Source organism: Aquarana catesbeiana, linkage group LG08 (assembly GCF_042186555.1).
Source record: "Aquarana catesbeiana isolate 2022-GZ linkage group LG08, ASM4218655v1, whole genome shotgun sequence".
Classification (NCBI taxonomy): Eukaryota; Metazoa; Chordata; class Amphibia; order Anura; family Ranidae; genus Aquarana; species Aquarana catesbeiana.
In genome coordinates, this window is record NC_133331.1 from 301,878,266 (window position 1) to 301,950,354 (window position 72,089).

The 72,089-nt window shown below is 45.2% G+C and overlaps 1 protein-coding gene and 1 non-coding gene across 2 annotated transcripts; both read left to right on the forward strand.

Annotated features, from left to right (window-relative positions):
• The first annotated feature begins 5,937 nt into the window (after positions 1-5,937).
• LOC141106871 (uncharacterized) lies at positions 5,938-60,515 on the forward strand. Its single transcript, XM_073597799.1, is given in 20 exon segments — positions 5,938-6,158; positions 9,152-9,453; positions 9,563-9,660; positions 9,763-9,912; positions 10,270-10,411; positions 12,039-13,477; positions 27,868-27,948; positions 28,405-28,479; positions 30,057-30,198; positions 35,801-35,856; positions 37,734-39,410; positions 51,680-51,783; positions 51,785-51,812; positions 51,899-52,022; positions 52,139-52,236; positions 52,362-52,505; positions 52,649-52,723; positions 53,443-53,584; positions 58,283-59,452; positions 59,455-60,515. Coding segments are annotated over 19 exon segments (6,348 nt in total). The 5' UTR covers positions 5,938-6,158; positions 9,152-9,368; the 3' UTR covers positions 59,973-60,515.
• Positions 60,516-64,533: 4,018 nt separating this feature from the next.
• LOC141107015 (5S ribosomal RNA) lies at positions 64,534-64,652 on the forward strand. The gene has a single exon (XR_012235778.1). It is a non-coding gene; the product is annotated as a 5S ribosomal RNA (ribosomal RNA).
• Positions 64,653-72,089: the final 7,437 nt, after the last annotated feature.

Consider the following 72,089-nt stretch of genomic DNA (forward strand, 5'->3'; position numbering starts at 1 on the left):
GGAGGAGGTGGCTGCGGACCATGTCGTCCTTAGTGACCCAGAGGACTCCGGACCGAATGCCTCAGCAAACCTATGCTGCATGGCCTCCCTGATCCTGCATAGCCTGCGTAAGAATCCTCATATTCGTGGTATCAAGGAGAAGGACAAATACTGGCTGGCAACCCTCCTTGATCCACGTTACAAGGGTAAGGTTGCGGACCTTATCTTGCCATTGCAGAGGGAGCAGAGGATGAAACATCTTCGGGAGGCCTTGCAGAAAGGCCTGTGCAACGCGTTCCCAGAGACTGGGAGGTTACAAACTCCTGTTTCTGGACAACGTGTTGCTGAGTGTTCGGTCAGTCAAAGAAGGAGCGGTGGAGAAGGTGGCCGTCTGACCGATGCGTTCAGACAATTTTTTGGTCCGCAGCCCCAAGGTATGATCGGTTCCAGCAACCATCGCCAGCGTCTGTTTTACATGGTGCAGGAATACCTAGGGGCAAGATCTGACTTGGACACCTTTCCCACCGAAAATCCTCTGGGTTACTGGGTCTTGAGGATGGATCACTGGCCAGAGCTTGCACAGTATGCAATTGAGCTACTGGCCTGTCCTGCATCCAGCGTTCTTTCGGAACGCACATTCAGTGCTGCTGGAGGCTTTGTAACCGATCACAGGGTGCGTCTGTCCACCGACTCGGTCGATCGACTGACCTTCATAAAAATGAATCAGTCTTGGATCACCACCAGCTACCAAGCACCTGATGCTGATGTAACCGAATAATTTTTTTTTAAATCTCAGATCCCTTCAAAGACTGCCTATACTGATGCTGAGTGACTATCCCTGAGAAATTATCCTCTTCCTCAATCATCACGCTGATAGCTTGTAAGAACATTTTTGGTTCTGGGCGCCACCACCAGTGCCTAAGGCACAATTTTTCAGCCCCTGTTTAACAGGGGCGTGTAATTACAATTTTTGATGCAATACTTTGCAGCAGGGCTCGTTTCTGCGTTACAACTAGAGTATCTGTGAGGGGTTGCAGTGTTGTGGCACCAGCACCAGTGCCTAAGGCCCAATTTTTCAGCCCCTGTTTAACAGGGGCGTGTAATTACAATTTTTGATGCAATACTTTGCAGCAGGGCTCATTTCAGCATTCCAACTAGAGTATCTGTGAGGGGTTGCAGTGTTGTGGCACCAGTGCCTAAGGCCTAATTTTTCAGCCCCTGTTCAACAGGGGCATGTAATTACAATTCTTGATCTAATATTTCACAGCAGGGCCCTGTGAGGGCTTACAGTATTGTGGCCACAACAACACCTAAGGCCCAAATTTCTGCTGAGTATATAGGGCAGGCCCCTACTTTCAAACATCTAACTTACAAACGACTCCTACTTGCAAACGGAAGGAGACAACAGGAAGTGAGATGAAATCTACCCCTAGGAAGGGAAATTCTCTCCTGTAAGAGTTAATATGGGAAAAACATTTCTCCTTTCCACTGATGCTTTCCAATCCTTGTTCCACAAAAAAACCCAAATTTTCAAAAAACATTTGTCATTGGGACAAAAAGTGAGGTGAAATCTTCTGAAGAGGAGGACAGACAGCAAAACAAATGTCACAGGGGTGATAACCCTTCCCTATGTTTTCCAAAAAGCTTAAAAAAGATTTTTTTGGCTGGAGCTAAACACGTTAAAAATGTACCCGTTCAAAATTACAAAGAGATTCTACTTAACAACAAACCTACAGTCCCTGTCTTGTTTGCATCGCCTGTATACTGCTGTTCAGAGTATATAGGGCCTGGTGGCCCCACACCTTTCCTTTTTATAATTTGGGTGCGGTGTTCCCCTTAATATCCATACAAGACCCAAAGGGCCTGGTAATGGACTGGGGGGTTCCTATGCCGTTTGTCTCACTGATTTTCATCCATATTGCCAGGACCCGACATTACATTAAACCCGCAAGCAGTTTTAAATGAGATTTTTTCCTTTAAAAATTACATTTTGTGCAGGGACTGTTCTAAACACGGGAAACACACGCCACTTTACAGGCATACTATAGACACACACCAGGTACGATATTTAAAGGAATATTTCACTTTTTTTTTTTTTTACTTTAAGCATCATTAAAATCACTGCTCCCGAAAAAACGGCCGTTTTTAAAAGTTTTTTTTGCATTGATACATGTCCCCTGGGGCAGGACCCGGGTCCCCAAACCCTTTTTAGGACAATACCATGCAAATTAGCCTTTAAAATGAGCACTTTTGATTTCGAACGTTCGAGTCCCATAGACGTCATTGGGGTTCTATTGTTCGTGCAAATTTTCGGTCCGTTCGCAGGTTCTGGTGCGAACCGAACCGGGGGTGTTCGGCTCATCCCTACTGGTGAGTGAGGACCCAGGAGGGGAGCACCGAGTGGCACTGGAATCTTCACTTCAAGCAGCAGTCTACACGTTTATCTGTTATGAAGGACTTTATGCTGTTTTGCACTTTCTTGCATTTTATGCATTTGCACTGCACTTTACTTATTTAATTCAATATATATCATATTGTTTATTAAGTACATTTTATATTTTGAAACAGCGCTGAGTATAATAATTTCTCTATCATTTATCCAACTGTCCATCCAGAGCCCCTGGTTTATAGACCAGATACATCTTAAATATAGAGCCATTTATCCAACTGTCCATCCAGAGCCTCTGGTTTATAGAATGGATACATCCTAAATATAGAGCCATTCATCCAACTGTCCATCCAGAGCCTCTGGTTTATAATCTAGATCAGGGGTCTTCAAACTATGGCCCTCCAGTTGTTCAAGAACTACAATCCCCATCATGTCTAGTCATGTCTGTGAATGTCAGAGTTTTACAATGCCTCATGGGATGTGTAGTTCCGCAACACCTGGAGGAGGGCCATAGTTTCAGGATCACTGGTCTAGATATACTGGACTGATGCTGGGTACAGCAATGTTGGATGTCATATTAGCCGACTCAGCACTGTCATTCAAGTAAAATTCTATAGCAGTCACTCCTGACGTTAGTCCTTAGGTACCCCCAACAGGCCATACTTTTAATATTTTCCCTTTAGATATTACAGCTGTCATAAATACATAGCCATTGTCATGGATTAAAAGCACTTGTGCAAGGTGAAGGAAATCCTGAAAAACATGACTTGTTGGAGGTAATTGAGTACTGAGTTTGGGCAGCACTGCTCTACAGTATTCCCCATGTGCTCCTCTCCACTGGGGATTTACCTCCTGACTTAAGAATAGAGATGGGCTCGGGCATGTTCGAAATCAGATGTGCCGATCCTGCCAGGAAGCCGACACAGCACACGGCTAATTACAGGCAGTGAGACATTTCCTGCACAGGTTGAGAAATGTCTCGCTGCTTGTGATTGGCCATGTGCAATGTCGGCTTCCTGGCTGGATTGGGCATGTGGGGTTTCGAACACGCCCAAGCCCACCTCTACTTAAGAATTCTAGTAAGAGGAGAACCCAAGGGAGAAGAGGACCTTCCAACCATCCCGGGATTTGATTTAAGTCCTGGAGTTCCGGTGAATCAAGGCTCGGTCCCGGAGGGAAGCAAAGTGCTGGAATAAGCTCCGGCGCTTGGCTCCAGGGACTTGCCCAGTGGGAGTGCACTATCATGGACACAAGTTATATCTGCCCGCGGCTTGTGGGGTCCCATCGGCACATCACAGTGGTGGAATGCCCCTGCACTGGAGTCCTGATGATTGGTGTGTGCAGTGAGTCCCCTCGTTTCAATGGAGACACACATTCTGTATATTACACGCTCCTGTTCCCTGTATTCTGTATATTACACACTTCTGTTCCCTGCATTCTATATATTACACACTTCTGTTCCCTGCACTCTGTATATTACACGCTCCTGTTCTCTGCATTCTTTATATTACACACTTCTGTTCCCTGCACTCTGTATATTACACGCTCCTGTTCTCTGCATTCTTTATATTACACACTTCTGTTCCCTGCATTCTGTATATTACACACTCCTGTTCCCTGCATTCTGTATATTACACACTCCTGTTCCCTGCATTCTGTATATTACACACTTCTGTTCCCTGCATTGTGTATATTACACACTTCTGTTCCCTGCATTCTGTATATTACACGCTCCTGTTCCCTACATTCTGTGCATTACATACTCCTTGTCAGGAGCATGGTAGGAGGCAGAGATGCTGGGAGGGCTCCCCTTGCGGTCGAGTGCAGCACACCACTGAAGATGTCACAGCAGGTGTGGTGCCCACAGAAGCACAGGTGCCTGGTTGCTGGAGACAGACGTGCTTGAGATGGTCCAGGAGACAGGGACCAGTGGAGTAGCTGGATAGCAGAGCCGGGAGCCAGGCCAGGGGTCATACACAGGCAGACAGTCCGGAATCAGAATGACCAGGGGAGAGCCGAGTCTTGATATAGGGAGCAGGATAAACAGAGTCCAATAGCCAGGCTGGGATCAGATGCAGGGAGCAGGCAGAGGAAAGTCAAGTGCAAGCCAAGGATCAAACCATGGATCAGGAAGAGCAGGTCAGAACAAGCCAGGTCGGTACACAGGAGATCAGATCAGCAGGTAATACAGAGTACAGGAACACAGGGGGAGCTGAAGATAAACCAGCAATGCATTGTTGTAAGCAGTGGGTTTAAATAGGCAGTGCCGCCCAGATTACCGCGAGCGTGCGCTAATCACGGCGCCACGCGTCCACCTAGTCACGGTGCCTGCGCTTCCTTGTGCACCGATGCGCGCCAATGTGCCCTTGCCTGTGTTGGTTTGTCAAACCTGCACCATTGCGCACAGGGGTGTGCCTATTTCCCTGACACTCCTGTTCCCTGCATTCTGTATATTAAACGTTCCTGTTCCCTGCATTCTGTATATTAAACGTTCCTGTTCCCTGCATTCTGTATATTACACGCTCCTGTTCCCTGTATTCTGTGCATTACACACTCCTGCTCCCTGCATTCTGTGCATTACATAGTCCTGTTCCCTGCATTCTGTGCATTACATACTCCTGATCCCTGCATTCTGTGCATTACATACTCCTGATCCCTGCATTCTGTGCATTACATACTCCTGATCCCTGCATTCTGTGCATTACATACTCCTGATCCCTGCATTCTGTGCATTACATACTCCTGTTCCCTGCATTCTGTGCATTACATACTCCTGTTCCCTGCATTCTGTGCATTACATACTCCTGATCCCTGCATTCTGTGCATTACATACTCCTGTTCCCTGCATTCTGTGCATTACATACTCCTGTTTCCTGCATTCTGTGCATTACACACGCCTGTCCCCTGCATTCTGTGCATTACACACTCCTGTTCCCTGAATTCTACGCATTAAATACTCCTGACCCCTATATTCTGTGCATTATGTACTCCTGGACCGTGTGTCATGTATTCCTAAACCCAGCACTGACTACAGCCCTCTGTGCATTACATACTCTTGATCCTTGAATACACCCTGGTCCCCTGCAGTTTGCGTTTATGTATCCTAAACCTGACACTGACTGCAGCACTCTCCAACCCCCTGCACTCTGCCTTACGCACTCCAGTACTATATACACAACACTGTACGTTATATACTTCTCACCAAAGTGTTCATTGTCTCAACTGTTGCTGGTTGCTATGCAGTCCCTGACTATTTTAATGAAGTTCTTTTTTAAGGCTCAGACAAATCAATCAAAGCATATTTTCTAAGTACAAGGAAGTCCAGGTTTTGTTAAACCACACCCCTTAAGCCAACAGCCCCCCCCCCCCCCCCGGCAAGTTTGGCCACACCCACATTTTGCAGCAGCACGCTCCGCGGTGGGTCACTTCCTCCCGCATGTGTCCCTCATTCTGAAGTTCAAAAGTTGGGAGGCATTGGGGTGTGTAAGTTACACTGAATACTAAAAATAGACGGGACTCCCCCTTTAATGACATTACTCTGAAGGTGGAGATCTTTTCCTATTATATCGAGTGGGACACAGAGACAGGTAGTGTGTGATTGTACAGACACAGGAAGTGATGCCACAGCTGGGTAGGAAGTGATGTCAGGTGATAACAGGAAGTGATATACAGACAGGAAGTGAGGTATCTTATGTACAGGAAGTGATGTAGGGGGTTAAACAGGAAGTTCTGGATGAGAGTTGAGTCATGAGGAAGTAGAGAGAAGACGTTGGTAGTGGCAATAGAGGAGGTAATAAGATATTATTTTGTATGTACACCCAGTAACCCCCTCGTCATGTCAGTCCTCTTCCTCCATAGTCACTGTGATGTCTTTTATCTCCAACAGATGATGATAAACACACATAAATAGTGTATATTATAATCAATACAGTAACTGTACTGTTTGCAAACTGTTGATGCTTTAGAAAGCATGTATAATAAGAATAATAATACAAAAATTTTACCTATATACTGTATAGAGCCATATATTCCAGTGTATGGAAATATATTGTCCTCATAAACAGAACTTACTAATAACATTAGCCACCAGAAGATTTACCCCTCTTCAAAACCAGGCCATTTTTTTTTTTGTGATACGGCACTGCGTTACTTTAAATGATAATTGTGCTGTCGCGTGACCCTGTGCCCAAATAAAATGTATGTCCTTTTTTTTTCCCCTACAAATAGAGCTTTCTTTTGGTGGTATTTGATCATCTCTGCAGTTTTTTTTTTTTTTTTTTGCGCTATAAACAAAAAAGACAAAATGTTTTACTTTCTGCTGAAAACATCCAATAAAATAAATAAATAAAAAATTAATTTCTTCATCAATTTAGGCCAATATGTATTTTACAACATATTTTTGGTAAAAAAATCCCAATAAGCATATATTGATTGGTTTGTGCAAAAGTTATAGCGTTTACAAACTATCCACTTAAGCCACGGACCATTTCGCTGGCCACAGACCAGAGCACTTTTTGCGATTCGGCACTGCGTCGCTTTAACTGACAATTGCGCGGTCATGTGACGTGGCTCCCAAGCAAAATTTACGTCCTTTTTTTCCCCACAAATAGAGCTTTCTTTTGGTGGTATTTGATCACCTCTGCGCTTTTTATTTTTTGCGCTATAAACAAAAATAGAGCGGCCATTTTGAAAAAAAAAAACGCATTATTTTTTACTTTTTGCTGTAATAAATATCCCCCAAAAATATATAAAAAAACATTTTTTTCCCTCAGTTTAGGCCGATACGTATTCTTCCACATTTTTGGTAAAAAAAATTGCAATAAGCGTTTATTGATTGGTTTGCGCAAAAGTTATAGCGTCTACAAAATAGGGGATAGTTTTATGGCATTGTTATTAATATTTTTTTTTTATTGCGATTTTTATCGTGACTGCGACATTCTGGCTTCGGACAATTTTGACACATTTTTTGGGACCATTGTCATTTTTACAGCGATCAGTGCTATAAAATTGCACTGATTACTGTAAAAATGACACTGGCAGTGAAGGGGTTAACCACTAGGGGGCTAGGGAGGGGTTAAGTGTGTCCTGGGGAGTGATTCCAACTGTGGGGGGGGGAATGGGCTGTGTGTGACACATCACTGATCACCGCTCCCGATCACAGGGAGCAGTGATCAGTGACACTGTCACTAGGCAGAACGGGGAGATGCTTGTTTACATTAGTATCTCCCGTTCTTCCTCTCCGCGAGACGATTGCGGGTATCCCTGCGAACATCGAGTCCACGGGACCCGCGATCCTACTAACAGAGCTCGCGGCGGGAGCGCGTGCGCGCTGGCGCGCACGTGGTGGCACACTCAAAGAGACGTACAGGTACGCCCATTCAATTTACGCAGCGCTTTACATATACATTGTACATTCACATCAGTCCCTGCCCTCAAGGAGCTTACAATCTAAGGTCCCTAACTCACATTTATACATACACATACTAGGGCCAATTTAGACAGGAACCAGTTAACCTACCAGCATATCTTTGGAGTGTGGGAGGAAACTGAAGGCAAGCGGTTAACTATAAAATAATAATATATATTTTAAAGATTTATTGAAAAACACACACAGATAAGACCTGGTTCACACAGGGGCGACTTGTCAGGTGACTTAGCCGCCTGACAAGTTGCCTTCCGTTCTGTACTATGGAACCGTTCTAATAGGAACGACTCAAGCCGCTCCGACTTAGAAAAAGGTTCCTGCACTACTTGGGGACGACTTCAGGGCGACTTGTATTGACTTCTGTACAGAAGTCATTTTGCAAGCCGCCGCTGAAGTCGCGTGCAGGTCGTCTTGCAGAGTCGCGCTACAAGTCGTGCTGCCCCTGTGTGAACCGGCTCTAAAGGTTTTTATTTGTTGTGTATTTACTATTTTGGGTATTGTAGTTTTGTTTTGTTTTTTCGTTTTTCAGCCACTCGTGGTTTTCATGTTGAGTCTATTTGGTATTTATTAACACAAAACCTCCCTCACTTTTGGAAGGAGGGATTAATTTCTACTGGTCTATGAGTTCTAATGACCAGTGAGGGTGCTATAGGATCTGTCTACAGAGATCAGAGTCTTGTATGGATCACATGATCTCATCAATGAGGATGGAGGAGGACCCGAGTCACATGACTAAGGGAATATTGAAGTAGAATACTAGCTAAGCCTAAATAGTACTAAAAAAGCTTCCTCCACCCTCTGAACACCTCTATTAACTATCCTGGGTAAAAACAAAAAATGTGTATACTTGCCTATTTTCATCCCATTCTGGTCCAGTTACGTGATTCGGTTTCTATGTCGGACCACCGACAGTGGCTTCACCATGGTAGCCTATAGGCGACGTAATGGCTCCTGGCTTTCACAGCCATATGTGAGTTCTTTCTGAAAATTATATTGTATGACAAAAGGGATCCTGTGACCGGACCAATGTGGGCAGGAAAATTGGTAAGTATAAATGACTTTTTTTACACAGGTTCGTTAGTACAGGTGTTAGGAGGGGGGAGGGAGCGTTTTTAAGACTAGTTAGCCTGTAGTTGGAATTCTACTTTAAATCTCACCCTGGAAATCATCTACCTGCTCACCGGAGAGGTGAGGAGGATTCTGGGAGGTCACATGACATCACCCTATATCTCTATTAATAAAACACAGACCTGACCAGAGAGGTGAGGAGGATTCTGGGAGGTCACATGACATTAGTTTTGTTCTTTCAATTGAGAGTTTTCCTCTGGTAAAGTCTGGTGACCATTTTGCCATTACAGTGCCTTCACCTCATTCCCTGAAATATGAAAGAATCAATGACTAGAATATTCTAGAAATCACCAACAAGATCATTGATCTGCTGACAGGAGAGGTGAGCGGTGTTGGGAATTCTGGGACATTATCCAGTAACAGACAAGGGATGTGTCTGGATGGTGACTGTATCATTGTGTGTGTCAGGTTCCTATAAGGTGTCAGGATGTCACTGTCTATTTCTCCATGGAGGAGTGGGAGTATTTAGAAGGACACAAGGATCTCTACAAGGACGTCATGATGGAGAATCAGCCGCCCCTCACATCACCGGGTAAGAGGAGACTTTAAGGAGAGAGCAGTACGGAGGGTCACCTAGATCCCCCATCATCTAATAAACACATAGAAACAATGTATTCAGTCAGTGTGTGTGTTTCCTACAGATGGATCCAGTAATGGGATCCCACCAGAGAGATGTCCCCGTCCTCTGTATTCCCGAAATTCCACACAGGAAGATCACACCATCCCTCACCATCATCAGGTAGGTGGGACTGAGCAACTAGAACAGGATTCTAAGCTGTGAGAGGACATCCTTCTAAGTAATCTCTTTTTCCATTTTACACATATATTCTATGGGGTTTAGGGTGAGGAACTGAAAGACATCAAAGCTGAGATTAAAAAGGAAGAAGAAGAGATTTTGATGAGTGGAGCTCAGCAGTCTATAGAAGAGGGAGGTCCTCTGTATTCCCGGGATTCCACACAGGATGATCACACCATCCCTCACCATCATCAGGTAGTTGGGACTGAGCAATTAGAAGTCATATGTATTCTAAGCCTCTGACTGGACAGTGAAAAGAGAAGCAGCAGACTGGTGAGATCATCTCTCTGTCACTCTGCTCCCTCCTGCTATCAGTTCTTGTTAAGATTGCAGCACAGCTGATTGGCCCCTTGTTCTGTTTCCCTCTCTCCCAGTCTGAGCTCTTATGTTCAGGGAGTGCAAGAGCCTGATACCAGGTCCCACTCAGGTACTTACACCACTTACATTTATTAAAAAAAAATAATTTATTGATGTATTAGGTAATGGAAAGCTGCTGTCACTTTTCTGTTATTTTAGTTGACTTAGATTTTTTTTTAATATTTTGGGGTGTAGGTTGAAGGACGGATTAATATAAAAGCTGAGGTTAAAGAAGAAGAAGTAGAGACATATGTGCGGGGTGATCAGCCATCCATGGAGGAGGTCGGGATGATTATGAAAAGTGAAGAGGAAGAAATATCTCCACCTATCCACACAAGTAAGTATAGGCACTATGGAAGAAACAGGTCACAAAAAAAATGTCATCAATATATCACATAGTTTATAGACGCAAACCACACCACATGAAAGGTCCATCTCCATTCCTCAAAATAAAGTCATGTTCCCAACAAATGAGGAGGAGATACTGTACACCATATGAAAGGTCCATCTCCATTCCTCAATATAACATCATGTTCCCAACAAATGAGGAGATATACTGTATACTATATTAAAGGCCACCTTCATTCCTCAATATAATATCATGTTCCCAGCAAATGAGGAAGGGATACCATACACCATATGAAAGGTCCATCTCCATTCTTCAATATAACGTCATGTTCCCAACAAATGAGGAGGAGATACTGTACACCATATGAAAGGTCCATCTCCATTCCTCAATATAATGTCATGTTCCCAACAAATGAGGAGGAGATACTGTACACCATATGAAAGGTCCATCTCCATTCCTCAATATAACGTCATGTTCCCAACAAATGAGGTGGAGATACTGTACATCATATGAAAGGTCCATCTCCATTCCTCAATATAATGTCATGTTCCCAACAAATGAGGAGGAGATACTGTACACCATATGAAAGGTCCATCTCCATTCCTCAATATAATGTCATGTTCCCAACAAATAAGGTGGAGATACTGTACACCATATGAAAGGTCCATCTCCATTCCTCAATATAATGTCATGTTCCCAACAAATGAGGAGGAGATACTGTACACCATATGAAAGGTCCATCTCCATTCCTCAATATAATGTCATGTTCCCAACAAATGAGGAGGAGATACTGTACACCATATGAAAGGTCCATCTCCATTCCTCAATATAACGTCATGTTCCCAACAAATGAGGAGGAGATACTGTACACCATATGAAAGGTCCATCTCCATTCCTCAATATAATGTCATGTTTCCAGAAAATGCTATGACATATCCATTACTCCCCATAGCCATTTTTAATGTAAAAAAACATTTTACCCATTGTGTCTTCGTTGTTTTGGGTGTTTAATACCAGGAAGAAGTCACGAGCAGTCAGCAGAGGATCAGCAGAGCTGGGGGGTACTACTGAACATGGGATCTGCTGAACGAGGGTACTAATAAGCTGGGGATCCTCTGAGTGGGGGTACTACTGAGTCAGGGTTCTACTGGGCCCCTTTAAAACAAATAGAAAATCAACACACAAAGGGCATTTGCCAAGCTTCATTAAAACTTCAAATATCAGAACCCATCACCACCGTGACTTTTGTGTAACCGACATTTTTAGAAAAAAAATCATACTGGAGTCCATATATGATCTGCAAACTCTTTATAATTTAACAGCCAAATACAGACAATTCTATGTAGTAAAAAAAAAACACGCGTTTTAGCTGCTGAAGACTTAGTTATAGCTATTTATTATTATAGAATTAGCAGATCATATATGGACTCGGTGTGAAGACTTTTCTGATTGATTTTGGAGGGAGAACAGGAGCCCAGCTGTGAGATCGGCATTTCCACTTATTCCACCGACGGGGAGGAGGAGCTAAAACTCCAGTTATTTGTCATCTACTGAGATTTTTTGAATATAATATTTTTATTTTATTTATTATATTTGTTTTACTTCTTTCCAACAGATGGATGTGATGTCAGGAATTCCTCGGAGAGACATCTTCTATTATCTGCTGATTGTAAGTCAGAAGATAATGTCATCACACAGGATCCTCCAGGAGGAAATCCAAATACACAAAATATACATCACAGACCTTCCTGTCCGGAGACATCAATGGATCCCTCTGATCAGGGGGAATCTTCTCATCAATCACATACTATGATTGTAAATATCCATGTAAGATCTCACACTGCAGATCGATCAACAGATCCTTCTAATCCCGAGGAATCTTCCTCACCCCATGATGGAGATCTCCGAGGTGACAATCCATTCTCATGTTCAGTGTGCGGGAAATTTTTCACTCGGAAAGGAGCACTTATTCAGCACCAGAGAGTTCACACAGGTGAGCGTCCTTATTCATGTTCAGAGTGCGGGAAATCTTTCACTCAGAAGGGAAATCTTTTGCAACATCAGAAATATCACACTGATGACTTTCCCTATACATGTTCAGAGTGCGGGAAATCTTTCCATAGGAAATATCATCTTGTTAGACATCAGAGAATTCACACCGGCGAATGTCCCTATTCATGTTCAGAGTGCGGGAAAGCTTTCAAAGACAAAGGAGATCTTTCTAAGCATCACAAAATTCACACAGGTGAGCGTCCCTATTTATGTTCAGATTGTGGGAAATCTTTCAGTGAGAAAGTATATCTTTTGCAACATCAGAAACATCACACAGGTGACCTTCCCTATACATGTTCAGAGTGTGGGAAATCTTTCCTTAAGAAATGTCGTCTTGTTAGACATCAGAGGATTCACACCGGTGAGTGTCCCTATTCATGTTCAGAGTGCGGGAAATCTTTCAAAGACAAAGGAGAACTTACTAAACATCACAAAATTCACACTGGTGAGTGTCCCTATTTATGTTCAAAGTGCGGGAAAGCTTTCAAAGAGAAAGGAGAACTTAGTAAACATTACAAAATTCACACTGGTGAGCGTCCCTATATATGTTTAGAGTGCGGGAAATCTTTCACTGAGAAAGGAAATCTTTTGCAACATCAGAAATATCACACAGGTGACCTTCCCTATACATGTTCAGAGTGCGGGAAATCTTTCCTTAAGAAATATCGTCTTGTTACACATCAGAGAATTCACACGGGTGAACGTCCATATTCATGTTCAGAGTGCGGGAAATCATTCACTCATAAAGGTGGTCTTGCTATACATAAGAGAAATCACACCGGTGAGCGTCCCTATTCATGTTCAGAGTGTGGGAAAGCTTTCAAAGACAAAAGAGATCTATCTAAACATCACATAATTCACACTGGTGAGCGTCCATATTCATGTTCAGAGTGCGGAAAATCTTATACTCATAAAAGAAACCTTGTTGAGCATCAGAAAATTCACAAGGGTGAATGTCTTTTATCCATGTTCGGAGTGCGGGAAATCTTACCTTCACAAAGATAATCATGTTGAACATCAGAGAATTCACACAGGTGAGCGTCCTTTTTCTTGTTCAGAGTGCGGGAAATCTTTCACTCAGAAAGGAGCCCTTGTTAGTCATCAGAGAGTTCACACGGGTGAATGTCCTTTTATATAAATGAGGAAAATGTTTACCTCATAAAGGACACCTACTGAAACACCAGAGAATTCACATGGTTGAGCTGCCATATTTATGTTCAGAGTGCGGGGAATTTTTCTTTAGGAAAAATAATCTTCTTAACTGCCACAAGTGAAGGGTGGATGGTGGGAGGAGAGCTGTCGGAGAATGTAGTGTGGATGGTGGAGGAGAGCTGTCGGAGAATGTAGTGTGGATGGTGGAGGAGAGCTGTCGGAGAATGTAGTGTGGATGGTGGAGGAGATCTGTTGGAGAATGTAGTGTGGATGGTGGAGGAGATCTGTTGGAGAATGTAGTGTGGATGGTGGGAGGAGAGCTGTCGGAGAATGTAGTGTGGATGGTGGAGGAGACCTGTCGGAGAATGTAGTGTGGATGGTGGAAGGAGATCTGTCGGAGAATGTAGTGTGGATGGTGGGAGGAGATCTGTTGGAGAATGTAGTGTGGATGGTGGAGGAGATCTGTTGGAGAATGTAGTGTGGATGGTGGGAGGAGAGCTGTCGGAGAATGTAGTGTGGATGGTGGAGGAGACCTGTCGGAGAATGTAGTGTGGATGGTGGAAGGAGATCTGTCGGAGAATGTAGTGTGGATGGTGGGAGGAGAGCTGTCGGAGAATGTAGTGTGGATGGTGGAGGAGACCTGTCGGAGAATGTAGTGTGGATGGTGGAAGGAGATCTGTCGGAGAATGTAGTGTGGATGGTGGAGGAGAGCTGTCGGAGAATGTAGTGTGGATGGTGGAAGGAGATCTGTCGGAGAATGTAGTGTGGATGGTGGAGGAGATCTGTTGGAGAATGTAGTGTAGATGGTGGGGAAGATCTGTCGGAGAATGTAGTGTGGATGGTGGGAGGAGAGCTGTCGGAGAATGTAGTGTGGATGGTGGAGGAGACCTGTCGGAGAATGTAGTGTGGATGGTGGAAGGAGATCTGTCGGAGAATGTAGTGTGGATGGTGGAGGAGAGCTGTCGGAGAATGTAGTGTGGATGGTGGAGGAGAGCTGTCGGAGAATGTAGTGTGGATGGTGGAGGAGACCTGTCGGAGAATGTAGTGTGGATGGTGGAAGGAGATCTGTCGGAGAATGTAGTGTGGATGGTGGAGGAGAGCTGTCGGAGAATGTAGTGTGGATGGTGGAAGGAGATCTGTCGGAGAATGTAGTGTGGATGGTGGAGGAGATCTGTTGGAGAATGTAGTGTAGATGGTGGGGGAGATCTGTCGGAGAATGTAGTGTGGATGGTGGGAGGAGAGCTGTCGGAGAATGTAGTGTGGATGGTGGAGGAGATCTGTTGGAGAATGTAGTGTGGATGGTGGAGGAGATCTGTTGGAGAATGTAGTGTGGATGGTGGGAGGAGAGCTGTCGGAGAATGTAGTGTGGATGGTGGGAGGAGAGTTGTCGGAGAATGTAGTGTGGATGGTGGGAGGAGAGCTGTCGGAGAATGTAGTGTGTATGGTGGGAGGAGAGTTGTCGGAGAATGTAGTGTGGATGGTGGAGGAGAGCTGTCGGAGAATGTAGTGTGGATGGTGGGAGGAGAGCTGTCGGAGAATGTAGTGTGTATGGGTGGGAGGAGAGTTGTCGGAGAATGTAGTGTGGATGGTGAAGGAGATCTGTCGGAGAATGTAGTGTGGATGGTGGAGGAAAGCTGTCAGAGAATGCAGTGTGGATGGTGGAGGAGATCTGTTGGAGAATGTAGTGTGGATGGTGGGAGGAGAGCTGTCGGAGAATGTAGTGTGGATGGTGGAAGGAGAGCTGTCGGAGAATGTAGTGTGTATGGTGGGAGGAGAGTTGTCGGAGAATGTAGTGTGGATGGTGGAGGAGAGCTGTCGGAGAATGTAGTGTGGATGGTGGGAGGAGAGCTGTCGGAGAATGTAGTGTGTATGGGTGGGAGGAGAGTTGTCGGAGAATGTAGTGTGGATGGTGAAGGAGATCTGTCGGAGAATGTAGTGTGGATGGTGGAGGAAAGCTGTCAGAGAATGCAGTGTGGATGGTGGAGGAGATCTGTTGGAGAATGTAGTGTGGATGGTGGGAGGAGAGCTGTCGGAGAATGTAATGTGTATGGTGGGAGGAGAGTTGTCGGAGAATGTAGTGTGGATGGTGGAGGAGAGCTGTCGGAGAATGTAGTGTGGATGGTGGGAGGAGAGCTGTCGGAGAATGTAGTGTGGATGGTGGGAGGAGAGCTGTCGGAGAATGTAGTGTGTATGGTGGGAGGAGAGTTGTCGGAGAATGTAGTGTGGATGGTGGAGGAGAGCTGTCGGAGAATGTAGTGTGGATGGTGGGAGGAGAGCTGTCGGAGAATGTAGTGTGTATGGGTGGGAGGAGAGTTGTCGGAGAATGTAGTGTGGATGGTGAAGGAGATCTGTCGGAGAATGTAGTGTGGATGGTGGAGGAAAGCTGTCAGAGAATGCAGTGTGGATGGTGGAGGAGATCTGTTGGAGAATGTAGTGTGGATGGTGGGAGGAGAGCTGTCGGAGAATGTAATGTGTATGGTGGGAGGAGAGTTGTCGGAGAATGTAGTGTGGATGGTGGAGGAGAGCTGTCGGAGAATGTAGTGTGGATGGTGGGAGGAGAGCTGTCGGAGAATGTAGTGTGTATGGTGGGAGGAGAGTTGTCGGAGAATGTAGTGTGGATGGTGAAGGAGATCTGTCGGAGAATGTAGTGTGGATGGTGGAGGAAAGCTGTCAGAGAATGTAGTGTGGATGGTGGAGGAGATCTGTCGGAGAATGTAGTGTGGATGGTGGAGGAGAGCTGTCGGAGAATGTAGTGTGGATGGTGGAGGAGAGCTGTCAGAGAATGTAGTGTGGATGGTGGAGGAGATCTGTCGGAGAATGTAGTGTGGATGGTGGAGGAGATCTGTCGGAGAATGTAGTGTGGATGGTGGAGGAGAGCTGTCGGAGAATGTAGTGTGCATGGTGGAGGAGAGTTGTCGGAGAATGTAGAAGATATTGTGTGAGTCGTGTCACACTCCCCTTTTCCATTCCCCAACTGTGGGTTATTCCCTCTGTGTCTAGCCTCCTGCTTCCTCCAGCACTGCAGCCAATCACCAACTGGGGGCACTGTCTTAAAGGGCTAACAAGCTGCTTTCTCACTTTTAAATCAACATGTCTATAGGCTAGCTGCCAGACCACCAGTATCCAAGGTGATTTATCTAGTGTTTTCCAGTGCCTCTAAGTACTGTAACCTTGACCACTAGTGTCCATCCAGCCTGTATCTCAGCCGTTCCCAATGTCATCAGTCATTCAAGCCTTGTACTCTGGCCTGGGACCCCGAGCCTTTCTCCTGTGATTGTCATGTTCCTCAGTCTGTATCCTTCTCCAGTGTGATCCTGTTCCCTCCTACCAGCATCCATTCTTCCTTCATCACGCTCATCTCCCTCTCCACTTCAGTAAATTACCTGCCTTTCTGCACCAGTGTGTTTCCCTGGGAGTTCCAGCCAGCCTCCCATTGCCATCACCTGTGCACTCCCAGTCTGTGTTTCTTTTCTTTGTGTTCCTGTACACTCCTACAGAATTATGTACTGCCTTGCATATGCACTACCCCAACAATGCAAGGAACTTGTTTATTTCCTCCGTGCTTCCAGTTTGTTCTCCGAGTCCTGCCAGTACCTGAACATCAGCACCTGTGTGTTTCCCTACCCTACTTTTCCCATTTTCCCTACTTTTTGTTCCCATTCTGCTTCAGTGAACCCAAGTGCCCTCCACTGCAACCTGTTTAAAGTGACCTCCTGTGATTCTATGAAACTCCTGACATCCCCTGTACACTCCTGCCTTGGCTTTTGCCACCGACTGTCCAGCTGGTACAGCCAAGTCCTGGTCATCCATTCTGCCCCTAGTGGGAACGGATTCCCGATCTCTGACAGTGTGTATAAGGGGCGCTCCCAAAGAATGTATCAGTGGGAGTTAATATCAGTGTGTTTTAGGTAGGATGTAAAAAAAAAAGCAAAATTTGCACTATTGTTTTTGGGCTGTACTACAGGTACATACACCACCTAACATACACATATGTGGTATCGCTGCCATCGTTGGGGAGCAGGAAAATTTATTTTAGGTTGTTATTTGGTGATAGGTTATGGTAGAACCAAGAAATATAACAGCTATATTAAATTTTTTTGTTTTTTTTACTATTTTGGGCCAGTTTTTTTGATAATAAAAAAAAATCTGGTGATATCAATTACAATTTACCACCAAATAAAAGCCCAATTTGTGGGTATTAGGCATTTAGATTTGTTTTATCCTTAGGTGCGAAGGGGTTAAAAAAACAAAACAAAAGTTAATGTATCAACTTTGTAAAAAGTGGCATAGGAAGTCACTTGTGATCTTATTTTTAGCACCACGCTGTATTCTGTAAAAATGTAAAAAATGTAATTGTCGTGTTTCAGAGACAACAGCCAAACATGGCACAGTGGCTGGAGAGTATGGAAGTAAATTGATTTGGGCCTTGATCAGCAGTCTAAGTGGGAGAGATTTTTCAATGTTTGATCCTGAAATAACAAAAGAGTGTTATTTCAAAGACAGCAGCCATTAATATTGTATAGACTTGCTTCCCTTTATGAAAGCATTTCTACTCCCCTGGGATGACTGTGAGTAGGCCGTGGCTTATGGCCTTTTTTCCTTTTTGTTTCCTTTTCTTTCCATTTTGCATTTATTATCCTTCGATATCATCCCAATTGCATAAAGGTGTTTAACTATGATTGTTCTGTTCTTATTCCTTTTGGATTTCTCTGTAATACCTGATTATTGTTTAGCCCCTGTGTGGGCGACCTATATGCCTGCTTCTAAAATCTTATGTTGTGTCATGAAAACAATAAATACATTGAAACAGAAAGCATTTCTACTTGGTAACCATAAGGCATATGTTATTCTGGGGGGAAAAAAAGACCAGATACATCCTAAATATAGAACCATTAATCCAACTGTCCATCCAGAGCCTCTGGTTTATAGATCAGATACATCTTAAATATAGAGCCATTTATCCAACTGCCCATCCAGAGCCTTCGGTTTATAAACCGGATACATCCTAAATATAGAACCATTTATCCAACTGTCCATCCAGAGCCTCTGAATTATAGACCAGATATATCCTAAATATAGAACCATTTATCCAACTGTCCATCCAGAGCCTCTGAATTATAGACCAGATACATCCTAAATATAGAACCATTTATCCAACTGTCCATCCAGAGCCTCTGGTTTATAGACTAGATATATCCTAAATATAGAGCCATTTATCCAACTGTCCATCCAGAGCCTCTGGTTTATAGACAGGATACATCATAAAAAAGGAACCATTCGTCCAACTGTCCATGCAGAGCCTCTGGTTTATAGACCACATGCATCCTAAATATAGAGCCATTTATCCAACTTTCTATCCAGAGCTGTTAGTTTATAGTGTAGATATACTGGACTGATGCTGGGTACAGCAATCTTGGATGTGATATTAGCCGACTCAGAGCTGTCACTCAAGTGAAATTCTAGATCAGTCATTCCCGACGTTAGTCCTCAGGTACCCCCAACAGGCCATATTTTTAATATTTTCCTTTTAGATATTACAACTGTCATAAATACATAGCCATTGTCATGGATTAAAAGCACATGTGCAAGGTGAAGGACATCCTGAAAACATGACCTATTGGAGGTAGTTGAGTACTGAGGTTGGGCAGCAGTGCTCTACAGTATTCCCCATGTGCTCCTCCCCACTAGGAGTATACCTCCTGACTTAAGAATTCTATTAAGAGGGGCACCCAAGGGAGAAGAGGACCTGCATTGCTCCTGTGGCCAAAAGTGGCTGTGTGTAAGTTACACTGAATACTGTGGTATGTGGTATAATAGAGCCTGAGCCTACTTGTGTATACACCACACATGTATTCCTTCTACGCACAGAATACTCCTTCATTACAGAGGAACAAATGAAAGTCTTAGAGCCCATTCACACAGGGGCAACACGACTTCCAGCACGACTTTGGGAGGCAACTTGGACACGACTTGAGTATGAATCACAGCACGACTTGGGGCAACTTACAACACAACTTGAAGTCGCCTCCAGGACAGGGAACTTTACAAGTGGCCAATCAGAGCTTATCAGCTGTCTGTGAGAAGGAGGGGGCTGGCTGTTTAGTGGAGGAAATTACTTTCTGTTTCCTGTCTGCTTCCTGTAAAGTTGCCTCAGTATGAACAGTGATCAGACTTGGAGGCAACTTCCATTGAAATCAATGGGTACAAGTTGCCTTCAAGTCGGATTGAAGTAGTACAGGAACCTTTTCTGAAGTCGGAGCGACTGCAGTAGTGTGCATTAAGACAGATCCATTCACTTACATTGATTTATTCATGTAGCGCGACTAGGGGCGACTTGGGGCGACTTGAAGTCGGATCCAAAGTTGCCCCTGTGTGAATGGGCTCTTACAAATACAATGTAAGGGAGGAAAAAAATATGTATAGGAAAAACACAGCAATTCCGCAATTAACATACTTAATTTTCTGTGCTTTTATCTGCAATTTTTTAAGATGGTGACAGGATCTGGTGATTCATATTTTTCTTAACCATTGCAGTGTTATCTTATAATATTCACATAGTGAAAATAGACGGGACTCCCCCTTTAATGACATTACTCTGAAGGTGGAGATCTTTTCCAGTTATGAGTGGGACACGGAGAAAGGAAGAGTGTGATTTGTACAGACAGAGGAAGTGATACCACAACTAAGGAGGAAGTGATGTCATGTGCAGACAGGAAGTGATATATAGACAGGAAGTGAGGCATCTAATGTACAGGAAGTGATGTCAGGTACAGACAGGAAGTTCCAGGTGAAATGTGAATCAGAAGGAAGTAGAGAAGACATTAGAAGTGGAAGCAGAGGAGGTAATAAGCTCTTATTTTATATTTACACCCAGTAACCCCCCATCATGTCCGTCCTCTTCCTCCATAGTCACTGTGATGTCTTTTATCTCCAGTAGATGATGACACAAACATATATAGAGTATATTATAATCAATAGAGTAACTGTACTGTCTGCTTCCATGTTCTACAGCGCCACACAAACTGTTGTCCTTTTATGAATCATGTATAATAATAATAATACAGAACTATTACCTATATACTGTATAGAGCCATATATTCCACTATATGGAAGTATGACGCCTTCACAATTAGAACCTATTAACCATAAAAAGAACTTATTGACCTTTTTGAGATCTGTTAAAAACATTTTTTTTGCTAGAAAATTACTTAGAACCCCCAAAAATTGTGTGTGTATATGTATGTGTATATATATATATATATATATATATATATATATATTCAGACACCCCTAGAGAATAAAATGGCGGTCATTACAATACCTTTTTGGAATTTAAAGATAAGACAACAGTAAAGTTAGCTCAATTTTATTCTATATTGTGAAAGATAATATTACGCCGAGTAAATTGATACCCAACATGTCACACTTCAAAATTGCTCGTGGAATTAATTTAAACGTCGCCAATGGAGATTTTTAAGTGCCAAAGTTTACTTTGGCACTTAAAAATCTCCATTGGTGATGTTTAAAAATTTCTACAGGTTACCAGTTTTGAGTTACAGAGGAGATCTTTTGCTAGAATTATTGCTCTCCGTGTGGTTTGAACACCGTTTTCATATGTGGTAGTGACTTACGTTTGCGTTCACTTCTGCGCGCGAGGTCAGCAGGATGGGCGCTTTACATTTTATTTATTTTTATTTTTTTCCTATTTATTTTACTTTTTTTTTTTTTACACTGTCCATTTTAAAGAAATAGATTTGGGTCACTTTTATTCCTATTACAAGAAATGTAAACATCCCTTCTAATAGAAAAAAAGCATGACAGGACCTCTTAACCACTTAAAGTGGAGGTCCACCCTGAAAAAAAAAATTGCACAAAAAAATGGAGGGGAAAAAAAAAAAATTTTACTTACCGTATTTATCGGCGTATAACACGCACTTTTTTCCCCTTAAAATCAGGGGAAAATCATGGGTGCGTGTTATACGCCGATCCCCGCCGACATTCACATAGCATGTAGTTTTAAATATGGCGCCGCGGAGTTCGGAGGGACTCGGTGGAGCTGAACGAGCGCCGCCGAAATCACAGTGACTGGGCGGAGCCGAGATACACATAGTCGAGTGTTCTCGGCTCTTTCCGGCGCCGCTCACAGTCACGCCCACGTCGGACTGTGAGCGGCGCAGGAAAGAGCAGAGTACACTCGACTATGTGTATCTCGGCGGCGCTCGTTCAGCTCCGCCGAGTCCCTCCGAACTCCGCGGCGCCATATTTAAAACTACATGCTATGTGTATGTCGGCGGCGATCTGTCCAAGCATGGACACTGGGGGCAAGGCTGCACTGACCACTGGGGCAAGGCTGCACTGACAAGGCTGCACTGGGGCAAAGCTGCACTGACAAGGCTGCAATGGTCACTGGGGCAAGGCTGCACTGACACTGAAAAGGCTGCAATGACACTAACAAGGCTGCAGATGGACACGATAACGCTGCATTGATGGGCATTTTAATGTAAGTTTTTTAACTTAAACTTCCCCCCTAAAAGTTTTTTTCCTTAAAATTCCCTCCTAAATTTGGGGTGCGTGTTATACGCCGTTAAATACGGTATGTGAAATGGCTGTTGCTAGGCAGTCTTCCTAATCTAATAGAAAAACACCTGAATTGCGCTAGTAAATAACCCTGCAAATTATTAAAAATATTAATAAGATGAAAATCTGATATACCCAACATTAGATTGTTGGGGTACGTAAAGTGCAATAAGTGTATAAACTATATAAATAAGGATCTCTAAGATCACTAATGGTGTAATCTAAACCAAATTATATACATATGAGTGTATAGGCTATATTAATAAAAATCTCTATGATCGCTATTGGTGTAATCTAATACCAAATTAAATACATATTGAAAAGACAAATAATAAAAAAGTCCCTCAATATAATTGTAAATAATCCACCCGTGCAAAACAACAGGAACAATGTAAAAGTCCACACAAAGGAGAATCTTCAATTGTTGTGTAGCGAAAAGATTGTGATCCACCACCAGTGTAGAAGGGGTTACTCCTTACCAGACATAGATGATCCCCCATTACAGAGGATCATAGAAGACATGTCAGCTGTATTAGTAAGTGTATCTCCCGTGCTGAACTCCGGCTGTACCCCAGATCGTCATAAGGGCCAGATCGGTTCAGATGTAAATGTGGCACTAGCGCGATTCAGGTTTTTTTCTGTTTGATTCGGTATATGCATGTCATATATTTTGAATGGCTGCTTTCACGGTCATAAGCTCACGTTAAATTCTCATCACTTATTTCTTAGCGCAGTTTTATTTTTTCTTTCTTCTTTAGTCTTCCTAATCTGCCTCTTCCTACACCGCGGTGATCTTCAGTCTTCTCCTCCCCGCGTTGTCTTCTGGGGAATGGGGCGCGGTGTGTTATGGGAACTGTGTGTGTTCCCACAACACATCGCGTCCCATTCACAAAGCGCTCTGCCGCTCGCGCGTGCGCAGTAGGAAACTACTGCAACGCCGCAAGGCTCCACTGCCTGTTTCCCTTACTTAAAATGGCGGTGCTGGGACGCGAGAGCCGAGGGACGGGTCGGCCTCGGGCAGCCGACATCGCGGGCACCCAGGACAGGTAAGTCTACTTATTTAAAGTCAGCAGTTACAGTGTTTGTAGCTGCTGACTTTAAAAAAAAAATGTAGCTGGCCGGAATCCCGCTTTAAGGACCGGAAGAATTTGCCCTCTTAATCACCAGGCCATTTTTTGCGATACGGCACTGCGTCACTTTAACTGACAATTGCGCGGTCGTGCGACGCTGTACCCAAATAAAATCGATGTCTTTTTTTCCCCACAAATAGAGCTTTCTTTTGGTGGTATTTGATCACCAATGCGGTTTTTATTTTTTGCGCTATAAACAAAAAAAAGCAACAATTTTGAAAAAAACAACAACAATTTTTTACTTTTTGCTAGGGATGAGCCGAACACCCCCCTGTTCGGTTCGCACCAGAACATGCGAACAGGAAAAAAGTTCGTTCGAACATGCGAACACCGTTAAAGTCTATGGGACACGAACATGAATAATCAAAAGTGCTAATTTTAAAGGCTTATATGCAAGTTATTGTCATAAAAAGTGTTTGGGGACCTGGGTCCTGCCCCAGGGGACATGGATCAATGCAAAAAAAAGTTTTAAAAACGGCCGTTTTTTCAGGAGCAGTGATTTTAATAATGCTTAAAGTCAAACAATAAAAGTGTAATATCCCTTTAAATTTCGTACCTGGGGGGTGTCTATAGTATGCCTGTAAAGGGGCGCATGTTTCCTGTGTTTAGAACAGTCTGACAGCAAAATGACATTTTGAAGGAAAAAACTCATTTAAAACTACCCGCGGCTATTGCATTGCCGACAATACACATAGAAGTTCATTGATAAAAACGGCATGGGAATTCCCCAAAGGGGAACCCCGAACCAAAATTAAAAAAAAAATATGACGTGGGAGTCCTCCTAAATTCCATACCAGGCCCTTCAGGTCTGGTATGTATATTAAGGGGAACCCCGGCCAAAATTTAAAAAAAAACGGCGTGGGGTCCCCCCAAAAATCCATACCAGACCCTTATCCGAGCACGCAACCTGGCAGGCCGCAGGAAAAGAGGGGGGGACGAGAGTGCGGCCCCCCCTCCCTCCTGAACCGTACCAGGCCACATGCCCTCAACATTGGGAGGGTGCTTTGGGGTAGCCCCCCAAAACACCTTGTCCCCATGTTGATGAGGACAAGGGCCTCATCCCCACAACCCTGGCCGGTGGTTGTGGGGGTCTGCGGGCGGGGGGCTTATCGGAATCTGGAAGCCCCCTTTAACAAGGTGACCCCCAGATCCCGGCCCCCCCTGTGTGAAATGGTAAGGGGGTACATAAGTACCCCTACCATTTCACGAAAAAAGTGTCAAAAATGTTAAAAATGACAAGAGACAGTTTTTGACAATTCCTTTATTTAAATGCTTCTTCTTTCTTCTATCTTCCTTCATCTTCTGGTTCTTCTGGCTCTTCTGGTTCTTCCTCCGGCGTTCTCGTCCAGCATCTCCTCCGCGGCGTCTTCTATCTTCTTCTCCTCGGGCCGCTCCGCACCCATGGCATAGGGGGGAGGCTCCCGCTCTTCTCTTCTTCTTTTCTTCTCTTCTGTTCTTCTTCATTTTCTTCTCCGGGCCGCTCCGCAATCCATGCTGGCATGGAGGGAGGCTCCCGCTGTGTGACGGCGCTCCTCGTCTGACAGTTCTTAAATAACCGGGTGGGCGGGGCCACCCGGTGAACCCCGCCCCCCTCTGACGCACGGTGACTTGACGGGACTTCCCTGTGACGTCACAGGGAATGCCACAGGGAAGTCCTGTCAAGTCACCGTGCGTCAGAGGGGGGCGGGGTCACCGGGTGGCCCCGCCCCCCGTTATTTAAGAACTGTCAGACGAGGAGCGCCGTCACACAGCGGGAGCCTCCCTCCATGCCAGCATGGATTGCGGAGCGGCCCGGAGAAGAAAATGAAGAAGAACAGAAGAGAAGAAAAGAAGAAGAGAAGAGCGGGAGCCTCCCCCCCATGCCATGGGTGCGGAGCGGCCCGAGGAGAAGAAGATAGAAGACGCCGCGGAGGAGATGCTGGACGAGAACGCCGGAGGAAGAACCAGAAGAGCCAGAAGAACCAGAAGAACCAGAAGATGAAGGAAGATAGAAGAAAGAAGAAGCATTTAAATAAAGGAATTGTCAAAAACTGTCTCTTGTCATTTTTAACATTTTTGACACTTTTTTCGTGAAATGGTAGGGGTACTTATGTACCCCCTTACCATTTCACACAGGGGGGGGGCCGGGATCTGGGGGTCACCTTGTTAAAGGGGGCTTCCAGATTCCGATAAGCCCCCCGCCCGCAGACCCCCACAACCACCGGCCAGGGTTGTGGGGATGAGGCCCTTGTCCTCATCAACATGGGGACAAGGTGTTTTGGGGGGCTACCCCAAAGCACCCTCCCAATGTTGAGGGCATGTGGCCTGGTACGGTTCAGGAGGGAGGGGGGGCCGCACTCTCGTCCCCCCCTCTTTTCCTGCGGCCTGCCAGGTTGCGTGCTCGGATAAGGGTCTGGTATGGATTTTTGGGGGGACCCCACGCCGTTTTTTTTTTTTTTTTTTTGGCGCGGGGTTCCCCTTAAAATCCATACCAGACCTGAAGGGTCTGGTATGGAATTTAGGGGGAACCCCACGTCATTTTTTTTTTTTTATTTTGGCCGGGGTTCCCCTTAATATCCATACCAGACCTGAAGGGCCTGGTATGGAATTTAGGGGGACTCCCACGTCATTTTTTTTTTTTAATTTTGGTTCGGGGTTCCCCTTTGGGGAATTCCCATGCCGTTTTTATCAATGAACTTCTATGTGTATTGTCGGCAATGCAATAGCCGCGGGTAGTTTTAAATGAGTTTTTTCCTTCAAAATGTCATTTTGCTGTCAGACTGTTCTAAACACAGGAAACATGCGCCCCTTTACAGACACACTATAGACACCCCCCAGGTACGAAATTTAAAGGGATATTACACTTTTATTGATTGACTTTAAGCATTATTAAAATCACTGCTCCTGAAAAAACGGCCGTTTTTAAAACTTTTTTTTGCATTGATCCATGTCCCCTGGGGCAGGACCCAGGTCCCCAAACACTTTTTATGACAATAACTTGCATATTAGCCTTTAAAATTAGCACTTTTGATTTCTCCCATAGACTTTTAAAGGGTGTTCCGCGGCATTCGAATTTGCCGCGAACACCCCAAATTGTTCACTGTTCGGCGAACTTGCGAACAGCCAATGTTCGAGTCGAACATGAGTTCGACTCGAACTCGAAGCTCATCCCTACTTTTTGCTATAAGAAATATCCCGCCCAAAAATGTAAAAAAACGAATTTCTTCCTCAATTTAGGCCAATAAGTATTCTGCTACATATTTTTGGTAAACAAAAAAACTGATCAAGAAATTAGATTTATTACATTTTTTTAGTGGATGTGTTTTATAGCAGAAAGTATATATATTATATATATTGTGTTTTTTTATTTTTTCAAAATTGTTGGCCTTTTTTTGTTTTATAGCGCAAAAAATAAAAACTGCAGAGGCGATCAAATACCACCAAAAAAAAAAAAAAAGCTCTTTTTCTGGGAAAAAAATGACATAAATTTTATTTGGGTACAGCTTCGCACGACTGTGCAATTGTCAGTTAAATTAACGCAGTGCCGTATTGCAAAAAATGGCCTGGACATGGGGGTAAATCTTAAACCTCACCCTGAAAATCATCTACCTGCTCACCAGGGAGGTGAGGAGGATTCTGGGAGGTCAAGTAACATCGCTCTTATCTCTATTATTAAAACACAGACCTGACCGGAGAGGTGAGGAGGATTCTGGGAGGTCACATGACATCACTCTTATCTCTATTATTAAAACACAGACCTGACTGGAGTGGTGAGGAGGATTCTGGGAGGTCACATGACATCACTCTTATCTCTATTAATAAAACACAGACCTGACCGGAGAGGTGAGGAGGATTCTGGGAGGTCACATGACCTTACTGTTGCTCTTTCAATGCAGAGCTTTATTTTGGTGAAGTCTGGTGACCACTTAACCATCACATTGTCTTCACCTCCCTGAAACCCAAGAGAAACAATTGCAAGGAGTCACCAACAAGATCATTGATCTGCTGACAGGAGAGGTGAGCGGTGTTGGGAATTCTGGGACATTATCCAGTAACAGACAAGGGATGTGTCTGGATGGTGACTGTATCATTGTGTGTGTCAGGTTCCTATAAGGTGTCAGGATGTCACTGTCTATTTCTCCATGGAGGAGTGGGAGTATTTAGGACACAAGGATCTCTACAAGGACATCATGATGGACAATCAGCCGCCCCTCACATCACCGGGTAAGAGGAGACTTTATTGTAAAGGAGAGAGCAGTACGGAGGGTCCACCTAGATCCCCCATCATCTGATAAACACATAGAAACAATGTATTCAGTCAGTGTGTGTGTTTCCTACAGATGGATCCAGTAATGGGAACCCAACCGAGAGATGTCCCCGTCCTCTGTATTCCCAGGATTCCACACAGGAAGGTCACACCATCCCTCACCATCATCAGGTAGGTGGGACTGAGGGACTAGAACTCAAATAGAAAGCTACACCTTGAAATAACATTCCTCTGTGTCATCTCTTGTTTCTTTTTATAAATACATTTTTATCATACCTTCCCTTTAGGGTGAAGAACTGAAAGACATCAAAGTTGAGGTTAAAGTAGAAAAAGAAGAGATGTTTGGGGATCAGCAGTCTATGGAGGAGGTTGACCCACCAGAGAGATGTCCCTGTCCTCTGTATTCCTGGGATTCCATACAGGAGGATCACACCATCCCTCACCATCATCAGGTAGGTGGGACTGAGCAATTAGAATAGAATTCTAAGCTATGAGAGGACATTCTTCTATGTACCGTAATTTATTGCTCCATTTTACACATATATTCTATGGGGTTTAGGATGAGGAACTGAAAGACATCAAAGCTGAGATTAAAAAGGAAGAAGTCGAGATGTCGATAAGTGGAGCTCAGCAGTCTATGGAGGAGGGAAGTCCTCTGTATTCCCGGGATTACACACAGGAAGATCACACCATCCCTCACCATCATCAGGTAGGTGAGACTGAGCAATTAGAACTCAAAAGTATCCTAAGCTATGAGATGATATTTTTCTATGTAATCTCTTGCGTCGTTTCATATATATTTTTTTATCATCTTTGGGGTTTAGGGTGAGAGATGTCCTCCTCCTCTATGTTCCTGGGATTCCATACAGGAAGATCGCACCATCCTTCACCATCATCAGGTAGGTAGGACTGGGCATGTAGACCTAAATAAGTATTCTAAGCTATGAGAAGACATTTCTATGTAGTCTCTTGTTTTAATGCTTACTTCTACATCTTTGGTTTCTAGATCCTTTGAGCACCCTACATTTTTATTGTATATTTCTTTCTTTTTAATCAATATATGTTCTTTTTTTTTTTCTGTGGCTGTTAAGTCCAGTCACAGGTCATTGTGGGTCCTCTTCCTCCTTGTGTTCTTCCAACAGGGGGGTGCATACTGAATGACATGGTGCTGTTCTTTGGTCCTGTAAATCAAGGCCGATGTGATGATGTGCCACTAGGGAATGGGTCCCGGGCCTCCTTGGCTTACAGAAAATGGGCAGTAGACCTGATTTGTCTCTGCTTCAGGTTAGTAATACCTGCCAGTCCTGTCCTTCCCCCAGCCTGTGACTGGACAGTGAAAGGAGAAGCCACAGACTGATGAGCTCATCATTCTGTCATTCTGCTCTCTCCCGTTATCAGCATGCCCTTGTTAGAACTGCAGCACATTTTGCTGATTAACTCATTGTTCTGCTTCTCCCTCTTCCAGTCTGAGCCCTTATGTACAGATACTGCAAGACCCTGATAACAAGCCACATTCAGGTACTTGCACTGTATACATTAACCACTTAAGTGCCATAAAAGATTTTACCCCCTTCGTAACCAGGTAATTTTTTGCTATTCGGCACTGCAAGAATTTAACTGATAATTGTGCGGTCATGCAGCACTGTACCCAAATCCAATTTATATCATTTTTTTCACACAAATAGAGCTTTCTTTTGGTGGTATTTGATCACCACTGGGTTTTTTTTATTTTTTGCGCTATAAACGAAAAGAGACCAAAAATTTTGGAAAAAAAAAATATTTTTTTACTTTCTTCTATAAAACATATACAATAAAAAAAAAAAAAAAAATCAAATTTGATCATAAATTTAGACCACAATATATTCTGCTACATGTCTTTGGTAAAAAAATCCCAATAAGTGTATGTTGATTGGTTTGTGTGAACGTTATAGCGTCTACAAGCTATGGGATATATACTGGAATTTTTTCTTATACTACTATTGGCAGTGATCAGGGACTTATAATGGGACTGTGAAAGTGCGGTGGGCAATCTGACACTAACTAACGCTGAGGGGAGGGGGGGGTGGACTAACTGCCACTGACATCACCAGTAAAACTAATACATTGATCAGTTCCTAAAAATGTGCACTGTCACTGTACTAATGACAATGGCTGGGAAGGGGTTAAACATCTAGGGCAATCAAAGGGTTAAATGCGTGCCTAACCTATGTGTAATATTTTCACTAAGCTATGTGTCGGTTTTTACAGGTAGAAAAAAAAACGGCGCATCATCGCTGACAGAAGAGAGCTCTGTGTTTACCTAGACAGGGCTCTCCTCTGTTATTCGCTTAGCCGATCAGTGGGTGGCGGCCATAAATCATTGGCTGGGACCCACTGATCGGCTTGTAATAATGTAGTAGGGAATGCAGAGCTGTTGTTATTTGTTTCTCTTACTTTAGTTGGCTTTAATAGATGTTTTCTATTATTTTTGGTGTAGGGTGAAGAACGGATTAATATAAAAGCTGAGGTTAAAGAAGAAGAAGTAGAGACGTATGTGGGGGGTGATCAGCCGTCCACGGAGGAGGTTGGGATGATAATGAAAAGTGAACAGGAAGAAATGTCTCTACTTATCAACACAAGTAAGTATAGGCACTATGGAAGAAATGGGTCACAGTCTCATTTTACTTCTGAGTATAAGGATTGTAGTTTAAGGAAAAATGTTAGCTAATTAATGGTGGTGACCAGTGGTGAAGGTTTTGTAAGTAGGGGTACCTTGGCACTAGGTGAACACTAGTGGTGTAGAAGGATTGTAGTAAGCAAAAAATGTTAATAACCGTTATCGATACTAATACCTGAGCCACGCAGGGTCCCTCTGTCAGCAGGGCTGGTCTGGGACAAAAGTTTGGCCCTGGACTTCATCCAGACTGGCCCACTTTAATTTTGCAAGCACAAAAACAGTATATAAACTGTACAAAATTGCGCAAAAAAAGCCCCCCTTACATCAGTGTTCCCATACAGCCCCCCACTTACATCAGGGTCCCCAAAGAGCCCCCCCCTTACATCAGGGTCCCCATATAGCCTTCCCCTTACACACAAGTAAGTATAGCCCCTCTTACATCAGAGTCCCCAGAGAGGCTCTGTCTTACATCAGGGTCCCCAGAGAGCCCCTCCTTACATCCGGGTCCCCAGAGAGCCTCCCCCTTACATCCGGGTCCCCAGAGAGCATCTCCCTTACATCAGGTTCCCCAGAGAGCCCCCCCTTACATCAGGGTCACCAGAGAGAGGGCAGGCACTGAGAGGTGCCTGCCCGCTCTCCAGCTCTCCCGTGCTGCCTGCCGCTCGGCTGCAGAGAGCCCATGGCCCGGTAGTGGTCCGGGACCCTGTGGTTTGGGACTCCTGGTCTGACTCTGGGCCCCAGATTCTGGGCTATAGCCCCAAAAGTCCCCCCCTAGCGATGCCACTGGCTGTCACTGAAACCAGCCCACTGAGCCATCGGCCCACCGGGAAACTCCCGGTAGTCCCGATGGCCAGTACATGCCTGTCTGTCAGGCAATTGACCATCAGGCAAGTGAAGTCACTTGCCTGACGAAGGGGCCCTGCGTGGCTCTGAAACATTGTTTTATGTTTATCATGTGACCACAAAAAAAAAAATCTTTGGACCCTTTCAAGGAATCCTTGGTGTGCTGATGACATTTCTTCACTACTGAGTGGCTAGGTCCCTAAGTTAGGGCCCACTGTAGAGCAGAACCCTCCTAGGAAACCTACCTGGAATGACCATGTGCGAGGCCTCGCAAAATAGGTGCGGTGGTTCCCCTCTTTGCCTTCGGGTTGAATATGGTGAAGTGTACAGTGTACAGTGTGTTGTGAAGAGCTGGTGGAGGACAATCAATCCACAGTGCTATTCCCCTCAAAATGTCTCTGTAGTTCATGCCAGGACATGTGTCACTGGAATGTGATAAGATGCAATCTCTTCAAAAAAGAGGAGCGGGGCTAACACTACAGAGAAGGGCACATTTGTGTCTTCAGTAGCTCCTGAGGAGCCTAGTCAAAACCCTAGTGTTGTATCCCCTGAAAGACCAGAGACTTCCGGGCAATCTGAGCCGCTGCTCCTGTCTGGTATTGTGCCTACTGTCAACGCTGCTGCTTCAGCCTTTATCACCAGAGAAGATCTGTCCTCAGCTCTTGCTGGGTTAGAGGACAGAATTGCTGGCATGTTTGCCTCCATCTTGCAGGGTGACAAGAAGCATGATAGATCCCCCTCCCCTAAACCTCCTAACTTGGAGCAGGAAGGGGGTGATGATGGGGAAGAGCTAAATGCCAAGGATTCTGTGGAGGGCCTGGCAGATGAGTCTGCTTCTGAGCAATCTGGGCCAGAAGATGTCCAGTGGGTGTCCGCCTCTCAGTCACAGAGCCTTTTGATCCAGACTCTTACCGAGATGGTTTGTTCTGCCTTTAAGTTACCTCCCACAGAGGTTTATGAGCCCCTCTGGTCCTCTTTGGGGTCCCTGAGGCCTCCTCAGGCCTCACAGGCTTCCCCCTGCACCCATTGTTGGAACAGATGGTGTATGCTGATTGGGAACATCCTGACAGGATTTTTGTTCTGCCTAAGAGGTTTTCCCATTTACAGGAGGAAAAGTTTGTTAAGAAATGGAGCATGCCAGCCATAGATGCAGCAGTTTCTTCCTTTAAACAAGAACTTAACTTGTCCAGTGGATAACGCACAGGGCTTGAAGGACCCTGTTGAAAAGAAACTGGAGTCACTATTAAAGCGGAGTTCCACCCAAAAATCGAACTTCCGCTTTTGGGGAAACCCCCCCCCGGTGTCACATTTGGCACCTTTCGGGGGAGCAGATACCTGTCTAATACAGGTATTTTGCTCCCACTTCGTCTTCCGGGCATAGATATCCGAGCCACACGCGGGTATCTACTCCACTTCCGGCGATTTCTCCGTCTCCCCCGCTGTCTTCTGGGAGACACACAGGTCCCAGAAGACAGCAGGGACCAGTGGGATCGCACAGCGTGAGTCGCGCATGCGCAGTAGGGAACCAGGAAGTGAAGCCGCAAGGCTTCATTTCCTGATTCCCTTACCTGAAGATTACCTGTGAACTCCACCCGAGAGCCGAGGGACAGGTTGGCTTCGGGTACCGACATCGCGGGCGCCCTGGACAGGTGAGTGTCCTTATTTTAAAAGTCAGCAGCTGCAGTATTTGTAGCTGCTGACTTAAAAAAAAAATTGGGCTGAACTCCGCTTTAAAGCCTTCCTTTTTTCTTTGGCCAGTTCAGCTATTCAGCCAGCTGTCGCAGCAATTGGAGTCTGCCAGTCCTTAAAGGATCAGGTCAGATGGCCTGACCGGCCTAGCCAAGAGGAGGATCCTGCTGAAAGCAGGGCAGATATACCTCGAGCACTGTGTTTTGCTGTAGATGCCTTAAAGGATACAGCAAGTTTCTCGTGTGGCTCTACTGTCTGTACACATGTACAGACTTCTATGGCTTAAGAACTGGTCAGCTGAACTTCCTTGTAAGAAGTTAATGGCAGGGTTGCCCTTCCATGGGGAATGTTTTTCTTTGGTGATGAATATATCCAAAGGATTTCCAGAGGGAGGAGCTCTCTAATTCCTGTGAGGAGAAGAACCAGGAGTCCCTCGTTTAAAACCTCAGGGACCGTTTCCTTAAGTGTCTCAGCACCAAGGCATTTCTACCACCAACAGGGTGCTAGAGCCAGGGGCAAGCCGCAGGGCCAGGGCCAAAAGAAACCCTGGGCTCAAAACTCTTCTAAACCTGGCACCAAGCCCTCCTTTTGAGGGGACGCCCCCACTTTGTGGACACTTGGAGAACAGTGGTTCAGGAAGAGTGGGTGACCTCAACCGTATCCCACGGTTACAAGCTGGAATTGCGGGGTTTACGCCTCAGAGGTTTCTAAGATCCAGCGTTCCTTCAGATCCTCTAAAAATAGACTTATTGTTTCTGGAACTAGATCATTTAGTGCATCAGGAAGTGATTAAACAAATTCCTGTATCCAAAAGGAGCTCAGGGTTTTATTCGAACCTGTTCATGGTTCAAAAGCCAAACAGGGATACAAGGCCCATTTTAGATCTAAGATCCCTGAGCCAGCATCTATTAATCCAGTCCTTTCGGATGGAGTCTGTCCATTCGGTAGTAGCCTCGCACCAGATGGGAGACCTCTTAGCCTCCATCGATATCAAGGAAGCGTATTTACACGTACCTATCTTTCAACCTCATCAGAGGTTCCTGCGATTTGCAGGAGAGGAACGTAATTTCCAGTTTGTGTCCCTGCTCTTCGGGCTTGCCACAGCACCCCGGGTGTTTATAAAGGTCCTAGCACCAGTACTGGGTCTTTTAAGGGCCCAGGGAATCTTGGTGCGCGGATACTTGGACGATCTCCTCCTCAGAGATCACTCACTACAGGCTCTAGAACAGAGCGTGGCCTACATAGTACGGTATTTAGAAAGCCTGGGCTGGGTCATAAACACCAAAAAGTCTGCTTTGAGTCCAGCTCAGAGTCTGAAGTATTTAGGTCTGATCTTAGATACGGTCCAGGCAAGGGTATTTTTTGCCACCCTTAAGGATCTTCGCCCCGAAGGATCAGGTGCGTCAGATAAGGGGCACTAGGCAACTCTCGGTCCGGCTCTGTATGAGTCTTCTGGGAAGCATGGCATCCTCCTTTGAGGCAGTGCCCTACACCCAATTCCATTCCAGGCCTATACAAGAAGACATTTTGTCGGCTTGGAACAAGAGAGTGCAAGCCCTGGATTATCCCATGTCCTTATCTCGTTGGGCGTGCTTAAGCCTAAGCTGGTGGTTGCAGGGTCAGAACCTGTGAAAGGGAAGATCCTTTCTCTCGGTGTCTTGGAGAGTACTGACTACAGACGCCAGTCTCTCGAGCTGGGGAGTGACCCTAGAGAGGTTCATAGCTCAGGGGAGATGGTCAACAGCAGAGTAGAGCCTGCCCATCAACATCCTGGAGTTGTGGTTAGGACATCTGGCCCTACGGTTCTGGATGGTGGAGCTGCAGGACTGCCCAATCAGGGTTCAGTCCGACAATTCCACTGTGGTGGCCTGTATAAACCACCAGGGCGGTACCTGGAGTCGTTCAGCTCAGAAAAAGGTGAACCACATATTAGCCTGGGCAGAGGGACATGTGCCGGTTCTATCAGCGGTCCATACCCTGGGGGTAGAGAACTAGAGGGCAGATTATCTCAGCCGCCAGCAGATCTGCCCGGGGGGAATGGTCCCTACACCCGAAGGTGTTCCAGGAAATTTGCCAGCATTGGGGATTGCCAGATGTTGATCTATTGACATCCAGGTTCAACAACAAGCTACATCAGTTTGTGTCCCGAACAAGGGATCCCCTGGCAATTGGAGCAGATGCTCTGGTAGTTCCATGGAGCCAGTACTCCCTGGTTTATGCTTTCCCCGATCCCTCTTCTTCCACATTTGTTGCTCAGGATTCAGGGACAGGGGGTTCCAGTCATTCTGGTGGCACCAGCCTGGCCCAGAAGGCCCTGGTTCCCAGAGAGTGTGAGATTGGCAATAGACGGGCCATGGACGCTTCCGTGATACCCCGATCTACGTTCCAGAGAAGGGCAACAAAACTAATAAAGGGACTGGAGGACATTAGTTATGAGGAAAGGTTACAGTCACTGAACTTATCCTCTCTGGAGAAGAGACGCATGAGAGGAGATGTGATTTCATTGTACAAATACTAATACGTGGCTATTCAATAAAATTAGGAGAAAAGCTGTTTAACCTTAAACTGCGTAGAGGGTTCTTTACTGTAAGAGCGGTAAGCATTTGTGGAATTCTTATCCACAGGCAGTGGTCTCAGCAGGGAGCATCGATAATTTCAAAAAACTATTTGATAAGCACCTGAACAGCCACAACATACAGGGGTATACAATGTAACGCTTACATAAAATCACACACATAGGTTGGACTTTGTGGACTTGGGTCTTTTTTCAACCTCACCTACTATGTAACTATGTCTCAAGGTCCTATATTCCACCCCAATTTAGTCTCCAAATTTGACGGCATGGCTATTGAAGCCAGGGTGCTGAAGGATCGTGGCATCTCGGGACCTGTGGTGTCTACCCTAGTGAATGCTAGGAAAGCTGTCACTAGGAAGATCTATTATAAGGTCTGGAAGACTTATATTGCTTTGGTGTGAAGCCAGAATGGCATCCTCGTAAATACGTGATTGGGAGAATTCTCTCTATTGTACAGTCGGCAATGGAAATCAGATCAGCTTTGAGTACAATCAGAGGTTAGATTTCGGCCCAGTCGGTATTCTTCCAAAGGCCTTTAGCCTCCCATTCTCTAGTCCGAACCTTTATGCAGGGGACAACTCATTTGCTTCCCCCCATTAGGTCTCCTATGTGTCCTTGGAACTTAAATTTGGTGCTGTCTGTGTTACAGAAACAACCATTTGAGCCTATCAAGGAAATTCCATTAGTCTTGCTGTCACGCAAGCTAGTCTTTATGATGGCTATCACCTCGGCTAGAAGGGTGTTGGAATTGGCGGCCCTTTCATGTAGGGAACCATAACTAATTCTTCACCACGACAAGGTGGTGTTGCATCCTATTCGGCTTTTCATTTGAATCGGGACATTGTTTTGCCTTCTTTTTTTCTCTCAGCCTCGTTCGATGGCAGAGAGTCCTTGGACGCAGTGTGGGCAGTCAGAGTTTATTTGTCTAGATCTGCAGAGATCCGAGGATCAGACTCCTTTTTTGTGTTTCCAGAGCTTCCATTTCCAGTTGGGTCCGCCACTTGGTGTTTCAGGCCTATGGTCTGAAACGTAAGGCTCCTCCCTTCAGGGTGAGAGCTCATTCTACCAGGGGTGTGGGAACCTCCTGGGCTTGTCGCCATCAGGTATATGTGGATCAGATTTGTAAGATCTGTAACCTGGTCTTCAGTGCATTGCTCTGGGACCTCCCAGTAAATAATGAATAATAGCCTAGCTCTGTGTCCCATGATGTATGATAAAGAAAATAGGATTTTTTCATCATACTTACCTGTAAAATCCTTTTCTTTCAATACATCACGGGACACGGAGGTCCCTCCCCTCTTTTGAGGATTCAGTGCTTGCTAAAAAAATTGAAGTACTTCCTGTACGGGAGGGGTTATATAGGGGCGGACTTCCTGTCTAAGATTTTGTTTACCAGTGTCCATTCACCTGATATGGCATATAACTCAGTAAGTAAGGGGATCAGAAGAGTTGGGGGTTACTACTTGTTGTAATATGTTGGTAGATTTATGTGGGATTTTATATATATATATATATATATATATATATATATATATACACACATACAGTACAAGATTGACCAGGCCAGATTTCAGTTGACAATGGTTGAGTTGTCTGAGCCAAATCTAATTACACATATCAAAGAGAACTTGTTGATCCAAGGGGAAGTGGCCAAACAAGAAGGCTAGTATATTTATTGCATTCTCATATTTACTCTCTTGGATTTTATCATCTGTTGCAAGACTTTGTTCTGTGTTGGAAGTCAGTAAAGTGCATCTCTCTGGAAGAATTGGGTTGCTGCGGAAGATTACTTAATTAATTATCTACCCATTATATTATATCACTACACTACTTAGTGGGGAATAGCAGAGCTGGGGGTTACTACTGAGAAGGGGATCTGCTGAACGAGGGTACTAATAAACTGGGGGTCCTCTGAGTGCGGGGTACTACTAAGCCAGGGTTCTACTGGGCCCCTTGAAAACATATAGAAAATCAACACACACACAAAGGGCATCTGCCAAGCTTCATTAAAACCTAAAAAATCAGAACCCATCACCAACGTGACTATTTTTCATTACTGACGTTTTTATAAAGGTATTCATACTGGAGTCCATATATGATCTGCAAACTCTTCATAATATAAAATCCAGCCAATCCGATGTAGTAACAATCCACTAACGCGTTTTGGATAATGAAGCCTCAGTCATAGCTATTTATTATTATAGAATTTGCAGATCATATATGGACTCGGTGTGAAGACTTTTCTGATTGATTTTGGAGGGAGAACAGGAGCCCAGCTGTGAGATCGGCATTTCCACTTATTCCACCGACGGGGAGGAGGAGCTAAAACTCCAGTTATTTGTCATCTACTGAGATTTATTATATTTTTTTTCAACTTCTTTCCAACAGATGGATGTGATGTCAGGAATTCCTCGGAGAGACATCTTCTATTATCTGCTGATTGTAAGTCAGAAGATAATGTCATCACACAGGATCCTCCAGGAGGAAATCCAAATACACAAAATATACATCACAGACCTTCCTGTCCGGAGACATCAATGGATCCCTCTGATCAGGGGGAATCTTCTCATCAATCACATACTATGATTGTAAATATCCATGTAAGATCTCACACTGCAGATCGATCAACAGATCCTTCTAATCCCGAGGAATCTTCCTCACCCCATGAAGGAGATCACCGAGGTGACAATCTATTCTCATGTTCAGAGTGCGGGAAATCTTTCAATAAGAAATGTCATCTTGTTAGACATCAGAGAAATCACACGGGTAAGCTTCCCTATTCCTGTTCAGAGTGCGGGAAAACTTTCAAAGACAAAGGAGATCTTACTAAACATCACAAAATTCACACTGGTGAGTGTCCCTATTCATGTTCAGAGTGCGGGAAATCTTTCACTCAGAAAGGAAATCTTTTGCAACATCAGAAATATCACACAGAAGACCTTCTCCATACATGTTCAGAGTGCGGGAAAACTTTCAATAAGAAAATTGATTTTATTCAGCACCAGAGAGTCCACACCGGTGAGCGCCCCTTTTCATGTTCAGAGTGCGGGAAATCTTTCACTCGGAAAAATAACCTTTTGCGACATCAGAAATATCACATGGGGAAGCTTCCCTATACATGTTCAGAGTGCGGGAAATCTTTCCCTCAGAAAGGAAAACTTTTACAACATCAGAAATATCACACGGGTGAGCGTCCCTATACATGTTTAGAGTGCGGGAAATCTTTCTACAGCAAACATCATCTTATTAGACACCAGAAAATTCACACCGGAGAGCGTCCCTATTCATGTTCAGAGTGTGGGAAAGCTTTCTATGAAAAAGGGGAGCTTTCTAAACATCAAAAAATTCACACAGGTGAGCGTTCTTATTCATGTTCAGAGTGCGGGAAATTTTTCACTTTTAAAGGAGACCTTGTTTTACATCAGAGAATTCACACGGGTGAGCGTCCATATTCATGTTCAGAGTGTGGGAAATCTTTCACCCGGAAAAGTAATCTTTTGCAACATCAGAAACTTCACATGGCTGAGCTTCCCTATTCGTGTTCAGAGTGTGGGAAATCTTTCCCTCAGAAAGGAAAATTTTTGCAACATCAGAAATATCACACAGGTGAGCGTCCCTATACATGTTCAGAGTGCGGGAAATCTTACCAAAGCAAAAAGCATCTTATTAGACACCAGAAAATTCACACCTGTGAGCGTCCCTATTCATGTTCAGATTGTGGGAAAGCTTTCCATGAAAAAGGAGATCTTTCTAAACATCACAAAATTCACACGAGTGAGCGTTCTCATTCATGTTCAGAGTGCAGGAAATCATTCACTTTTAAAGGAGACCTTGTTACACATCAGAGAATTCACACAGGTGAGCGTCCATATTTGTGTTCAGAGTGCGGAAAATCTTTCCCTCAGATAGGAAAACTTTTGCAGCATCAGAAATATCACACAGGTGAACATCCCTATACATGTTCAGAGTGCGGGAAATCTTTCCACAGCAAATATCATCTTATTAGACATCAGAAAATTCACACAGGTGACCGTCCCTATTCATATTCAGAGTGTGGGAAATCTTATTGAACATAGTCTGGATGGTGGGAGGAGAGCTGTCGGAGAATGTAGTGTGGATGGTGGAGGAGAGCTGTCGGAGAATGTAGTGTGGATGGTGGAGGAGAGCTGTCGGAGAATGTAGTGTGGATGGTGGAGGAGATCTGTCGGAGAATGTAGTGTGGATGGTGGAGGAGAGCTGTCGGAGAATGTAGTGTGGATGGTGAGAGAACTGTCGGAGAATGTAGTGTGGATGGTGGGAGGAGATATGTCGGAGAATGTAGTGTGGAGGGTGGGAGGAGAGCTGTCGGAGAATGTAGTGTGGATGGTGGAGGAGATCTGTCGGAGAATGTAGTGTGGATGGTGGAGGAGAGCTGTCGGAGAATGTAGTGTGGATGGTGGAGGAGAGCTGTCGGAGAATGTAGTGTGGATGGTGGAGGAGATCTGTCGGAGAATGTAGTGTGGATGGTGGAGAAGATCTGTCAGAGAATGTAGTGTGGATGGTGGAGGAGAGCTGTCGCAGAATGTAATCTGGATGGTGAGAGGAGAGCTGTCGGAGAATGTAGTGTGGATGATGGGAGGAGATCTGTCGCAGAATGTAATCTGGATGGTGAGAGGAGAGCTGTCGGAGAATGTAGTGTGGATGGTGGGAGGAGATCTGTCGGAGAATATAGTGTGGATGGTGGAGGAGAGCTGTCGCAGAATGTAATCTGGATGGTGAGAGGAGAGCTGTCGGAGAATGTAGTGTGGATGATGGGAGGAGATCTGTCGCAGAATGTAATCTGGATGGTGAGAGGAGAGCTGTCGGAGAATGTAGTGTGGATGGTGGGAGGAGATCTGTCGGAGAATATAGTGTGGATGGTGGAGGAGAGCTGTCGCAGAATGTAATCTGGATGGTGAGAGGAGAGCTGTCGGAGAATGTAGTGTGGATGATGGGAGGAGATCTGTCGGAGAATGTAGTGTGGATAGTGGGAGGAGAGCTGTCGGAGAATGTAGTGTGGATGATGGAGGATAGCTGTCGGAGAATGTAGTGTGGATGATGGAGGATAGCTGTCGGAGAATGTAGTGTGGATGGTGGAGGAGATCTGTCGGAGAATGTAGTGTGGATGGTGGAGGAGAGCTGTCGGAGAATGTAATGTGGATGGTGAGAGGAGATCTGTTGGAGAATGTAGTGTGGATGGTGGAGGAGATCTGTCAGAGAATGTAGTGTGGATGGTGGGAGGAGAGCTATCGGGGAATGTAGTGTGGATGGTGGAGGAGAGCTGTCGGAGAATGTAGTGTGGATGATAGGAGGAGAGATGTCGGAGAATGTAGTGTGGATGGTGGAGGAGAGCTGTCGGAGAATGTAGTGTGGATGATAGGAGGAGAGATGTCGGAGAATGTAGTGTGGATGGTGGAAGGAGAGCTGTCGGAGAATGTAGTGTGGATGGTGGAGAATGTCGGAGAATGTAGTGTGAATGGTGGATGAGAGCTGTCGGAGAATGTAGTGTGGATGGTTGAGGAGATCTGTCGGAGAATATAGTGTGGATGGTGGGAGGAGAGCTGTCGGTGTGGATGGTGGAGGAGAGCTGTCGGAGAATGTAGTGTGGATGGTGGAGGAGAGCTGTCGGAGAATGTACTGTGGATGGTGGAGGAGAGCTGTCAGAAAATGTAGTGTGGATGATGGAGGAGAGCTGTCAGAGAATGTAGCGTGGATGGTGGAGGAGAGCTGTCGGAGAATGTAGTGTGGATGGTGGAGGAGATCTGTCGGAGAATGTAGCGTGGATGGTGGAGGAGAGCTGTCGGAGAATGTAGTGTGGATGGTGGAGGAGAGCTGTCGGAAAATGTAGTGTAGATGGTGGGAGGAGAGCTGTTGGTGTGGATGGTGGAGGAGAGCTGTCGGAGAATGTAGTGTGGATGGTGGGAGGAGAGCTGTCGGTGTGGATGGTGGAGGAGAGCTGTTGGAGAATGTAGTGTGGATGGTGGAGGAGAGCTGTCGGAGAATGTAGTGTGGATGGTGGAGGAGATCTGTCGGAGAATGTACTGTGGATGGTGGAGGAGAGCTGTCAGAAAATGTAGTGTGGATGATGGAGGAGAGCTGTCAGAGAATGTAGCATGGATGGTGGAGGAGAGCTGTCGGAGAATGTAGTGTGGATGGTGGAGGAGATCTGTCGGAGAATGTAGCGTGGATGGTGGAGGAGAGCTGTCGGAGAATGTAGTGTGGATGGTGGAGGAGAGCTGTCGGAAAATGTAGTGTGGATGGTGGGAGGAGAGCTGTTGGTGTGGATAGTGGAGGAGAGCTGTCGGAGAATGTAGTGTGAATGGTGGAGGAGAGCTTTCGGAGAATGTAGTGTTAATGGTGGAGGAGATCTGTCGGAGAATGTAGTGTGGATGGTGGAGGAGAGTTGTTGGAGAATGTAGTGTGGATGGTGGGAGGAGAACTGTCGGAGAATGTAGTGTGGATGGTGGAGGAGAGCTGTCGGAGAATGTAGTGTGGATGGTGGAGGAGAGCTGTCGGAGAATGTAGTGTGGATGGTGGGAGGAGAGCTGTCGGTGTGGATGGTGGAGGAGAGCTGTCGGAGAATGTAGTGTGGATGGTGGAGGAGAGCTGTCGGAGAATGTAGTGTGGATGGTGGAGGAGAGCTGTCGGAGAATGTAGTGGGGATGGTGGGAGGAGAGCTGTCGGAGAATGTAGTGGGGATGGTGGGAGGAGAGCTGTCGGAGAATGTAGTGTGGATGGTGGGAGGAGAGCTGTCGGTGTGGATGGTGGAGGAGAGCTGTCGGAGAATGTAGTGTGGATGGCGGAGGAGAGCTGTCGGAGAATGTAGTGTGGATGGTGGAGGAGAGCTGTCGGAGAATGTAGTGGGGATGGTGGGAGGAGAGCTGTCGGAGAATGTAGTGTGGGTGGTAGAGGAGATCTGTCGGAGAATGTAGTGTGGATGGTGGAGGAGAGCTGTCGGAGAATGTAGTGTGGCTGGTGGAGGAGATGGGATCTGCTGGACAATGTAGTGTGGATGGTAGGGGTGAGCTACCAGAGATTATTATATTGATGGGGGAGGTGGAACTCTATGTCCAGCCTCCTACTCCTCCAGCAATGCAGCCAATCACAAAGGGGGCCATTGTCTTAAAGGGCTAACATGCGGGTTGCTCACTTTTAGATTAACATGTTCATACGCTAGCAGCCACACCCCCAGTGTCCCCAGATGATTTATCTAGTGTTTCGCAGTACTGTCTCCTTGACCTCTAGTGTCCATCCAGCCTGTATCCAGCTCCTGTGTGTCTCGGTGATCTCAGCAGTTCCCAATGTCATCAGTCATTCCAGCCTTGTGCTCCCTGTGTACTCCAGCCTGGGATCGCGAGCCTTGCTCCTGTAATTGTCTTCTTCCTCTGTCTGTATCCTTTTTCAGTGACCCTGTGCATTTCTACCAGCATCCATTCTTCCTTCACCGCCTCTTCTCCCTCTGCACTTCAGTCAGTTACCTGCTTTTTTGCACCAATGTGTTTCCCTGTGAGTTCCAGCCAGCCTCCCATTACCAACACCTGTGCACTCCCAGTCTGTGTTTCTCCTCTCTGTGTTCCCGTACACTCCTACGGAGTTATGTACTTCCTTGCGTATGCACTACCCCAGCACTGCAAGGAACTTCTTTATTTCCTCCGTGCTTCCAGTGTGTTCTCTGTGTCTTGCCAGTACCTGAACATCAGCACCTGTGTTTCCCTACCAGCCACTTCTTGCTACACCCATGTACTTCTTGTTCTCTTCCTGCTTCAGTGATCCAAAGTGCCCTCTGCTACAACCTGTTTAATGTGACCTGTAATTCTGTGCAACCCCTCCCTTGCCCTGTGCATTTCTGCCTCCCAGCCTTCCCAGAAGAGTTGAAGCTGTTATAGCTGCAAAGGGTGGGCCAACTCAATATTGAACCCTACGGACTAAGACTGGGATGCCATTAAAGTTCATGTGTGTGTAAAGGCTGGCATCCCAATACTCCTGACAATGTAGTGTATATCTACAATTAATGTGTGTACTTTATAAATGTGTGCATCAATTTCAATTTGTTTTTCATTCTTTTCTTTTGCCATAATTATAAATGGGGATGAGCATAAGGTACCTGGGTTTGATTCAACGCAGGTTCAGCGAATGTTACTGAAGTTTGGATCCCTGAATACGAACCCCATTGAAGTCAGTGGGAGTGGAACTTTAGCTGTCAGTAATGGCCGTTTTCTGGGCTAATAGACATCGTACTAATGATCAGGACCCAGAACTTGAGATTCCGGGTCACCTGATCACTGTGATAGCCTCTAAATTGGCTATTAGTGATCAGTCACTGCATTTTTTTTTCTGAAAATGGAGGAGAGCTACATTCGATCTCTCACTGTCCTTGCACAGAAAAAAAGTGTGTATAATTAAATGAAATAATAATTTAAAAAATACCTAGATCTAGGTCAGTAACCAGGTTTTTGTTTGTGTGAAGGTCAGGGTCAGTATCTTTATTTTTTTTTTTTTTTTGGGGGGGGGGCAGAATTATTATTATTATTTTTTTTTTTTGTATCAGTGTGTTTTGGGTAGGATAGAAAAAAAGCAGAGTGGCATAGGAAGTCACTTGTGATCTTATTTTTAGTACCACGCTGTATTCTGTACAAATGCAAAAATGTCATTGCCGTGTTTTCAGAGACAGCAGCCAAACATGGCTCAGTGGCTGGAGAGTATGGAAGTAAATTAATTTGGGCCTTGATCAGCAATTTAAGTGGGAGCGATTATTTAATGTTTGTTCCTGAAATAACAAGAGAGTTTTATTTCATTGACAGCAGCCATTAATATTGTATAGACTTGCTTCCCTTTATGAAAGCATTTCTACTCCCCTGTGATGACTGCGAGTAGGCCGTGGCATATGGGCTTTTTTTCCTTTTTGTTTCATTTTCTTTCCATTTTGCATTTATTATCCTTCAATATCATCCCAATTGCATAAAGGTGTGTAACTACGATTGTTCTGTTCGTATTCCTTTTGGATTTCTCTGTAATACCTGATTATTCTTCAGCCCCTGTGTGGGTGACCTATATGCTTGCTTCTGATTTCTTATGTTGTGTCATAAAATCAATAAATACATTGAAACAAAAAAAAAACATTTGTGCTTGGTAACAGAATACTTTATTAATCCCGAAAGGCATATAGGCAAAAAGGAAAATGACCAGATACATCCTAAATTTAGAGTAATTTATCCAACTGTTCATCCAGAGCCTCTGGTTTATAGACCGGATACATCCTAAATATAGAATTATTTATCCAACTGTCCATCCAGAGCCTCTGGTTTATAGACCAGATACATCCTAAATATAGAGCCATTTATCCAACAGTCCATCCAGAGCCTCTGGTTTATAGACCTGATATATCCTAAATATAGAGCCATTTATCCAACTGTCCATCCAGAGCCTCTGGTTTATAGACCAGATACATCCTAAATATAGAGTAATTTATCCAACTGTCCATCCAGAGCCTCTGGTTTATAGACCAGATACATCCTAAATATAGAGTAATTTATCCAACTGTCCATCCAGAGCCTCTGGTTTATAGACCAGATACATCCTAAATATAGAACCATTTATCCAACTGTCCATCCAGAGCCTCTGGTTTATAGACTGTATACATCCTAAATATAAAGCCATTCATCCAACTGTCCATCCAGAGCCTCTGGTTTATAGACCAGATACATCCTAAATATAGAGCCATTTATCCAACTGTCCATCCAGAGCCTCTGGTTTATAGACCAGATACATCCTAAATATAGAACCATTTATCCAACTGTCCATCCAGAGCCTCTAGTTTATAGTCTAGATATACTGGACTGATTGCTGGGTACAGCAATCTTGGATGTGATATTAGCCGGCTCAGAGCTGTCACTCAAGTGAAATTCTATATCATTCATTTCCAACGTTAGTCCTCAGGTACCCCCAACAGGCCATATTTTAAATATTTTCCCTTAGATATAACACCTGTCATAAATACATAGCCATTGTCATGGATTATAAGCACTTGTGCAAGGTGAAGAAAAACCTGAAAACCTGACCTGTTGGAGATAATTGAGTACTGAGGTTGGGCAGCACTGCTCTACAGTATTCCCCATGTGCTCCTCCCCACTAGGGGTATACCTCCTGACTTAGGAATAGAGATGGGCTCGGGCATGTTTGGGATCCCACCTGCCCGATCCCGCCAGGAAGCCGACACTGCACACAGCTAATCATAGGCAGTGAGACATTTCTCGGTCTGCAGCTGCACAGATTGGGAAATGTCTCACTGCCTGTGATTAGCCGTGTGCAGTGTCGGCTTCCTGTCGGGATCAGGCATGTGGGGTTTTAAACAGGCCCAAGCCCATCTCTACTCAAGAATTTTAGTAAGAGGGGCACCCAAGGGAAAAGAGGATCTGTCTGTGCTCTTGCGGCCAAAAGTGGGTGTGTAATTTACACTGAATACTAAAAATAGACGGGACTACCCCTTTAATGACATTACTCTGAAGGTGGAGATCTTTTCCAATTACATTGATCGAGTGGAACATGGAGATAGGAAGAGTGTGATTTGTACAGACACAGGAAGTGATACTACAGCTGGGGAGGAAGTGATGTCAGGTGGTAACAGGAAGTGATATACAGACAGGAAGTGAGGTATCTTATGTACAGGAAGTGATGTAGGGGGTTAAATAGGAAGTTCTGGGTGAAAGGTGAGCCAGGAGGAAGTAGAGAGAAGCCGTTGGAAGTGGCAGCAGAGGAGGTAATAAGATATTATTATATATTTACACCCAGTAACCCCCCCCCCCGTCATGTCCGTCCTCTTCCTCCATAGTCACTGTGATGTCTTTTATCTCCAGCAGATGATGATACACACATATATACTCTATATTATATATTATAATTAATACAGTAACTGTACTGTCTGCAAACGGTTGACACTTTATAAATCATGTATAATAATAATATAAATATTACCTATATACTGTATAGAGTGATATATGGAAATATGATGTCTTTATAAATAGAACTTATCAATAACATTAAGATTTACCACCCCCCCCCCTTCATGACCAGGCCATTTTTTGAGATACGGCACTGCGTTACTTCAACTGAAAATCACGCGGTCATGCGGCACTGTACCTAAAGAAAACTGATGTCTTTTTTTTCCTCATAAATAGAGCTTTCTTTTGGTGGTATCTGCGTTTTTTATTTTTTGCGCTATAAACAAAAAAAAGAATGGACAATTTTGAAAACAAAAACAATATTTTTTACTTTCTGCTATAAAACATGCAATATATATATATATTTTTTTTAAAATCAAATTTTTTCATCAATTTTAGACCAATATGTATTCTGTTACATACAGTATCTTTGATAAAAAAAAATCCCAATAAGCGTATATTGATTGGTTTGCGCAAACGTTATAGCGTCTACAAACTATGCGATTTTTTTTTTAACTAATAACGGCGGCGATCAGCGACTTATAGCAGGAGCACAATATTGCGCAGGATAGGCGGGACACTAACTGACACTTTTTGGGGAACAAGTGACACTAATACAGCGATCGGTGTTAAAAAAATATGCACTGTCACTGTATATAATGACACTGGCTGGGAAGGGGTTAACATCAGGGGGATCAAAGGGTTAAATGTGGGCCTGACCAGTGCTTTACTACTGTGGGAGAGATGTTTGTACTAGGAGAAGGCATGGATCGGTTTAAGCAGAGACACAGGATCCATGTCTTCTGTTTTATTTTTTTTACTTCAGGTACTTATATAGCGCTGTCAATTTACGCAGCTCTTTACATATACATTGTGCATTCACATCAGTCCCTGCCCTCGAGGAGCTTACACTCTAAGGTCCCTCGCATTCATACATACTAGGGCCAATTTAGACAGGAACCTATTAACCTACCGGCATGTCTTTGGAGCGTGGGAGGAAACCGGAGTGCCCGGAGGAAACCCACGCAGGCACAGGGAGAACATGCAAACTCCAGGCAGGTTGTGTCGGGACAGACCGCCATTCTACCTGTACCGTAGCATCGGCATGTTTCTAATCACAGCCGGAGCGAGCCGCGGGAGGCGCTCTCGCGTGCCCCAAACCAGACAGAGCAGGATCACGTGATAGGTACACGATCCTGCGCAGGAGGGCCGCCTTGCCGCCGTATATCTACAGTATAAGGTCGGCAAAAGGTTAACTATAACATAATAATAATATATATTTTAAAGATTTATTGAAAAACACACATAGATAAAGGTTTTTATTTGTTGTATATTTACAATTTTGGGTATTGTAGTTTTTTTTGTTTTGTTTTGTTTTTTTTGCTGTTTTTTTAGCCATTCGTGGTTTTCATGTTGAATATATTTGGTATTTATTAACACAACATAAAAACACAAAACTGCCCTCACTTTTGGACGGAGGGATTCAAATTAATCTCTACTTGTCTATGAGTTCTAATGAACTAGCGAGGGCGCTATAGGATCTGTCTACAGAGATCAGAGTCTTGTACGGATCACATGATCTCATCAATGAGGAGGACCCGAGTCACATGACTGAGGGAATGTTGAAGGAGGATTCTAGCTAAGCCTAAATAGTACTAGAAATGCTCCCTCCACCCTCCAAACACCTCTATTAACCACTTCAATACAGGGCACTTAGACACCTTCCTGCACAGACCAATTTTCAGCTTTCAGCGCTGTCGCACTTTGAATGACAATTACACGGTCCATCCATCACTGTACCCAAACTAAATTTTATCATTTTGTTCCCACAAATAGAGCTTTCTTTTGGTGGAAAAGCGCTGCGGTTTTTATTTTTTGCTAAACAAATAAAAAAAGACTGAAAATTTTGAAAAAAATAACAGTTTTGCTTTTGTTTCTGTTATAAAATTTTGTAAATAAGTAAGTTTTCTCTTTCACTGATGGGCACTGATAAGGTGGCACAGATGAGGTGGCACCAATGAGCGGGCACTGACGATGGGCACTGACGGGCACTGATAATCGGCACTGATGGGCATTGATAATCGGCACTGATGGGTGGCACTGATATGCAGCACTGATGGGCATTGATAGGCGGCACTGATGGGCACTCGTGGGTGGCACTGGTGGGCACTGATAGGCGACACTGATGGGCACTGAAAGGTTGCAAAGATGGGTTGTTATGGGTGGCACTGCTGGGCACTGATAGACAGCACTGATGAGCATTGATACGCAGCACTGATATGAGGCACTGATAGGCATCCCTGGTGGCACTGGCAGTAGTAGGCATTGTGAGTGGGCACTGATTGGCAGCTGCCTGGGCATTGATTGGCAGCTGCCTGGGCGCAGATTAGTATTTCCCTGGGGGTCTAGGGGGGGCATACCTGGTGGTCCTGGGCGGCATGAGGGTGGTCCTGGGTGGGATCCGAGGGGGGGCTGCACTGATAAACAATCAGCACAGACCCCCCCTGTCAGGAGAGCAGCCGATCATAGTTACATAGTTACATAGTTAGTCAGGTTGAAAAAAGACACAAGTCCATCCAGTCCAACCACAAAAAAAAAAAAAAAAAACGTACAATCCAATATACCCAATACTATACCCACAGTTGATCCAGAGGAAGGCAAAAAACCCCAGCAGAGCATGCTCCAATTTGCTACAGCAGGGGAAAAAATTCCTTCCTGATCCCAGAGAGGCAATCGGCTCTCCTCTACTTGCGTCTGTCAGACGCGAATGAGGAAAAGCCGATCACCGGCTCTTCCTATTTATATCGTGATCAGCCATGATTGGATACGGCTGATCACGTGGTAAAGAGTCTCCGTCAGAGACTCTTTACCTAGATCGGAGTTGCGGTGTGTCAGACTGACACACCGCAACAACGATCGCCGCAATGCGCGCCCCCCGGGGGCGGCTTAATATCCTGATCACGTCATATGACGCCCAGTCAGGGTATTGAAACCACTTTGCCGACGTCATTCTGCCATATGGCGGGCGGCAAGTGGTTAACTATCCTGGGTAAAAAAAACAAATGTGTATACTTGCCTACTTTCAGCCCATTCTTGTCCAGTCACGTGATTCGGTTTCCATGTTTCAGCTAGCTGAAGCTTCAGGGGAGAGGAGGGACCACGAACAGTGGCTTCACCATGGAAGCCTATAGGCGATGTACAGTGCCTTGAAAAAGTATTCATACCCTTTGAAATTTTCCACATTTTGTCATGTTACAACCAAAAACCTAAATGTATTTTATGGGTATTTTATGTGATAGACCAACACAAAGTGGCACATAATTGTGAAGTGGAAGGAAAATGATAAATAGTTTTCAACATTTTTTACATATATGTGAAAAGTGTGGGGGGCATTTGTATGGCGCCCCCCTCAGTCAATACTTTGTAGAACCACCTTTTGCTGCAATTACAGCTACAAGTCTTTTTGGGGATGTCTCTACCAGCTTTGCACATCTAGAGAGGGACATTTTTGCCCATTCTTCTTTGTAAAATATCTCAAGCTCTGTCGGATTGGATGGAGAGCATCTGTGATCAGCAATTTTTCAAGTCTTGCCACAGATTCTCCATTGGATTTAGGTCTGGACTGTGACTGGGCAATTCTAACACACGAATATGCTTTGGTCTAAACCAGTGTTTCTCAGCTCCATTCCTCAAGGCACCCCAACAGGTCATGTTTTCAGGCTTTTCATTATTTTGCACAGGTGATTTGATCAGTTTCACTGCCTTAGTAATTCCCACAGCTGTTTCATCTGAGGGAAATCCTGAAAACATGACCTGTTGGGGTGCCTTGAGGACTGGAGTTGAGAAACACTGGTCTAAACCATTCCATTGTAGCTCTGGCTGTATGTTTCGGGTCGTTGTCCTGCTGGAAGGTGAACCTCCGCCCCAGTCTCAAGTCTTTTGCAGACTCTAACAGGTTTTCTTCTAAGATTGTCCTGTATTTGTCTCCATCCATCTTCCCATCAACTCTGACCAGCTTTCCTGTCCCTGCGGATGAAAAGCATCCCCACCACATGATTCTGCCACAGCCGTGTTTCACAGTGGGGATGGTGTGTTCAGGGTGATGTGCAGTGTTAGTTTTCCGCCACACGTAGCGTTTTGCTTTTAGGACAAAAAGTTCAGTTTTGGTCTCATCTGACCAGAGCACCTTCTTCCACATGTTTGCTTTGTCCCCAAATGGCTTCTCGCAAACTGCAAACGGACTCCTTATGACTTTCTTTCACCAATGTCTTTCTTCTTGTCACTCTTCCATAAAGGTCAGATTTGTGGAGAACACGACTAATAGTTGTCCTGTGGACAGATTCTCCCACCTGAGCTGTGGATCTCTGCAGCTCCTCCAGAGTTACCATGGACCTCTTGGCTCTTCTCTGATGAATGCTCTCTTTGTCCGGCCGGTCAGTTTAGGTGGACGGCCATGTCTTGGTAGGTTTGCAGTTGGGCCATACTCTTTCCATTTCCCGATGATGGATTGAACAGTGCTCCATGAGATGTTCAAAGCTTGGGAGATTTTTGTATAACCTAACCCTGCTTTATACTTCTCCACAACTTTATCCCTGACCTGTCTGGTGTGTTCGTTGGCCTTCATGATGCTGTTTGTTCACTAAGGTTCTCTAACAATCCTCTGAGGGCTTCACAGAACAATTGTATTTATACTGAGATTAAATTACACACAGGTGGACTCTATTTACCAATTAGGTGACTTCTGAAGGCAGTTGGTTCTACTAGATTTCAGTTAGGGGTATCGGAGTAAAGGGGGCTGAATACAAATGCCCTCCCACACTTTTCACATATTTATTTGTAAAAAAAAAAAAAATGAAAAACATTTATAATTTTCCTTCCACTTCACAGTTATGTGCCACTTTGTGTTGGTCTATCACATAAAATCTCAATTTAAAACAAATTACGTTTTTGGTTGTAACATGACAAAATGTGGAAAATGTCAAGGGGTATGAATACTTTTTCAATGGCTCCTGGCTTTCACAGCCATATGTGGGTACTTTCTCTATTCCCCTGCAAATGACATTGTATGACAAAGGGGATCCTGTGACCGGACCAATTAGGGCTGAAAATAGGTAAGTATATACATCTTTTTTTACACAGGTTCATTAGTATAGGTGTTAGGAGGGGGAAGGGAGCGTTTTTAAGACTAGTTAGCCTGTAGTTGGAATTCTACTTTAAATCTTACCCTGAAAATCATCTACCTGCTCACCGGAGAGATAAGAAGGATTCTGGGAGGTCACATGACATCACCCTTATCTCTAATAATAAAACACAGACCTGACCGGAGAGGTGAGGAGGATTCTGGGAGGTCACGGGACATTAGTGTTGTTCTTTCAATGCAGAGTTTTCCTCTGGTAAAGTCTGGTGACCATTTTGCCATTACAGTGCCTTCACCTCATTCCCTGAAACATGAGAGAATCAATGACTAGAAGATTCTAGAAGTCACCTACGATCATTGATCTGCTGACAGGAGAGGTGAGCGGTGCTGGGAATTCTGGGACATTATCCAGTAACAGACAAGGGATGTGTCTGGATGGTGACTGTATCATTGTGTGTGTCAGGTTCCTATAAGGTGTCAGGATGTCACTGTCTATTTCTCCATGGAGGAGTGGGAGTATTTAGAAGGTCACAAGGATCTCTACAAGGACATCATGATGAAGAATCAGCCGCCCCTCACATCACCGGGTAAGAGGAGTCTTTATTGTAAAGGAGAGAGCAGTACGGAGGGTCCACTTAGATCCCCCATCATCTGATAAACACATAGAAACAATGTATTCATTCAGTGTGTGTGTTTCCTACAGATGGATCCAGTAATGGGAACCCACCAGAGAGATGTCCCCGTCCTCTGTATTCCCGGGATTCCACACAGGAAGATCACACCATCCCTCACCATCATCAGGTAGGTAGGACGGAGCGACTAGAACTCAAATATGTTGTAAAATGCTACGCTTTGAGATAATGTTCTTCTTTGTCACCTCTTTCCTTTTCCTTATCGAAATTTGTTCTGTCATATTTGGGGTTTAGGCTGAAGAACTGAAAGACCTCAAAGTTGAGGTTAAAGTGGAAAAAGAAGAGATGTTTGGAGCTCAGCAGTCAATGGAGGAGAGAGGTCCTCTGTATTCCCGGGACTCCACACAGGAAGATCACACCATCCCTCACCATCATCAGGTAGATGGGGCTGAGCAATTAAAATTCAAAAGCTATGAGATGACATTTATGTCATTATGTCAGATGACATTTATGTCATATATGACATTTATGACATTTATGTCTCCATTTTATAATTGTATTTTTTCACCTTTGGGGTTTAGGGTGAGAGATGTCCCCCTCCTCTTTTTTTTTGGGATTCCATACAGAAGGATCACGCCATCCCTTATCAGGTTCTGGTAGGTAGGACTGGGCCTGTAGACCCAAATATGTATTCTAAGCCATGAGATTACATTTCTATGTAGTCTCTTGTTTTAACGCTTACTTCTACATCTTTGTTTTCTAGCTCTTTTGAGCACCCTACATTTTTTGTGTTTTTTTTTTTTCTATTTAATCAATATACGTTCTTTTTATCTGTGGGTCTTCAGTCAAGTCACATGTCATTGTGAGTTCTCTTCCTTCCTCCCACAGGAGGGTGTATAATGAATGAGGTGGTGCTGTTCTTTGCTCCTGTAAGTCCAGGCTGATATGATGATGTGCCACTAAGTAATGTGTCCTGGGCCTCCTAAGCTCACAGGAAATGCACAGTAGACCTGATTTAGTTCTGCTTCAGATCAGTAACACCCGCCAGTCTTGTCCCTCCCCCAGCCTGTGACTGGACAGTAAAGGCAGCAGACTGACAAGCTCACCTCTCTGTCACTCTGCCCCCCCCTATCGGTTCTTGTTAGAACTGCAGCGCAGCTGATTGGCTCATTGTTCTGCTTCCCCCTCTCCCAGTCTAAGCTTTTTTATGTACAGGTACTGCAAGACCTGATACCAGGTCCCATTCTGGTACTTACACTGCTTACATTAATAAAAAAAAACACTTTTAATTATGTAGGGAATGGAGCTGCTGTCATTTTTTTTTCATTTGTTTTAGTTGACTTTAATAGATGTTTTCTATTATTTTGGGGTTTAGGGTGAAGAACGGATTAATATAAAATCTGAGGTTAAAGAAGAAGAAGTAGAGTTGTATGTGGGGGGTGATCAGCCATCCATGGAGGAGGTTGGGATGAATATAAAAAGTGAACAGGAAGAAATTCCTCCACCTATCAACACAAGTAAGTATAGGCACTATGGAAGAAACAGGTCACAGTCTCATTTTACTTCTGAGTATAAGGGTTGTAATTTTAAGGAAAAATGTTAGATAATTAATGTTGGAGGACAGTGGTGAAGGTTCTGTAGGGGTAGCTTGGCACTAGGCAAGCACTACTAAGCGGCTGGGTCCCTAACTTAGGGCCCGCTGCAGAACAGAACCCTCCTAGAGACCATGCTTGGAACCACAATGTTCGAGCGCTCGAAAAATGAACAGGATGACATTTCTCCACCTATCGACACAAGTATAGACACTATGGAGGAAACAGGTTACAGTCTCATTTTACTTCTGAGTATAAGGATTATGGTTTACGGAAAAAGCTTAGATAATTAGCAGATCATCACATCATCCCGTTAGTAGGTGCTAAAAGGTTAAATTGTGTTTTCCTAATAAAGAGTGCTTAATAGGGTATTGGGGAGAGGAACAAAATGTACAATTCAGCTAACTTTTGATATCATGGAGTGAAGCAGTGGTGGTTGGTGCTCAAATCTTTTGGGGGGCGCAAACAAACTGAAAGATTCTGAAAAATATTGAAAAAACCCATCAATTGCAGCCTCACTGTGACAATCATATGCAGCCACTGTGCCATCATATGCAGCCACTGTGCCATCAATAGCAACCTCTGTGCCCATCAAATGCAGTCACTGTGCCCATCAAATGCAGCCACTGTTACCATCAAATGCAGCCACTGTGCCCATCAAATGCAGCCGCTGTGCCCATCAAATGCAGCCACTGTGCCCATCAAATGCAGTCACTGTGCCCATCAAATGCAGTCACTGTTACCATCAAATGCAGCCACTGTTACCATCAAATGCAGCCGCTGTTACCATCAAATGCAGCCGCTGTACCCATCAAATGCAGCCACTGTGCCCATCAAATGCAGCCACTGTTACCATCAAATGCAGCCGCTGTGCCCATCAAATGCAGCCACTGTGCCCATCAAATGCAGCCACTGTGCCCATCAAATGCAATCACTGTGCCATCAATAGCAGCCACTGTGCCCATCCAATGCAGTCACTGTGCCATCAATAGCAACCACTGTGCCCATCAAATGCAGTCACTGTGCCCATCAAATGCAGCCACTCTTACCATCAAATGCAGCCACTGTGCCCATCAATAGCACCCACTGTGCCCATCAATTGCAGCCACTGTCCCATCAAATGCAGCCACTGTGCCCCATCATATGCAGCCACTGTGCCATCAAATGCAGCCACTGTGCCCATCAAATGCAACCACTGTGCCCATCAAGTGCAGCCACTGTGCCCATCAAATGCAGCCACTGTGCCCATCAAATGCAGCCACTGTGCCCATCAATTGTAGCCACTGTGCCATCAATAGCAGCTACTGTGCCCATCAAGTGCAGCCACTGTGCCCATCAAATGCAGTCACTGTGCCATCAAATGCAGCCACTGTGCCCATCAAATGCAGTCACTGTGCCATCAAATGCAGCCACTGTGCCCATCAAATGCAGTCACTGTGCCATCAATAGCAGCCACTGTGCCCATCAAGTGCAGCCACTGTGCCCATCAAATGCAGTCACTGTGCCATCAATAGCAGCCACTGTGCCATCAATAGCAGCCACTGTGCCCATCAAATGCAGTCACTGTGCCATCAATAGCAGCCACTGTGCCCATCAAATGCAGCCTTTGTGCCCATCAAAAGTTGCCACTGTGACCCCCCCGCCCACTCATTGTCTGGCCGGCACTTACCCTATCTTGGCTATGCATGAATCTATCCATTATTCATAGAGGGGGTGGCTGGAGAGAGGGGGGCGGCACCCATGCGCCCTTAATGGACATGCCTCCCTTGGGAAGTAAGATAAGGGGGAACAGCCAGTTTGGGAGAGGGAATGGTGGTGGCTGGTAAAGGATGTCCTGTAGGTAGGGGTAGCTTGGTATTTTGTGATCACTACCAAGTGGTTAGGTCCCTAAGTTAGGGCCCACTGTAGAGCAGAACCCTCCTAAGAAAAGTGCCTGGAAGGACAGTGTGCAAGGCCTTGCAAAGTAAGTGTGGTGGTTCCCCTCTTTGCCTTTGGGTTGGACGGGGTGAAGTGTACAGTGCACAGTGTTGTGAAGAGCTGGTGGAGGACAATCAGCGCTCAGTGCGGAGGGATGTGGGCAGACCATGTTCTTTATCTTCACCGTAATGCGTTGCCAGGACAGACCTGATGGACGTGGGGAAGCTTTGCAAACATAGCAGCTGTGGCAGCCTACACTGACAAAACTGCCAAATGCACGCCTAGAAGGATGCCCTGCAAACACAGTTGATGGCTGCAGGATGTGTGTGCTAACGAGATCAGCTGGTGAACTGCTTCCTGTGTCTTCACATCCCAAATCTTCATACCAGGAAGTCATGAACTTCTCTATGTGTAGCACTGCCCCCGCAGGGGCTGCTGGTAACTGGCTCCCCTACTCCTGCGCAGTCAGGAAGAGAGCGGGTGCTCAGTCTCAGCACAGTCTCCCTTATCATGTGACATCACATGACCAGAACAGGGAAGGAGAAGCTGCCTCTAATCTGAGCAGACACCATGTAAAGAACATGTGATCCTTGCGCGCTTGGGAGGGGGTGGGGGTGGGACAGCTCAGCTTTAGACCTCCCCTCTCCTCCTCAGACCTCCTTAGTCTCCTCCCTCTCTTACGATGGGTTCACATTTGTGTGTTGGAGGAACACGCACTAAATCACATGCGTTCCTGCAATGCACAAAAACACACAGCCCTTTTGCAGTCGAGCAAAAAGCGCCATTAATTCTGACTGTCATCCCCATGTACCTTGCCAGCGTATGCACTTTTGCGCATGTTCATCTGCATCAAAACGCAGAATGATAAATGAATATGCATTTTACTGTGGCATGATTTTTTTTAAATCCGCCTGCACTTTGGTCAAGTCAGCCTGGCTGGAGCTGTAGGCTCCTTGCTTATCTCTGTCACCTCCATAGTTGTCTTAATTGTTGGTGTCAGTAGTTGGGAGTGGGGGTTCTGTCAGTGTGGGGTATCAGTGGCAGGAAGGGGTGGGTCTGTCCCAGTGTTAGGGGTGGGGGTGTCAGTCTGTATGTGGAGGACGTCTGTCAGTCTGGGGTGGAAGTAGTTGGTGGTGGAAGTTGTCAGTCTGGGGGAGTCCTATCCCCATACAGTTAGAACACACTGAGGGAACACACATTTAACTCCTTGATCGCTCCCTAGTGTTAACCCCTTCCCTACCAGTGTCATTTACACAGTAATCAGTGCATTTTTATAGCACTAATCGCTGTATAAATGTCAGTAGTCCCAAAAATGTGTCAAAAGTGTCCGATCTGTTCGTCGCAATGTCGCAGTACCACTAAAAATCGCTGATCACCGCCATTACTCGTAAAAAAATAAAATAAAATAAAAATGCCATAAATCTTTCCCATAGTTTGTAGACACTATAACTTTTGCACAAACCAATCAATATACGCTTATTGCGATTTTTTTTTTTTTTTTAATCAAAAATATGTAGACGAATACATATTGGCCTAAACTGATGAAGAAATGTGTTTTTTAAAAACATTTTTATGTTTGATATAAGGTTCATTAGGTCTACAACATAACTCTATAAGTCCAGACAAGTAATTGTTATGATTAATTTGTTACCACCATAGACACACATTGTCCTGCTACCTTCTAGCCATTCACAATTCCCTCATGTAGGGGCAACAGTGCAATGTTTACTACAGGCTGGGGTGCAGAGCTGTGCCGGCCATTGTGTTCTGTTATCTATGGAAGCTGTGCCCCCCCCACTCACACACAATACACACGTTTTCAGCATGGCTCTTTATGTTGGAGCAGATGACAGAGAAGCAGAATTTGACAGGAAACCGAGAAACTAGTAATACAGTAGAGGAACCAGAGAACCCATCACTGCCTGCTTCCCTATACTGTGCACTGTAAGATTTACATATCCATATATAGAGCAGAAGACATGTATGCCTGCAGAATGATGGTCTGTGGGTTACTACATTATTGCTCATTGGTCCTAAAATCCTTCTAATAGAGACTACTCTATCTATAAACTCAGAATTCTGATTTTTGAAACTCAGAATTCTGACTTTTAATGTCAGAATGACTTTCAATCTCAGAATTCTGACTTTTGAATCTCAGAATTCTGACTTTTAAAACTCAGAATTCTGACATTTAATGTCAGAATGACTTTGAATCTCAGAATTCTGATTTTGAAACTCTGAATTCTGACTTTGAAACTCTGAATTCTGACTTTTGAAACTCTGAATTCTGACTTTTGAATCTCAGAAATCTGACTTTTAAAACTCAGAATTCTGACTTTTAATGTCAGAATGACTTTCAATCTCAGAATTCTGACTTTGAAACTCAGAATTCTGACTTTTGAATCTCAGAATTCTGACTTTTGAATTCCAGAATTCTGACTTTTGAATCTCAGAATTATGACTTTTGAAACTCAGAATTATGACTTTTGAAACTCAGGATTCTGACGTTTAATGTCAGAATGACTTTGATCTCAGAATTCTGACTTTGAAATTCTGAATTCTGACTTTCAAACTCAGAATTTAGTAAAAGAAAAGATTTTTTTTATGCTCAGAATTCTCAAAAAAAATGCATTTACATTTATTTTTCAAGCTCAGAACTCTGTAATAAAAATGTATGAATTTTATTTTTTTTTATGATGGCCACAGGGCTTTTCCATACAGAAGATCCTCCTGGAGGAATTCCAAATACACAAAATCTACATCACAGACCTTCCTGTCCGGAGACATCAATGGATCCCTCTGATCAGGGGGAATCTTCTCATCAATCACATACTATGATTGCAAATATCCATGTAAGATCTCACACTGCAGACCGATCAACAGATCCTTCTAATCCCGAGGAATCTCTTTTGCCCCATGAAGGGGATCACAGTAGTGAGGATCTATTCTCATGTTCATGGTGCAAGAAAGGTTTTTTTTATATAAGAGACCTTGCTAAACATGAGAAAATCCACATGGAGGAGCGTCCCTATAAATGTTCAGAGTGCGGGAAATCTTTCACCAAGAAAAGACAACTTATTCAGCACCAGAGAGTTCACACGGGTGAGCGTCCCTTTTCATGTTCAGAGTGTGGGAAATCTTTCACTCAGAAAGGAAACCTTATGCAACACCAGAAACGTCACACCGGTGAGCGTCCCTATTCATGTTCAGAGTGCGGGAAATCTTTCCATAAGAAAGATAGTCTTGTTAGACATCAGAGAATTCACACGGGTGAGCGCCCTTATTCATGTTCAGAGTGCGGGAAATCCTTCAGTGATAAAGGAGAACTTTCTAATCATCAGAGAATTCACAGGGGGGTGCGTCCTTATTCGTGTTCAGAGTGCGGGAAAGCTTTCCATAAGAAAGATGGTCTTCTTAATCATCAGAGAATTCACACAGGTGAGCGCCCTTATTCATGTTCAGATTGCGGGAAATCTTTCACTGTTAAAGGAGGCCTTGTTATACATCAGAGAAGTCACACTGGGGAGCATCCTTATTCATGTTCAGAGTGCGGGAAATCTTTCATTCATAAAGGAGGCCTTGTTATACATCGGATAATTCACACAGGTGAGCATCCCTACTCATGTTCCGAGTGCGGGAAATCTTTCACTAGGAAACATAGCCTTATTGAACATCAGAGAATTCACACGGGTGAGCGTCCTTATTCATGTTTAGAGTGCGGAAAATCTTTCACTTATAAAGGAGGCCTTGCTTCACATCAGAAAATTCACACAGGTGAGCGTCCGTATTCATGTTCAGAGTGCGGAAAATCTTTCTTTAAGAAAAATACTCTTCTTACTCATCAGAGAGTTCACACGGGTGAGCGTCCTTATTCATGTTAGAGTGCGGGAAATCTTTCCTTAAGAAAAATATACTTCTTGACCATCAGAGAATTCACACGAGTGAGCGTCCTTATCCATGCTTAGAGTATGGGAAATCTTTCACTCACAAAGAAGACCTTGTTGAACATCAGAGAATTCACACGGGTGAGCGTCCTTATTCATGTTCAGAGTGCGGGAAATCTTTCACTCATGAAGGAGACCTTGCTAAACATCAGAGAATTCCCATGGGAGTGCATCCCTATTCATGTTCAGAGTGCGGGAAATCTTTCATTCTTGAAGGAGGCCTTGTTAAACATCAGAGAGTTCACACTGATGAGCATCCTTATTAGTGTTCAGAGTGCAGCAAATCATTCAATCATAAAGAATGCATTGTTAAACATCAGAGAATTAGGGATGAGCTTCGAGTTCGAGTCGAACTCATGTTCGACTCGAACATTGGCTGTTCGCAAGTTCACCGAACAGCGAACAATTTGGGGTGTTCGCGGCAAATTCGAATGCCGCGGAACACCCTTTAAAAGTCTATGGGAGAAATCAAAAGTGCTAATTTTAAAGGCTAATATGCAAGTTATTGTCATAAAAAGTGTTTGGGGACCTGGGTCCTGCCCCAGGGGACATGGATCAATGCAAAAAAAAGTTTTAAAAACGGCCGTTTTTTCAGGAGCAGTGATTTTAATAATGCTTAAAGTCAATCAATAAAATTGTAATATCCCTTTAAATTTCGTACCTGGGGGGTGTCTATAGTGTGCCTGTAAAGGGGCGCATGTTTCCTGTGTTTAGAACAGTCTAACAGCAAAATGACATTTTGAAGGAAAAAACTCATTTAAAACTACTCGCGGCTATTGCATTGCCGACAATACACATAGAAGTTCATTGATAAAAACGGCATGGGAATTCCCCAAAGGGGAACCCTGAACCAAAATTTAAAAAAAAAATGACGTGGGAGTCCCCCTAAATTCCATACCAGGCCCTTCAGGTCTGGTATGGATATTAAGGGGAACCCCGGCCAAAATTAAAAAAAAAAAATGACGTGGGGTTCCCCCTAAATTCCATACCAGACCCTTCAGGTCTGGTATGGATTTTAAGGGGAACCCCGCGCCAAAAAAAAAAAAAAAAAAACGGCGTGGGGTCCCTCCAAAAATCCATACCAGACCCTTATCCGAGCACGCAACCTGGCAGGCCGCAGGAAAAGAGGGGGGGACGAGAGTGCGGCCCCCCCTCCCTCCTGAACCGTACCAGGCCACATGCCCTCAACATTGGGAGGGTGCTTTGGGGTAGCCCCCCAAAACACCTTGTCCCCATGTTGATGAGGACAAGGGCCTCATCCCCACAACCCTGGCCGGTGGTTGTGGGGGTCTGCGGGCGGAGGGCTTATCGGAATCTGGAAGCCCCCTTTAACAAGGTGACCCCAGATCCCGGCCCCCCCTGTGTGAAATGGTAAGGGGGTACATAAGTACCCCTACCATTTCACGAAAAAAGTGTCAAAAATGTTAAAAATGACAAGAGACAGTTTTTGACAATTCCTTTATTTAAATGCTTCTTCTTTCTTCTATCTTCCTTCATCTTCTGGTTCTTCTGGTTCTTCTGGCTCTTCTGGTTCTTCCTCCGGCGTTCTCGTCCAGCATCTCCTCCGCGGCGTCTTCTATCTTCTTCTCCTCGGGCCGCTCCGCACCCATGGCATGGGGGGGAGGCTCCCGCTCTTCTCTTCTTCTTTTCTTCTCTTCTTCTCTTCTTCTTTTCTTCTTTTCTTCTCCGGCCGCTCCGCAATCCATGCTGGCATGGAGGGAGGCTCCCGCTGTGTGACGGCGCTCCTCGTCTGACAGTTCTTAAATAACGGGGGGGCGGGGCCACCCGGTGACCCCGCCCCCCTCTGACGCACGGTGACTTGACGGGACTTCCCTGTGACGTCACAGGGAATGCCACAGGGAAGTCCCGTCAAGTCACCGTGCGTCAGAGGGGGGCGGGGTCACCGGGTGGCCCCGCCCCCCCTGTTATTTAAGAACTGTCAGACGAGGAGCGCCGTCACACAGCGGGAGCCTCCCTCCATGCCAGCATGGATTGCGGAGCGGCCCGGAGAAGAAAATGAAGAAGAGAAGAAGAGAAGAAAAGAAGAAGAGAAGAGCGGGAGCCTCCCCCCCATGCCATGGGTGCGGAGCGGCCCGAGGAGAAGAAGACAGAAGACGCCGCGGAGGAGATGCTGGACGAGAACGCCGGAGGAAGAACCAGAAGAGCCAGAAGAACCAGAAGAACCAGAAGATGAAGGAAGAAAGAAGAAGCATTTAAATAAAGGAATTGTCAAAAACTGTCTCTTGTCATTTTTAACATTTTTGACACTTTCTTCGTGAAATGGTAGGGGTACTTATGTACCCCCTTACCATTTCACACAGGGGGGGGGCCGGGATCTGGGGGTCACCTTGTTAAAGGGGGCTTCCAGATTCCGATAAGCCCCCCGCCCGCAGACCCCCACAACCACCGGCCAGGGTTGTGGGGATGAGGCCCTTGTCCTCATCAACATGGGGACAAGGTGTTTTGGGGGGCTACCCCAAAGCACCCTCCCAATGTTGAGGGCATGTGGCCTGGTATGGTTCAGGAGGGAGGGGGGGCCGCACTCTCGTCCCCCCCTCTTTTCCTGCGGCCTGCCAGGTTGCGTGCTCGGATAAGGGTCTGGTATGGATTTTTGGGGGGACCCCACGCCATTTTTTTTTTTTTTTTTTTGGCGCGGGGTTCCCCTTAAAATCCATACCAGACCTGAAGGGTCTGGTATGGAATTTAGGGGGAACCCCACGTCATTTTTTTTTTTTAATTTTGGCCGGGGTTCCCCTTAATATCCATACCAGACCTGAAGGGCCTGGTATGGAATTTAGGAGGACTCCCACGTCATTTTTTTTTTTTAATTTTGGTTCGGGGTTCCCCTTTGGGGAATTCCCATGCCGTTTTTATCAATGAACTTCTATGTGTATTGTCGGCAATGCAATAGCCGCGAGTAGTTTTAAATGAGTTTTTTCCTTCAAAATGTCATTTTGCTGTCAGACTGTTCTAAACACAGGAAACATGTGCCCCTTTACAGGCATACTATAGACACCCCCCAGCTACGAAATTTAAAGGGATATTACACTTTTATTGTTTGACTTTAAGCATTATTAAAATCACTGCTCCTGAAAAAACGGCCGTTTTTAAAACTTTTTTTTGCATTGATCCATGTCCCCTGGGGCAGGACCCAGGTCCCCAAACACTTTTTATGACAATAACTTTCATATAAGCCTTTAAAATTAGCACTTTTGATTATTCATATTTGTGTCCCATAGACTTTAACGGTGTTCGCATGTTCGAACGAACTTTTTTCCTGTTCGCATGTTCTGGTGCGAACCGAACAGGGGGGTGTTCGGCTCATCCCTACAGAGAATGCACACGGATGAGCGTCCTTTCTCATGTTGAGTGTGGGAAATCTTTCCTTAAGAAAGATTATCTTGTTGAACATCAGAGAATTCACACAGGTGAACGTCCTTTTCTTAATCGTACATCACGGGACACAGAGCCATAGTAGTTACTATGTGGGTTATAGGCCACCTTCAGGTGATTGACACTGGCCCACCCTAACACAGGAAGTCCACTCCCTATATAACCCCTCCCACTACTGGGAGCACCTCAGTTTTTTCGCCAGTGTCTTAGGTGTTGGTCACGAGTAAAGATGTGCTGTGCTGAGCTCCACTGGAGCAATCCTTGCTGGGGCTAGCTATGCAGCTGGATCCATTCAAAGTGTCTTTTAGGCCCAATTGAATGGTACCTGGGCCTCGTGGCGGAAGGAACGAGGTTTAGCCTGTAACGCTTCTCTTTTTAAAGAGCTGGACCCCGGGATCCAGCGCTTTTGTTTTTTTCAGCCATAAAGTTTTTCTGGCGGGGTGCTTTACGGGTCCAGGAGTGCGGATCCCCCGATAAAAAGGGGCCCCAGTTCCTGAAGGTTTTTTAAACAGAGCCCACTGTGAATAGTGAAGATTGGGTCTGTTGGTTTTACCACAGAAATCCCTGCGGCGGGAAAGGTAAGTGGAGCTTTCTAAGGCGTTTTAAAATTTCTTATGAATTGTCTCCTTTAAAAAGTAAATGTTGTCATGCCTAAAAGTCACCACTGGGGGGCTGTATAGAGCACGTACCTTGTCTTGCTTTCTCAGATCATGCCGTGTCAGCAGAGAGACTTCTCTCCGGCTAGCAGTCACAGTACTCCGGTAAGATGTTGGGGGGGGGGATTTTTCTCTAAAAAAAACCCCACCTGGACAAGAGCTCTTCCCCTCTCCCTGTGTAGAGGGAGAAGCCAGAACGATCGGCGGATGCCTCTCCATTCTCTACCGCCTCTGTATGGCGGTTTGTCACAGCTCTCCTCCTCGTTGCCCCACCCCCCCACCCCACACACACGCCAATCCTTCTGGATCGGAGGCCCGCTCTCTTTTGAAAAGAGGAGGGGGGCACGGTGGAAATACGGAGTGGGCGTGGCTTAGCACGGCGTTGGCATGCAGAAATGTCCATCGCGGGAGTACTTTTAAAAGGCTCCATTTTTGCTGACTGCAGCTGTTGGAAAGACACAAAAGCAAAAAAGGGGCATGTAAGTGGTGACATAGGCATTCCCTTGGCACATTTACTGAAGCATCAGGCTGAGCGTTAATAGCAGTAACAGTTGCTGGACTATTTGCTCAAGCAGTGAATGAGATTTCTTCTGGTAATACCTCTGCATTTGTGCATCGAGCTATGGTCAGAAGGGGAGGTAAAAACACCCCAAAAAGGGCTCAAAAGGGACTCCTTCAAGCTCTAAACAGCCTAAACTCATCTCTACAATGGCATCCTCCCCTGAGAATTCTGGGGTGGCCGGTCAGAGTGAGCCATCAGGGCATCAAATATTGCAATTGTTTTCAACACTGCAGCCCCTGTCTATATTACTTAAGAGGGTTTTTCCTCCAGGCAGTCACGACGGCCTCCGCCGTCACATTCAAAAGGGAAACTGAAGCCTCCTTATGAGGGGGCGCCCCCGCTCAGTCAAGAAGGGGGAAGACTTCTGCAGTTCTCAAGGGTCTGGCAGGAAGAGTGTCGGGAGCCTACGGCCACATCACCCTGAAAGCGCCCGATCTCGTCTGATCTTAGAGGCTAAGCAGGGTCGGGCCTGGTCAGTACCTGGATGGGTGACCGCCTGGGAATACCAGGTGCCGTAGGCTGCAGATGGGTGACTTCCTCAATAATCTAGGGTACAAACTTGAGTTCCGAAAGTCCCTATCTCCTCGTTTTCTCAGATTCCAGAGGAAAAGAAGTCTCTCTTTCAAGCATTGGACCATCTTTTGTTTCAAAAAATTGATCTTAGTGGTTCCCATGCAAGAGCAGGATTGGGGTTTTATTTAAACCTTTTCACGGTACCAAAACCAAATGGGTATGTCAGACCCATTGTAGATCTCAAAGATCTAAACCGGTTTCTGAGTATCCGCTCTTATCGCATGGAGTCAATCCAATCAGTGGTCTCCATCCTACAAGGTGGAGAACTTCTGGTGTCAATAGACATCAGGGATGCATACCTCCATGTGCCTATATTTCCCGCTCACCAGAAATATCTACGTTTCAAGGTAGAAAATCTTCTTTTTCAGTTTGTAGCTCTGCCTTTTGGTCTAGCTACTGCACCTCGAGTATTTACAAAGGTCCTGGCCCCTCCTGTAGCCGGATTAAGGGCCCAAGTTATAACGATTATAACTTACCTAGATGATCTGCTCTTGATAGACCAGTCAGTAGCCCGCTTAGACCAAAGTATGATCCACAGTCAACTACCTAGAATACCTAGGTTGGATTCTCAACCTAGAGAAATCCTCCTTAAAAAACTATCAAGGAGTTTGGAATACTTGGGTCTGATTATTGATACAGCCCAGAAAAGGGTATTCTTGCCCCAGGCGTAGATCAGTGCCATAAAGGAACTGATTCAGGTGGTCAAGGCAAAGAAGAATCCTTCTATTCGACTTTGCATGAGGTTGTTGGGAAAGATGGTGGCTTCATTCAAGGCCATTCCTTATGCTCAGTTTCATTTGAGGCTGCTGCAAAACAGTATCTTATCGGCTTGGAACAAGAAGGTCCAAGCTCTAGATTTCCCAATGTGTCTGTCTCCAGGGTGCGTCGGAGCACCAAGAATCTGCAGAAGGGAAAATCTTTCCTACCAGTTACCTGGAAGATGGTAACAACAGATGCCAGCCTTTCGAGTGGGGGAGCAGTCCTGGAAGAGGCGGCTGTCCAAAGGAAATAGTGCAGATCAAAAATTACCTTGCCTATCAACATTCTAGAGATCCAGGCAGCGTGCTCGGTCCTGAGGGCCTGGATGTTCAGGTTACGAAATTGTCCTGACAGGATCCAATCCGGCAATGCCACAGCAGTGGCCTATATCAATCACCAAGGGGGCATGAGAAGTCGTACGGCCCAGAGAGAGGTGAATCATATCTTACCTTGGGCAGAAAACAATGTACCTTGCCTATCAGCAACCTTCATTCCGGGAATAGAAAATTGGCAGGCGGACTACTGAGTCGCCAGCAGTTGTTCCCGGGAGAATGTTCCCTTCACCTCGATATCTTCCTGGCAATATGCCGAAGATGGGGGATCCCAGATGTAGATCTGTTTGCTTACAGGTTCAACAAGAAAGTCGACAACTTTGTGTCAAGAACAAGGGATCCGCTAGCATGCGAAACAGATGCCTCAGTGTTCCTGTGGAATCATTTCTCACTGATTTATGCATTTCCTCCTATTCTGCTGCTTCAACCACTGCTTCGTAGGATCAAGCAGGAAGGGAAATCGGTGATTCTTGTGGCCCCGGCATGGCCCAGAAGATCTTGGTATGCAGAGATCATAAGGATGGTGGTAATGGACCCATGGACCCTACCACCACGTCCAGACCTTCTCTCGCAAGGTCCGGTATTCCATCCCTACAAACGCTAAATTTAATGGTTTGGCTATTGAGTCCCACATTCTGAAGAAGCGTGGGCTGTCAGGTCCAGCGGTGTTTACCTTGATTAATGCAGGGAAGCTGGCTTCCAGAATCATAGATTATAGAGTCTGGAAAGCATATGTCTCCTGGTGTGAATCCAGGGGTTGGCACCCCAGGAAGTATGTCATAGGTAGAATCCATGACTTTCTGTAGATAGGATTAGAAATGAAGCTGACCTTGTGTACTAGCAAAGGCCAGGTCTCGGCCTTATCGGTATTATTTCAACAACCACTTGCTTCGCATTCTTTGGTTCGTAGCTTTATTCAGGGGGTAACGCGGCTTAATCCTCCGGATAAGTCACCCTTGGGACTTGAATTTAGTTCTGTCGGCATTGCTAAAATGGTCTTTTTGAGCTGATACAGCATATTCCCTTGCTTCTTTTGACAAGGACACTCATTTTTCTGGTAGTCATATCTTCTGCAAGAAGGGTATCAGAGTTGGCTGCTCTTTCTTGTAAAGAGCTATATTTGATTATTCACAATGATAAGGTAGTATTGCGTCCTCATCCTAACTTTCTACCGAAGGTAGTGTCTAGTTTTCATCCAAACCAGGATATTGTTCTACCTTAATTTTTCCCAGAACCCTGTTCTACGGAAGAGAAATTACTACATTCTCTTGATGTGGTGAGAGCACTCAAAGTTGACTGCTCAGATTCAAAAAACTGATGTTTTGTTTGTGTTGCCTGAAGGTCCTAGAAAAAGGATAGGCAGCATCAAAATCTGCTATTTCTAAATGGATTCAGCAAGTAACTGTTCAGGCTTATGGTTTAAAGAGGAGGATTCCACCCTCTCAAATCAAAGCGCACTCCACTAGGACTGTTAGTGCTTTGTGGGAGTGCATCACCAAGCTTCCATGGTTCAAATCTGCAAGGTCTCAACTTGGTCTTCAGTCCATACATTTACCAGATTCTATCAGGTAGATGTAAAAAGACATGAGGATATCGCCTTTGGGCGCAGTGTGCTGCAGGCAGTCAATCAATTCCTCTGATCAATTCTCATCAATTCCTCTGATCTCATGGTGCCCTACTTTTGTTGTGTTTCCCTCCCCTCAGTTGGCATTGCTCTGGGACATCCCACATAGTAATTACTATAGCTCTGTGTCCCGTAAGGTACGATTAAGAAAATAGGATGTTTATAACAGCTTACTTGTAAAATCCTTTTCTTTGAAGTACATCACGGGACACAGGTCCCTCCCCTCTTTCTGGTATACACATGTATTGCTTTGCTACAAAAACTGAGGTACCCCCAGTAGTGGGAGGGGTTATATAGGGACTGGACTTCCTGTCTTAGGGTGTGCCAGTGTCCATCACCTGAAGGTGGCCTATAACCCACATAGTAATTACTATGGCTCTGTGTCCCATGATGTACTTCAAAGAAAAGGATTTTACAGGTAAGTTGTTATAAAAATCCTATTATTCATGTTACAAGTGTGGAAAATCTTTCACTAGGAAAAAAACCTTGTGCAACATCAGAGAACTCACTTAGGCGAAGGTCCTTATTCATGTTCAGAGTGTGGGAAATCTTTCTATAAGAAAGATAATCTTGTTAAACACCAGACAATCCAGTGTAGTGTGGATAGTGAAAGGAGAGCTGCCAGAGAATGTAGTGTGGATAGTGGGCTGCCAGAAAATATAGTGAGGACCGTAGGGGGACCTGTCATAGAATGGGCGGACAGTGGGAGGACATCTGTTAGAAAATGTAGTGTGGATGGTGAGAAAGAAGGGATTAGTTTGAAACATGTTACAGCCCCACTTTCCACCAGCATGTAGAGGTCACCACGAGGCACCTGTCAAAGCAGATTCCTGTGATGCCGGCCAGGGATCCTGGAGCTGCCGTCCCTGCACACAGCCTTACTTGTTATCAATCTTGGTCATTCCTACTACCCATGTTGATTTTCAAGAATGTTAACTGTAAGTGTGCTGTATTTTTCTTTCAATAAATGTATATTGTCATATCAATCAGGATCATGTGCTCCTGTTTTCTTGTTGTCAGAGAATGTAGTGTGGACGGTGGAGGAGAACTGTCGGAGAATGTAGTGTGGATGGTGGAGGAGAACTGTCAGAGAACGTAGTGTGGATGGTGGAGGAGAACTGTCGGAGAATGTAGTGTGGATGGTGGAGGAGAACTGTCGGAGAATGTAGTGTGGATGGTGGAGGAGAACTGTCGGAGAATGTAGTGTGGATGGTGGAGGAGAACTGTCGGAGAATGTAGTGTGGATGGTGGAGGAGAACTGTCGGAGAATGTAGTGTGGATGGTGGAGGAGAACTGTCGGAGAATGTAGTGTGGATGGTGGAAGGAGAGCTGTCGGAGAATGTAGTGTGGATGGTGGGAGGAGAGCTGTCAGAGAATGTAGTGTGAATGGTGGAGGAGATCTGTCAGAGAATGTAGTGTGGATGGTGAGGGGAGAGCTGTCGGAGAATGTAGTGTGGATCGTGGAGGAGAGCTTTCGGAGAATGTAGTGTGGATCGTAGAGGAGAACTGTATACTGTCGGAGAATGTAGAGAATGTAGTAACGTGAGCCTAGAGAGAGGGGGTGCCACAGAAGGACAAGAAACTGACTGTCATGTTCCCCAAGCTGCAGCATACTGCCAAGTTTGCTCCAGTGACAACTGGGTGAAAAGGTCACTGACTGTACTTGGGTGCCTGAGAGAAGAGAGGAGGAAAGTGAGGAGTAGGAGGACGAGGCACAACTCCAACAAGGCAGGGTGTCCTCCAGGGGTCAGCTAAAGGGCAGCCACCTTATTGCATTACACAGCAGAGCTCCGCAGGTGCAGGGCGCAGCTGACTCCCCACTGACTTTTAAAAGTTCCTTGGTGTGGGCCTTTTTCGACACGTGTGCAGCAGAGCGCACCATTGCTGTTTGCAAACTATGTCTGAAGCGGATCAAGCGTGGCCAGAACAGCAGCCGCTTGGGCTCCACATGCTTGACCAGACACATGATGACCTGCCATGCAGTCCGTTGGCAGCAGCACCTGAAAGACCCACATCATAGAAAAAGGCAGACTAGCTCTCAAAGATCTCAAACCCTACTATACCTCCAGCCCTCTCAAAAACCTAAAAAATCAAGAGGAATGAAGGCATAGCAATAGGTGTCACAAGTACTTGCAGCCAATCTGTTAGCAGTACATCACCAGTTGATTTCAGCAGGCAAATTTCCCTACCCCAGATGCTGAACAGTAAAAAGAAATTCGGTCCGAGCCATCCACGTGCTCGGCGTCTAAATGCTAGCTTGGCCAAATTGCTAGCACTGCAACCGCTGCCTTTTCAGCTGGTAGATCCAGTCCCCTTTAGTGAATTTGTGGAATGTGCTGTACCACAGTGGCAGGTTCCAAAACGCCATTTCTTTTCACGTAAGGCCATTCCGGCTCTCTACCGCCATGTGGAAGGCAATGTTTTGGCCTCATTGGACAGGGCGGTTAGCATTAAGGTTCATATTACTGCTGACTCATGGTCCAGCAGGCATGGGCAGGGACGTTACCTCTCTTTCACGGCGCACTGAGTAACTCTGCTGGCAGCTGGGAAGGATGCAGGACAGGGTTCAGTGTTGCAGCTTGTTCCGCCACCACGTCTCCAAAAAGCTAGTGGTGATTCTGCCACAACATCTATATGTTCCGCTCCTCTTCTTCTTCCTCTATGGCCTCTTCTGCAGAATTGTCCTCTAAACCAGCAGTGCTCCCTAAACGCTCAAGGGGCTACAGAAGCAGTCAGGCAAAAAGATGCCATGCGGTGTTTGAGTTGGTCTGCTTAGGGGACAGGAGCCACACTAGGGCAGAGATTCTGTCAGCTCTGCAGGGGCAGGCTCAGAGGTGGTAAACGCCACGCCAGCTTCAGCCAGGAATGGTTGTATGCCACGATGGCACCAACCTTCTCTCCGCCCTCCAACAGGGACACTTGACCCATGTTCCCTGTCTGGCTCAAGTCCTGAATTTGGTGGTGCAGCGGTTCTTGAGCAGGTACCTAAGCTTACAGGATCTCCTGAGGCAGGCCAGAAAAGTCTGTGGTCATTTCCGACGGTCATATAATGCCAGTGCTTGGCTGGCTGACATTCAAAGGGAATGCAACCTGCTCACCAACCGCCTCATTTGTGACATGCCCACCATTGGCTTTTTTTCGCCATGCCAGTGGCTACTGATCAAGGATGCATGCAGTGTACTTTCACCATTTGAGGAGGCCACGAGGATGGTGAGCAGTGACAATGCATGCATCAGTGATACTGTCCCTCTTGTCTTCCTGTTGGAGCACACACTTTGTGGAATAATGGACAGGGCACTTGAGGTAGAACACAAAGTCTGTGTAACACATTTCCAGACCCTGGGAGGTTACAATTTCCTGGTGCTGGACAACGTGTTTCTGAGGCTTAGTTTGGTCAGAGGATGAGTGGTGGAGAAGGTGGCCGGCTGACCGATGCCTTTAAACTATTTTTCAGTCCTCAGCCCCAAGGTCTGATAGGTTCAAACAACCATTGCCAGCGTCTGCATTATATGGTGCAGGAATATCTAGGGGCAAGAGCAGACTTGGAGACCTTTCCAACAGAGCATCCACTGGGTTACTGGGTCTTGAGGATGGACCGCTGGCCAGAACTTGCTCAATATGCAATTGAGTTACTAGCCTGTCCTGCATCCAGCGTGCTTTCTGAACAGGAGCATGTAAATAAAAATGTTTAAATAATGTTTAACAGCAGGGCCCGTTCCTGCGCCCAACAAGAGTAACCGTGAGAGGTTACAGTGTTCTGGCACCACCAACACCTAAGGCCCAATGTTTCTGCCCCTGTTTAACAGGGGCATGTAATTACAATTTTTGAAATGATATTTATTAGCAGGGCCTGTTCCTGCGCCCAACAAGAGAAACTGTGAGGGGTTACCGTGTTCTGACACCACCAACATCCAAGGCCCAATTTTTCTGCAGATTATATAGTGCAGTCCGTATAGTATATATACTGCAGTTCCGAGTATATAGTGCAGTCCCTATAGTATATACACTGCAGTTCCGAGTATATAGTGCAGTTCCTATAGTATATATACTGCAGTCAGTGTAGTATATGTAATACAGTTGAGGGTATATAGTGTAGTGTACAATATATAATATAGAGTATTGAAGTGGTTAAGGGGAGCCCTATGACAGAATTAAGAAAAAAAACAGTACAGGCCCCCGTCCATACCAGGCCCTTTGGGTCTAGTATGGATTTTAAGGGGAACTCCACAACAAAATTTAAACAAAATGGCGTGGGGGTCCCCCCCAAAATCCATACCAGGCCCTTCAGGTCTGGTATGGATATTGAGGGGAACCCCGCACCAAAATCCATACCAGACCCTTATCCGAGCATGCAACCTGGAAGGCTGCAGAAAAAGAGGGGGACAATAGAGCGCCCCCACCCTCCTGAACCGTACCAGGCCACATGCCCTCAACATGGGGAGGCTGCTTTGGGGTCCCCCCAGATCCCGCCCGACTATGTGAATGGGTATGGGGTACATGATATGGATTTTGGGGTGACCCCCATGCCGTTTTTTTAAATTTTTTTTTTGTATATTGCCAGGATCCGACAATACATTACAGCCACGAGCAATTTTAAATGACATTTTTTCTTATAGAAATTTCATTTTGCTGCGGTACTGTTATAATAATGGGAAAAATACGCTACTTAT